The sequence below is a fragment of the Haliotis rufescens genome, unplaced genomic scaffold, assembly GCF_023055435.1.
Source record: "Haliotis rufescens isolate VD_foot unplaced genomic scaffold, xgHalRufe1.0.p SCAF_1, whole genome shotgun sequence".
NCBI lineage: Eukaryota > Metazoa > Mollusca > Gastropoda > Lepetellida > Haliotidae > Haliotis > Haliotis rufescens.
In genome coordinates this window covers 86,386,180-86,458,268 of record NW_025963779.1, presented here as the reverse complement: position 1 = coordinate 86,458,268, position 72,089 = coordinate 86,386,180, and the positions used below count along the sequence as shown (strand labels likewise).

The 72,089-nt window shown below is 40.5% G+C and overlaps 3 protein-coding genes across 5 annotated transcripts; 2 read left to right on the top strand and 1 right to left on the bottom strand.

Moving 5' to 3' along the window:
* The first annotated feature begins 15,779 nt into the window (after positions 1-15,779).
* Positions 15,780-28,499, top strand: LOC124147062 (solute carrier family 22 member 2-like). Its single transcript, XM_046517665.2, has 10 exons — positions 15,780-15,915; positions 16,679-16,905; positions 19,292-19,522; positions 20,866-21,068; positions 21,829-22,305; positions 25,078-25,212; positions 25,815-25,900; positions 26,080-26,197; positions 26,290-26,362; positions 28,084-28,499. The coding sequence occupies exons 1-10, from the start codon at positions 15,780-15,782 to the stop codon at positions 28,225-28,227; spliced, it is 1,830 nt and encodes a 609-aa protein (XP_046373621.2). The 3' UTR covers positions 28,228-28,499.
* A 5,680-nt stretch (positions 28,500-34,179) lies between these two features.
* Positions 34,180-53,032, bottom strand: LOC124147047 (solute carrier family 22 member 7-like). 2 transcript variants are annotated; one of them, XM_046517649.2, is made up of 10 exons: positions 52,862-53,032; positions 44,121-44,347; positions 43,392-43,622; positions 42,869-43,071; positions 41,637-42,341; positions 40,928-41,062; positions 39,873-39,958; positions 38,443-38,560; positions 34,965-35,037; positions 34,180-34,547 (listed from the first exon to the last, which is right to left on the bottom strand). In XM_046517649.2, exons 1-10 carry the CDS (start codon positions 52,995-52,997, stop codon positions 34,404-34,406), a joined length of 2,058 nt encoding a protein of 685 aa, XP_046373605.2. In that variant the 5' UTR covers positions 52,998-53,032; the 3' UTR covers positions 34,180-34,403. The 2 variants fall into 2 exon arrangements, with proteins under 2 accessions (XP_046373605.2, XP_046373606.2); XM_046517650.2 differs by having other exon boundaries at positions 52,927-53,022.
* A 3,952-nt stretch (positions 53,033-56,984) lies between these two features.
* On the top strand, positions 56,985-70,403 carry LOC124147095 (30S ribosomal protein S11-like). Of its 2 annotated transcripts, none has more exons than XM_046517712.2 (8): positions 56,985-57,071; positions 59,377-59,483; positions 60,723-60,864; positions 62,935-63,065; positions 65,974-65,999; positions 66,217-66,291; positions 67,497-67,562; positions 68,885-70,403. In XM_046517712.2, exons 2-8 carry the CDS (start codon positions 59,402-59,404, stop codon positions 68,990-68,992), a joined length of 630 nt encoding a protein of 209 aa, XP_046373668.2. In that variant the 5' UTR covers positions 56,985-57,071; positions 59,377-59,401; the 3' UTR covers positions 68,993-70,403. The 2 variants fall into 2 exon arrangements, with proteins under 2 accessions (XP_046373668.2, XP_046373669.2); XM_046517713.2 differs by lacking the exon at positions 56,985-57,071 and adding an exon at positions 57,115-57,299.
* Positions 70,404-72,089: the final 1,686 nt, after the last annotated feature.

Here is a 72,089-nt window from a genome sequence, read left to right as displayed (position 1 = left end):
TATTTGAAGTGGTTCTTCTGTTGGACTGTGTATCTTGTAGTCTTTGTGTTGCCATATTTAAAGAAGACAGAAAACTAAAATGTGACACAATCGATACGAACCTGTGAATTTGGACGTACCCAGATATATCCCTTAGTAATGCTTATGAACTGCTTGGGAAATAGATATTTCATGACTACACGGTTATACACAAAATGTCAAATATTTAGGGTTCCCCTTACCCTTGTCTCCTGTCACGACATGGAACTGGATATATTAGAATTCTAATTAATTCAGACAGACACGGTGACATTTATTCGGGACTTTAGGCCACCGGCCCATAATACAATAGAAATATACTATATATATATTTGCATGCTGAGTAGATTTAATAGTGTCAACACTGTGTTCCGTTCGATGTTCATGACTTGGGAGAATTTACCTAAGCCTTTTATAATTTGTTCGTTTTCAGCTGACATAAGTCTTATAAAATTATCAATAGAGGGAGGGGTAACGAGACGCTTGGGAAAAGAGTTTCTTCTTGCTCTAGAATACTGGTCACAAATCACTAATTAATTCGAAGCTATTAGTTATTCGAAGTTTATGGTGAGGTTTACATTCTTGAGATTATATAAATAAATATACATCCACTTGAATTATTATTTTCTTTTACATCTATATCTATGTCATGGTTGTTGAAAAAATAATTTGAAACTTTACAAGGATAAAAAAAATCAGAATGATATTCTATCAGCGTATGCAAAGTGTTATTTCAATGATCATCCATGCATACACTACTGCTGGTACAAACGAACGGCTTGTAATCTTTCCTTCTTGAACATACAAGTATGGATACGTCACTTTCTTTAACACAGACGTAACTTAGTCTTATACTTAAAGTTGGCTGATTGCTCACGGATTTCCTTCGCTATTGTAATACGCTTGTTCGAGATTTTATGGGATTCGAATAGAGATTTATATCAACAAGTCGTGATCAGATTAAAGTATGTACAAAATACGGAGACATCTGGAAGGTAGACATTGTGTGTTCACCACATGCAACATGGATCTTTTAAGCTCAGGGTATATAGCAAATGCACGTAAAATCGACTCCGAACGTACTCTCTAAGACGTTGTTCCATACCAGAAGGTGTTTATTCAAGATTGTCAGTAGTTGTATAATGCATGTGGAAAAGAATAATGCCGTATGAAATATGGCTTAAGTTTGTTGAAGATATGCCCATAACGATGATAAACTACATGGATCAGCATTATAAACAGCATGTGTTTCTAAAACTATGCATCATCCACACATCACATAAAAATTTAAGTTTTTCTAATAAAAACACTTTGTTGAAACAACACATGTTAAAAGGTGCATCGAAATCATATTTTCCAAGTATCCTCATAAATATGTTTATTTGTTTTAAAGACATGCAAACACTATTAACCCAATCCTTAAAGAAATATGAAACATATTATTCAGGAAAATTACTCATGGGCCAAATTTGTCACTGAATTATTCTAAAACATCCAGTTGATATTTATTAATCTTTGATCAGGTCACGCATCTTTATGTCATTCTGAAACTTGGGAGTTATGGCTGTAAAAATGTTTACAATGTATTTTCAGACTGTCAAAATTATGATTGTGCGAAATATTCAGTTACTCATAAAGCGTTTCTCTTGTTATGGTATTGATAAGATTGTCGACGTGTGGAGGAGACGTCATGAGCCACAATCTATGTTAGTGTCAATTCACTTTTTCACGAAGTGAATCATACCTCAATATTTCACAGACATCTTCTGTTTGCCCATAAAAAGTAATCGTTCTTTTGAGAATTAATATCAAAATTGTCCTGCTAGCTCCAGTCTCTGAAGACCATCTTGGCAAGCAAACGCTAAAAGTAGCACCTGCGTAAGACATAATTTGGAGCTAACGTCTAGCGATGTTCAGACTTGTGTTATTGTATTAAAAACTCAGTCAACATAGTGGTCCAGACACTAAGGGTTGTTAACAAATATAGAACAATTTAAGAGAGTTTTGAAGAATATCAAATTACGAAAAAAATGTAAATTGTGCATTACGAGTTACGATGCTGAAATATGATTCATGATGACAAAAAGAACAATTTGAATGTTGACACAACCGTCTCAAGCAGGTGCATATTGTTTACATTTCATTCAACTATCATAGAGTACACAGAGAAAACGATTGAAGAAGGTTTAGAATTCCATAAGCTTGTTAACGACCAGGCGTTTGTGAAAATAGATACATGTGCACCTACGTCAAAGTTCACATTTAATCTGTTTTAGGAAGAATGTAAAATGAATATGTTTTTGAAAAAATATGACATTTTTGCGTTATATCGTTCACGTCTGAGGCTTCGAAATAATTTAAGGTATTTCACTGTGCTATTTTTATCAATAAGTGTTAGTTGGTTTGTTGTCAAGAGCGGCTTTGCTTACTCTGATTCACCGGAGAGCAATACTAACACTCGCCGGTATTTCGCTACTTTGGTCACAGTAACCGCTTTTTCCAATATTTGTGATAATTTCAGTGTGATAAAGTTTTATTTTCTCTCTTATTATGGAACTTCTATGAGAATCAGCAATGTTTCTGTTGCTAATATATCACTTTAACACTATATATGAACAATAAAAAAAAATGATTTTGGTTTATTCAGTACCATCATATCTTTTCATATAGATATGTGCTTTCATGCATACGTCAGAAATGTACAGAGATACGGGTGGCCCAGTCGTCTAAGGCGCTGCAATTCGCTGTGCAGAGTTAATTCCCTTCGACGTGCCAGAGTCCCTTGATAGTGGATTCGAGTCGAAGTTTCAGTCTGATTATTCTTTAAATGTGTTCGCGAGTTTTTTAAACAAACGCTTATTTTTTATGCAAATTGTGTGAGTATCGGGTTCTAACAGTAGGGCAGGACATGCGTATCCTTTTCAGGATCACCTGGTGTCATCACTGATTGCCAGTGATCCATTCCTATACTTTTCACCTTTATTTTGCCTTTTGCGCCGAGGATGGTTGTTCTCTGGTGTTTTATATTTCGTTAAATGTTTGAGTTCGCCAGTAATATTTTCCGGTTGCCTGTACATAATCAAGTCTGAGTCCTACAAGCCAGTTGTTGACAGCATGAGCATCGATGTCAACAGGTCAAAGCGACACACGATCAGCCTGGTCAATACTATTTAGCCTGATCACATATAGGTCAGTCACCCGTATTCATAAGCAACCTATGCTGTTTTTAATGGATCAAATGGTCAGCCTATCTCACATGAAATTAAACAGAGATTAAACAAAATGGAAGTACCATCTCTAAGAATCATGTGCTACCTGTAGGTCCCGTCGTAAATCATGGTCGAAGCTCATGTGTGTGTGTGTGTGTGTGTGTGTGTGTGTGTGTGTGTGTGTGTGTGTGTGTGTGTGTGTGTGTGTGTGTGTGTGTGTGTGTGTGTGTGTGTGTGTGTGTGTGTGTGTGTGCTGTCCTATCATTGCGGGGCCACGATTCGCTGTGCAGGGTTGCGTTCCTTGGGTACGCCAGAAACCTATGATTGTGGGTTCGAATCCCGGTTCGCCCGATTATGTTTCTAGTTTTGTCAGCACCATACCCGTGCTCATGGGTTTCACTGAAGTGGTAAACGTCTGTGACCTGCATCACTTCGGGCTTTCCTCCCACATTAAGCTGACACGCCGCGATATAACAGGACAAAAGCAGTGAATAATGATTTGAAACGGCGGTCTAGACGTCCATATGGCATTCTAGACATTGGGGGACATTGTCGCGTTGTCGCGTTGTCGCGTTGTCGCCCCTTCAAAAACAAGCAAACAGTTTCCAAATTAACCAAAGCGCGACAATGCGAGCCAAAGCGACAACGCGACAATGTCCCTTCCATGACTGCGGAACTGAGAATATAGGTGCGCCCTTAATTGATGCAATATAGATGACACAAGGATCTTTGCTTGAAACTGTCCAGTAACTGTTGCAATTTTCGACATATGTTCATAACTTAGAATGCATTATTTGTGATATTCACCAGATCTTAATTCTATGTTATTAAAAGGATTTAAAACTTTGAGAATAGTATGTACCTTAGTTTCATTAAATGTAATAAGTTATCCAACTACAAGTGTTATAATTTTTCTCAGTGCTTATATTTTTTTTTTAAATGACATAAGTGTATTACACGCAACCTGTACTTTAAATACATAGTGAAACGTTTATATGGAGGATATCGATCCATTGAAATCGCCAAGGTAGAAAAATTTCCACATTAACGAGGTACAGCAAAAGACTTTTAAAAGATTGTATTTGTTGTTACCCTGCCTGGTGCTTGCTTTAATGGGATGACAATAATGAGGATGACTATCCGTTACAAGGACTGGTTGGCTCGGAAGCAGTTACTGTGTCGGAGTGGGATATCCACGTTTTAACTGAGGTAAGGTATATCATTGAGCTGGCACTATAAAAGCGGGAAAGTCTTGACTTGTACAAACAGCCACTAGCAAGTCGCTATATATATAAAATAATCTTGAAGGCGACGTTAACCTAACATCAGAAAACCAAACAGAAACCGTCCTGAAGGTGGATTTTCGAGACTGGCTAGGTCCGAACTTACAGATTGTCGCTGTATAGACATGTACAGGTGCCACGAGTATCACAAATTTGTAAGTCGAGTGGTTTTGGTTACATTGCAAACATATACACACAAAAAACAAAGGAAAATGATACCATTAAAAATAATCATATAATGCACTATAATTGCCCCTAATAAGAATGCCCAGATCATCTATCACCCGGTGTAGGTTTCGTGAACGGGATCATCAAACAAATGGGCGTTAATCAAAGATTTAATTTTACCTTCACCACTGTATTATTTGCTTTAGTTGTTGTGAGTGATGATAAAGACATGTCTTTGTTTTCTTTCACCCTAGTGTATCCCTCAGATGATTGCATGTTCTTCCTGTTGAAATGGAGGCGGTCCAAAGAAAGGGACATGATTATATTTGCGCAACGGCTTAACAAGTTGCTGAAGGATTTATTCTTAAGCTTTTATACCTTGTTTTATTAGACATGCTATTACCACGCAAATTAAACAGTAACCGGAACGTTTGTTTTTGAATGAGAGTTAGGAAGACCACACGAGACTTATCACCTGTCCGCAGTATGACATATGTGAGACGTATTAATACCACAACAAGGTCTTTTAATAGCGGCCATGAACCCTATTCCTTTCTCTAGACCAATCAGAACGCTGGAGAGGTGTAGAATTTAGTGTATTGTGGAGAGACATTCTCAACAGGCCATGTGCTCATCTGCAGCTTGGATCAGAGTGTCTGAGAAACAGGCACTTTGAACAAAAGAACCACTGTATATTATTTATGCTTTTGCGATAGTATGATATTAAGTACAATAACATGGATATAACGAACTACAAGGGACCGGAGGAACCAGTTCGTTATATACGTTGTTCGTTATATACGTTTTCGCTCGGAAACGTCCGCAATCTTGGCTAAAGCAAAGCACAATACCCACATACATGTACACGTGTATACGCGTTTTTATACGTTTATACACGTTTATACGCGTTTATACACGTTTATACGCGTTTATACACGTTTATACACGATTATACACGTTTATACACGTTTCCTCCCGCATCTACCGGTGATTCAGTTAAAAAGTACCCAATGATACAACTTCAAAACATTTTGATCCAATTGTAGGATCAATGTTTGTTTTACAGACAAGGTTGGTCCAAAGTACATGGACATGTAAGATCAACATGATGCAACCGTTAGTTCGGTGTGGAGAGTTCGTTATGTACGATATGGCTGAAATATTGCCGATGTGACGTAAAATTCTTTTAACTCACTCACTCGTTATGTACGTAAATTATATGTGATAATATATAGGAGATAAATTGTTTTTTAACAGTTCGTTTTGTCCGTTTGTTCGCTCTATTCGTGTTCGTTATGTCCGTGTTCTATTGTATTTGTTTATGAAACAAAATGTTTTATTTAAAGTTGACACGTGATTAATAAGAGACATTCAAGAGACAAAATAAAGATTCTTTTGTACACATTTATCATCGATATCCAACTCTAGCATCGCCTGATGGTGTATATTGCTTGAGTGACATCAAGCGATGCATGGTAAGAGATGCTGCTGCAATTGAAATTGTATCACTATGCTTTGCAGGCCATTGTGGCATCATCGGTTACCATGACAGCTGGTTAGCTGTACTTCTTACAAGACAATGCTTATTTTTTATTACGAACTAAAAAAGATGGAAGAATAATGTTCAGTGATAAAAACTTTACCTTCGTGTCTTCTGATATCAAATATATACTACTCAAAAGAAGTTAAGGATCACCCGAGGCTTTCATATTGGTAATGTTAATCTGTCATGGCATGAGAGATTAACTATTGTAATATGAGAGAATCAGGTGATCCTTAACTTCTTCTGATATCAAATATATCAACACGAGTCGATAAAATTTCAAAACTCTGAGACTTGCTGTATTTGATATCAGAATGATTTAAAGCAACAAAACCCTTTCAATATCCATGAGAAGTATCTGCCAAAAGCAGAGTCGATTGTACGAGTTTGACTATATCATCAGCATGTGTTTATGAATCACTATCAAATAGTGATGATGCCAGGTGTTCGCGAAAAGGTGGGCGTATCCTGCCCCACCGGTGGCACCCGTCACAAACGTCAATTTGGTCATCTAAAAAATACACGGGGAAAAAGACATTCTTTATCTAAGTAACGAACTCTCGTGAGTAACTTTTATACCTACTGAAATGAGTTTGAGCAATAAGAAACACAACCAACGATATAGTCACAGATATAAGTCATTGCTTTATGCATATTTTATGTTATGTTTGTACATGTCATAACATTAGTAACGCCATTATATAATCAACTTTATCGGGTGCAGGTAAGAGTGTCTGGCTATTAAAAGAATTATATTTATATTTTCCATTTGACAGAAGGTGTCACGTACGTAAATTCCTAAAATCCTTAGCGTACAAGTACATTAGAACATGTACATATATCACTCATGTTTCACAAAGACGCTCAATCAGACTGGATTTATTCCAGGAAACGTACCAAACATATAACAGTTGGCATCATCTTATGACTAATTATATTTCCGTTTAATAACTATGGTTTTTTTCGTAGTATCGACATATTTAATTATTTACAAAAAAATGTTTGTCATTTTCAAGAACGCACATTTAAAACCATACAGTTAATTACTCTATCAACCTCTCAGGAATTTCAGCCTAGAATGTGGTTCCCCAACATTCCTCAGTGACGTCATCAGAGTCTAAGCCCTCAGTCCTTCAGTAGTTTTTCATTATGTAGTTTTACAATATTTGCATATTTCTTATTATGAATATTATTGTTGTGTACACAAACGATGTAACATAACGCTGGCGACGATACACTGAGGAGAAAGTAAGTTGTCGGAGACGTATTCAGGAAGCAGATATCGACACCTCTGAGGCCTAAAGGAAGTGTTTGTTCATTTTTGTGTGCTTTAATGATACTATGTGTTCAGTGATATCTGCCTCCAAACACCTCTACATCCTATAATCACAAATTGAACCGCTAGAAGCCTGTCCCGCAATGCAAACTTATATATCCTTAACATATAATAGATTCAATACCGCCTAAGCATAAGTGTATATTTACAATTGTATTTAGGTAAAGAATTAGATTCTAACACAAAGACCGGAACCCGGAACGAAATAATAAAACAAATCACAATAATTGGGTTTTATTCAGAATAATCTTACCATTCGTGAAAAATACAACAATAAACAAAGAATGATCAATTGTAGAGGTGGACAATTTGAGAAAAACATATTTTAGTATAAAGGCCTATGGGGTATTCATATTTATGTCAGAATAATTTAATCATTTTTTATATTACTATTTTTTACCCAAAGGATGTAGACCATGATCTTTACACAATTATATTTAGTACGTGTGACTTCACGTTTACACTGACAGACATACACCAACCCGCTGTTTCGCGGAATAAAATAGTTCCTCAAAAGGAGAGTGAGTGAGTATGGTTTTACGCCGCTTTTAGCAATATTCCAGCAATATCACGGCGGGGGACACCAGAAATGGGCTTCACACAATGTACCCATGTCGGAAATCGAACCCGGGTCTTCGGCGTGACAAGCGAACGCTTGAACCACTAGGCTACCCGACCGCCCCCCTCAAAAGGAGAGGTGACATGAGCGTATGTATACTCAACACGCTCTACAGGAACAACGTCTGTAGTTTCTTTACAACAAATGTATTCAAATAGTATCCTCATTAGATGCGGAAGGTCTGTCAAGAACTACCTCAGTAAGTCAGTCACAATGACAGCCCGTCGTAATACATTTACATCAAGTACAAGACGTCAAAATGTCCGACACGTTAAAAGTGACGGGAGAGATTTCCGAAATCGTTAATGAACCTGTTGCTGTTACATGTGTTGATCATCATTTATCAATTGGATGATCATTGAAAAGTGATTATAGAGATGTGACAAATAGATACAAAGGTTGATTCATAGATCGCTGTTGACTGTCACTTTCAGTCTAGACACGGATGGAGTCGATACTACGGTAGTTTGGATGTGTCTTTCTTCCTTTAGTACACTCGGATGGGTCGTAGCGAGGACTCGCGAACGATCATGCAATGCAGTCAAACTCTCTCACGTTTCTCAATGTCCGCTGAAACGTTGAGTTCAATATTAAAGGGTCTAAATGATCAGAAAAACCCGCTTCTGTATGTATTCGTGCGAAGGAATTCCCAGGGGTTCCCCCAGGAATGTGGAAGTAGTCAGTCAGTGTTTACGTCATTTCAATAACACGGTCTCGTGAAAAACGTATGAACGTCAACTTGCGTCGTTCATACACTTACAAACGTCAATTTCGCGGCCATATGACCGACCACTCGTCCAATGGAAACGTCGTGTATCGTGTAAACTTCAAATTAGATAATTATATATCAATAAACTGGATGGAGTCCTAGAGTATACGCCATGACAACCGCATGCATAGGAACTCATGACTATCTCTGACCAAGTGGATACCAGAACGAGAAGGATCGGACTGGACTCTGGATTGATGTTCAATATCATTCATTCGTTTTTCCTCATACAATGGGCTATGCAAAAAGCGTTTAAGTGCATTATTGGTTTATCTTGTCGACAGTCCCAAAGTATCGACCACAAACGGAACACATCCAATGACAGATGGAGGTTCTTAGGTAACACAGATGTCGATGAGAAAGTCGGCTTCACCTTAAGCCTTTCTTCCCTATATTCTCTTTTTTCTGTCTCTGTATTCACACTGGGGAACCAAAAAAAATGAAAAAAGATAAATAAATTGATTAAAATTCCAAAATCACATAGCCACATAGTTTCCTTTTCACGTATTTCATAATTAAGGGCCTGTGTTGGTAGTCTCTGCTCGTGAATGTCGTCCATTCCACACCATTTAAGCATTAAAAATTACGCTGAGCTTATAAAATAAAATAAACTGATTTTAGGATCGTGTTAAACTGTCAACCGGGAAACGTGACAATAGCTGTGAAAAGGTCCACAAAGCGTGTGAGAGTGAGGGGAGGGTGTGAAAAGACTTGTCGAGTGGGGGGTAGGCGGCCCTGCACCCACCGCTCCGCCCGCGACAACCATTGTCACCAATCTGCTATCTCTTCCCCCTCAACTCTAACTCTACTATATTTGTTATTGAACAGTTTGTTTCAATAGACACGTGTGTTACAGGTTCAATGTGTAGTGATAACTCGTAAGACGCTATGTTCAAAGAAGATTTGTAGATATTGGTACAAAAACCAGGGCACAACGCTTGAGGGAATGGACTCACAACACGTGACTCGTGGTAAGACTTGTATTAGTACATAAATCAAGTTTAAATATTCTCTTGTAAATAAAGTTAGATCATGTAAGGCTCCACTGGCAATCAGGGTGAATTTTCAAGGGAATTGTTACAATGGCAAACACGAAGACGCTCTTTTTGTATTGGCAAGTCTTATTATTTGAAAATCCGTAAAGCCAATAAAACGATGTGCCATGCCTTTAGGTTTTTTTTAAATATTGACATTAGTCGGTGTTTTTTTTAACTTTGTAAATAGATCTACTATCTATTTGGGTTTTTTCAATATATTGGACGGAGACACGGTCGGCCCAGTCGTCTGAGGCACCTCAATTCGCTGTGCAGAGTTGCGTCCCTTCGACGCACCAGAAACCTATGATTGTGTGTTCGAGTCCCAGTTAGCCTAGATTATGTTTCTAGGTTTGTCAGCTTCATACCAGTGCTCGTTGGTTTCACCGAAGTGGTAAACGTCTGAGACCTGCCTCACTTCGGGCTTTTCTCCCACATTAAGCTGACACTCCGTGATATACATGTAACTGGAATACTGTTAAAAGCGGCGTTAAACCAAACTCACTCACTCACTCAACATTTTGGTCAGATGTGTACATGAATACTTAGTAAGGTGATGAGAGTAAAAGTACTGGTTGAAGATATGCGATCGAAGTCTCCGGAAGTTACGTCAACAAACATCAGTGGTTCCTGATGGATACTTGCAGAGATATAGGAAACGCAGTAAACGACTTTATATGTGTGGTGTAGAAAGTAAATAAATATTCACAAAGACTTCATGGATACCATTCCATATCTGCATCGACCTCATCACGTTCCTGTCGTGCTCGGGTGGACATTTATCACCATAGTTTGTCATACGTTATGGTTCACTCTCGTGCATGTAGACTTTGGTGAGGTGAGGTGAAATTGGGTTTAACGTCGCGTCCAAGATTATTGCACTTATATAGCGACGTGCATGCACGTGTCTGTGTGTGGCTGCTTGTACTAGTCCGGACTGATGCCGATTTATAGTGCTCGCACACTGAGATACTATGCCGCAATTTAACATGAATACTCCACTCAGATACCGCCTTGTCCTTGGTTTAGGCCCTTAATGCCGCGCGCCAGACAGGGTAACAACAGGTACCTTCTTTGAACGTATTTTGGTATGATGCGGCCGGGGATCAAACCCCGGACCCTCTGCTCTCCGGGCGGACGCTCTACCACTAGACCACGGATGCGGTCTTGTAGTCTTTGGAATATTATGAACCAATATTATGGATGGTGATTCTATTATTTTTTCATATTTAAAACAACGACATATTACTAATATCTGTCTTTGTAGTGAGTTGTTTCTCTTATCGATTAGCAGATGACTATTTTTGAAATATCAGGTTTTATTGAATATTTGAATCAACTTATCATATTGAGATTTAACGCCCCGCATTTCGGCGTAGTTTGCGTAATACAGCCGAGCCAGGATCCGCTGATATTAGTTCGAATCCCAAAGTCGCCCAGATTATAATCCTGGAGCCGGGACTACACGTCAGTCAGTTTGGGAGTACTCCTTCACACTGTGATATCACTGAACATGGCGTTTGACCAAACACACTCATACATCGCTCACTGATCACTCGCCAAACCCTATTATTTACCTATTTCGTGAGCGAGCTCTTGGGGTAACACGTAACGTTGAAACAGATCAACATCATGTTCTTATATACCGACGATCAGATTACCTTCGTCAACATACATGCATGGCGGCCGTTGTGCACTTACGTGTGGGGAATTAATCTCAAACGAAAACGTAAAATGCCTGTCTATGCACACACTCGTCTCTACTGCTTGAAGCTAAAATTCGTTGAGAAGCTATTACAGGAGTAATGACGATTGAAAGGGATATTTTAAAGGTCAGGCGTTTTGTGTGTATATACAATTCCTTTTCGTTACTGCGCAACAGCATAACTTGAACATACCAAACTCTCTGGGCTCGGCTCACTATGGCAAGGGAGATAACTACTGCCCCTGTTCAGCAGGTGAGTGTGAGGTGCTTTATGTCTGCTTCGGATGACACGGCATATTCCATAAACACTTTAAACTCTTTAAGCATGCATTTTGTCGTTAATTGTTACGTAAATAATGAAACTGCAAACAAACCAGTTTGTTTGAATGGTTTTTGTTCTAAATAGGTTCAGCAGGGACAAAATAATGCAAAGAAAGATACGTGACGCCTAAATTGTTTTTCTGATTGACAATCGAAATACTTATCGATTTTCAACTAATTGGGAGATTGGGAGTGGGGGAGAGTATTGATTGAACATCGAAGTACTCAACATATGTCAATGTCTGTATGAACATCTGTCCAAAGACAAGTGTGTCTTCATTTCTATGTGTAACATACAAGAGGGAGATGAGAAGGGAAGAGACCATTACTCAAACACGTATACACCTCCGCTAGCTGTACGACAGTACATACTGGCTGTCAGTAAGACCGTCTTTATCTATGAATAGTGGATACTCTAAGAAGTGATGCTTTTGAAGTGTTACCAACAATTGCATTTATTGTTGAAATATACCCAAAAGAGTTATCTCCCTTAAAATGAAGTTTCTCTTACAATTCGTTGCTTTTGCAAGTATGTGGGCTCAACGCTATGTGATAATATTCACATAAATCATTATACCCGCATTGGGTGAACTACTGTGTATACGACAAGCTTTGGGCTCTGGGGTATCCCCACGGAATTCCCCTTGGAACCCTTTTAAACTTCTTAATCTTTTCACGAAAACCCGGTGTCATCAATGATTTTCAGTGATCCATTCATAGAATTGTTCCCGCTATTTTGTCATTTATGAAATTTGTTTTGCCATATAATCGAGAATTATTATTCTCTGGCGTTGACGATTTTCAGTTGTTCCCACTGACAATACCTTAAATAACATAACCATTATATAGAAGCATCACAACATTAATTGCTGGGTCAAAGAACTAGGTATAAGTGACATATCAGATAATGCCACATAAAAGGCCAGTATCGTAACTGAGGAAGACGTCTGCAAAAAAAACCATGCATAGTACTATCAACTTTTAACTTGACTCTAAGACATCCAATCCTCTATTTATACTTGATTCCAAAACACCATACAAAGAGCGAGCTATTGCTGGGCCCAGCATATGTACCACCAAATCACCGTCTCAAAGATTAACAATAATCCTTACTACAATCAAGGAAGGACTTTCTTTATATTCACAGAAAGTATTTGAGACAAGTGGAAGCAATACCATGACAGTATTGTGAGTTCTAAAGAATTCAAAGGATTTGCTTGATATATTTTGGAAATCTTAGGAAAGAACCAAGTTCGACAAACTTAAGGAACAACGTCAATCCTTGATCCATTGGACATTTTTCACAAACAGAAATGACCACAGATATAAGTAACATATCTGTCTTCGGAGTTCAGGACAATTTGTCAAGTCTGAAAGCAAATGTCATGTGAAATTTACTGGAAGAAAATATGTGAAATGCTTCACTTTTTCATTGATAAAACCTACGTAAGATTTGGCATTTAGGCAAGAAGTAGGCATCCCCATCATCAACTTTCCCTTTATGTCGAGCAATATTCCAACAGCTCCAGGATTTAGTGTTCACATTTCACAACTACATTTCACAGATACAATCGAGCATGCTCTTTCTACGAAGATTTCAAAGAGCGTCATACGACTCTTGCTCAAAAGTCGTTTGATCAAGGTAACAATTTTCAAGGCCTCAGCAAAGCTTTCAAAACATTTCATGTCAGACATGTTGAGGACATTTCTAAATTTGACGCATTAGTGACGAAAATTATGACCGATGCAATTCCCTATTCTGTTCCAGTGTTTATTTAGGTGAACAATTGACTTGCCTTTGTGTGTGTTTGTGGCCGATGCCATCGGTGAGGCAGAATACACTCACCTTTTCGCGATCACCTGGTATCTTTCCTATTTGATAGTGATTCATAAACACGTATTCATGATATAGCCCATTTTGCAGACATCCCAGTTTGCAGACAGGTATATAAGATGGGGCTTACAGGTTTATCTATCTTCCAGAATAGAGATTTTATCTTTTTAAATTTTGTTACAATGTAGATGAATAGAACCTTCGTCATATACCCTTGGATCAAAGGGCTTGACATCAGTTCTAAGTGAAAGGCCCTCCCACCTCAAACATAATTCTGTTTATGCGTTTACTCGGTCCAGGAATGGCTCGTACAAGCTCTTCATAACACAACTGAACTGATATCAAAAGGATTATTAATATAAGCTGTGTTATAATGAGAATAGCAGTAATTGATAGTAACTGACTAAACTCTTTTTATTCAGTGGAGATCTTATTACAATATTTGCTACATAATGATATATGATAAAATGTAGGAAACCTTGAAACACAAGTAATCTCCTTAAAACTGTCAGTGGCGAAGAATTACGCATAGCTAAGTATACCACAGGGTTAGCCATGAAACCAACACGGACGAGATAACGAGACAAGCTCAAACAGTAGTCAAGCGTAATGTTTTGTTTGTTTGTTTGTTGTTTAACGCCGCACTCAGCATTATCCCAGCTATATGACGACTGTCTGTAAACAATCGTGTCTGGACCAGACAAGCCAGTGATTGATATCATGAGCATCGATCCACGCAATTTGGAATCGATGACATGCATCAACCAAGTCAGCAAGTGTGACCACCCGATCCCATTAGTCGCCTCTTACGACAAGCGTAGTCCCCTCTTACGGCAGGCATAGTCCCCTTTACGGCAAGCATGGGTTGCTGAAGACCTATTCTACCCCGGATCTTCAATCGTTAAGGTCTGCTCAAAGAGCAGCTGCTCAAGGACTGAGAACCCGACTTGACTTGGGTGCTGCTGGCAAACTTACTAAGTGAAATTAAGTTATCTTGATATCTTAAATCACGGAGAAACATTCTTTTATGTTCTTGACTAATGTCTGCAAAGTGGGATATATGTGGGTGATGCCATTTCATTGAAGAGATAGGAAGGTAGTAAATTGTAGTTCATTTAGCTTTGTCTTTTGTTTGTTTAGTCTGTATGCAAGGGGGCACTGGTGGCCCAGTCGTCTAAGGCGCCGCGATTCGCTGTGCAGGGTTGGGTCCCTTGGGCACGCCAGAAACCTATGATTGTGGGTTTGAATCCCGGTTAACCCCGATTATGTTTCTAGGTTTGTCAGCATCATACCCGTGCTCGTGGGTTTCACCGAAGTGGCAAACGTCTGAGACCTGTATCACTTCTTGCTTTCCTCCCACATGAAGCTGACATGCCGTGATATAACTGGAACACTGTTAAAAGCGGCGTTAAACCCAACTCACTCACTCACTGTATGCAAACTGGGGTATCAGCAAAATCGGGAGTCACCATAGCTGGAATCGTACAATCGACTGAGATTTTATATAAATATGGAAATTGTTTTGTCGCTTTTGTTTTGTATTTATAATAGTGACATTCCTGTAGGTAACAAGAACATCGTCTCTCCTACCCCACGGGAACATACATGTATACATAATTAAAGGCGTATAGCATGGTTGAATTGTTTACTTTGTTCTTTTACAAAATACTTTTTGCAGATTATCGGTGAATATTTACTAAAACTGGCATTGTGACCCTAACGATATGTAACAGTTCGTATATGTATACAATACACGGTGACAAATATATCTGTCAAAGGATAAACTCCAAATAAGCAGTTCAGCGAGCTGTGCACGCCACCGAGACAGATGGATGTGACAGATGTCATCATTGAGTCAGTAAGTTACAGTCCGCGTGACTGGCATGAACAGCAGGCATCCGAGGCATCAGAGACATCCAACTTCCAGACACAGTGGAAGTATGAATTCTAACGTCCGAGTTGAAGAGTTCCTCCAAGTTCTCGGGCGTAAAGGGCGCTATGAGATATGTCAGTACTTCTGGCTGTTCCTGTCCATGATAACAGTCTCCTTTGGGAGTCTTGGTTACATCTTCGTCGGTCAGTTCTTCTTCTTATATATACTTTGGTAATTTCATATGGAAAATTATGGTTGTTCTTCATACCCTTTCATATCCGCTAAGTTTTCAAAACATTACTACTGGGCTACATTTATGGTGGATGTAGTTATGGTTGCAGTAGTGGTGACATTGTTTCATCTAGTACTCGAGAAAAACCTCTACAATACTTTGGCTATAGGCAATTGGTTTCTATTGATACGAGCTCCGTGAAGATCCGGGGTAGAATAGATCTTCAGCAACCCATGCTTGCCGTAATGGGCGACTATGCATATCGTAAGAGGCGACTATGCTTGTCATAAGAGGCGACTAATGGGATCGGGTTGTCAGGCTTGGTTGATGAATGTCATCTTATTCCAATTTCCTGGATCGATGCTCATGATATCAATCACTGGACTGTCTGGTCCAGACTCGATTATTTACTTATTTACTTATTTATTTTCATATAGCTGGAATATTGCTGAGTGTGGCCTTAAACAACAAACAAACAAACAAATCTCTTGATACGAAAATGGCAATGACAGTCTACAAATATTTGATTCAAGACAAATGTATATATCTACGTATATACGTTCTATAAGGTAATAAAATAATTGCTGCCAATATTCGTTATGAAACGATAATAACTAAATGTGTTATTGCTGATATCGCGTTCAGAGAAAGCAGGTAGTTTTGAGAGACTGTATCCCTTTCATTTTGAAGATCTACCTCCTACCTAATTACCACGATTATATTACTGACTCCAGGCAAGAGTGTGACTCACCAGTGTGCTACCTTGTCCGCTCAGTCAATTGCAAACATACTAGCATCTCTTGGCATTCCTGCTGCTGACGTGGTTGGAATTGACACCAACTACTACAAATGCAGCGTGGACGTCACCGTCAACACCGTAACGTCGTCACAGACGGTGGAAGTAGAATGTCTGGACGGTCAGGACTTCGGGGATATCCTCTTTACGTCTGTCATATCAGAGGTAGGTATAGCAGTATGAATATACCTCTGCCTCATCAGAGGTGGGTATAGCACTATATATACACTCATGGTGTATTAGAGGTAGGTATAGCAGTCTACGTCCTCTCCTGGCATGTACGAGGTAGGTATAGCAGTCTACATCCACTCTGTTGTATTAAAAGTCATGTTGACGAATGCGAAAACTGCTTTATTTGGTGACATTTCAACAAAAGTAACAATTACATTTTTTGATTAACAAACATAAATTGTTTCCGTGATAATTTCCATTTCATTTTCAGTATACACGTTTTCAGTAACAACAGATGTAGTCACTAACAAGTGCAAATTACTGACTGTAGTCACTTACAACTGCAAATTACTGACTGTAGTCACTTACAACTGCAAATTACTGACTGTAGTCACTTAGAACTGCAAATTACTGACTGTAGTCACTTACAACTGCAAATTACTGACTGTAGTCACTTACAACTGCAAATTACTAACTGTAGTCACTTAGAACTGCAAATTATTAACTGTAGTCACTTACAACTGCAAATTACTAACTGTAGTCACTTACTACTGAAAATTACTAACTGTAGTCACTTACAACTGCAAATTACTAACTGTAGTCACTTAGAACTGCAAATTACTAACTGTAGTCACTTACAACTGCAAATTACTAACTGTAGTCACTAACAACTGCAAATTACTAACTGTAGTCACTTACAACTGCAAATTACTAACTGTAGTCACTTAGAACTGCAAATTACTAACTGTAGTCACTTAGAACTGCAAATCACTGACTGTAGTCACTTACAACTGCAAATTACTAACTGTAGTCACTTACAACTGCAAATTACTAACTGTAGTCACTTAGAACTGCAAACTACTGACTGTAGTCACTTACAACGGCAAATTACTGACTGTAGTCACTTACAACTGCAAATTACTAACTGTAGTCACTTAGAACTGCAAATTACTGACTGTAGTCACTTACAACTGCAAATTACTAACTGTAGTCACTTACAACTGCAAATTACTAACTGTAGTCACTTAGAACTGCAAATTACTAACTGTAGTCACTTAGAACTGCAAATTACTGACTGTAGTCACTTACAACTGCAAATTACTAACTGTAGTCACTTACAACTGCAAATTACTAACTTTAGTCACTTACAACTGCAAATTACTAGCTGTAGTCACTTACAACGTCAAATTACTGACTGTAGTCACTTAGAACTGCAAATTACTAACTGTAGTCACTTACAACGTCAAATTACTGACTGTAGTCACTTACAACGTCAAATTACTAACTGTAGTCACTTACAAAGGCAAATTACTGACTGTAGTCACTTACAACTGAAAATTACTGACTGTTGTCACTTACAACTGCAAATTACTAACTGTAGTCACTTACAACTGCAAATTACTAACTTTAGTCACTTACAACTGCAAATTACTAGCTGTAGTCACTTACAACGTCAAATTACTGACTGTAGTCACTTAGAACTGCAAATTACTAACTGTAGTCACTTACAACGTCAAATTACTGACTGTAGTCACTTACAACTGCAAATTACTAACTGTAGTCACTTACAACGGCAAATTACTGACTGTAGTCACTTACAACTGAAAATTACTGACTGTTGTCACTTACAACTGCAAATTACTGACTGTAGTCACTTACAACTGTTGCAAACGGCTGCTGTATATTACCATCTTCCCGAGGCATGGGCGTTAAACTGACTGTAAAATTCAAGTTTCCATCCTTGCCGAAACAATTTGGAATTCCGGAGTTACACTTTGGTTGAACTAACGAGTCTATGCATAGTCCAATCAAAATCGCGTAACGAAGTAGACATCCGTTTCGTAAACAACATGGATTTCAACGTGCAGCTTTCGGTCGACTGCAGGATTTGCAAAGCATGATACCGTCAGCTGGGCGTCGACAGATATTTTGCAAATCTTTTCATGTTTTTTATCAATGTGCTCAAGTGATTTGATGCACTCTTCGCGGATCAACACCAGTTTTGTTACAATACAGATCCTGATTATCGGTTAGATCGTCTTGACTGGGCGCCGCCATTTCGTTTGAAACAAATGCAAGTGATACGGGAGGTGGAATCTGATTGGTCCATAGGAGAGGTTTAGAAGGGATATAACTAGGGAAAAAAACACTGGTGGCGCTACGATTGAGCCCAAATGCAATTGCAAGTGATATGAGAGATGGGATGTGATTGGACAATAGAAGGGACACGCAAGGGAGATAAGTCGTCATAGCCTCTGGTGACGTTACGATCGAGCCTGGAAAATCCAGCCATGTTCGACTTTTATAGTCAGTTTACGCCCTTGCCTCGGGAAGATGGTATATGATATCCTTGTAGTTATTCTGTTTTGTTTCTTCCCAGTTCGGATTAGTATGCGACAGACGAGTGCTTGGCGTGTTACCCAAGATTGTTGTGATCGCCACCCAGGCTGTTGGCTCTTTGACCCTTCCCGTGTTGGCGGACTACGTGGGCAGGAAGCCGGTGTTGATTGGAGCTCAGGCTTTATCACTGATGTTGATGTTATCTCAAGCCTTCATCCGCAACATTGACCAGTTCCTCATCCTGAAGGCCCTCAGTGGTGTGTTTATTGACGTAAGTAGCCAGATTAAAATCTGCATTTGGGACCAGTACTAAAAGTATAACGTACAAGGAAGTACGGATTATCTATCTCGATAGAGCCTTGGCGGGTAGGTTGTTGTATATATTGCACATATTCTGAGAAATTGTGGACATATGCGGGTTTACTGATCTCTGTGGAACCATCACTTCGGTTAGTCTGTTGTCGGAACGACGACACATACCAAATTGATAACAACAAACTCATCCTGGTCTGATCTCTATATATTCTTTGAAAGAACTGTTTATACTTCGTAACTATTTTTTCGAGACGTGCGTAATTTGGTTACTTATGCGGAGTAATACAAATCATCTGACAGAATATCACTTTGACAAGAGACGGTTTGTAACAAGTTTCTTCTAATTTTATAACAACCCATATTCCTTATTATAGTATCTCGTGAATTATTCTCTAATTAAAATTCTCAGTGAGAGGGTTATTGAAGATAATTGCACCAATATCCGATCCCAGGGTAATATTAAAGTCAAAGTAATAGATGCAGTCATATGTCAGTATAAAACTACATTTACTACCTAATGGGGCCGTCACACCATGACGTTCTGGTCAGCGTTCTATGACGTTTGAGGAAACGTTGGTAGTCGCCCATAGTCGCTGGGATAGCGCCAGAAGAGCGTTGTGTGAACGCTAGTGAACGTCGGTGATCGCCGGGAATCGGCGGAGAACGCTGGTCCGGAAAAAAAGTTTTGAACATGCACAAAAGTTCTCACTGAGACCAGCGTTCTTCAACGTTTAATTTTAAACGCTGAAGAACGTTTAAGAACGTTCGTTGAAAGTTTTACTAACGTTCGCCGAGCGTTGCACGCGTTCGGCTATCGTTAGTCAGTCGTTACTCTAGCGTTACTTGGTTGTTACTAATCGTTTGCTTTGCATTGAACGACTCACTGGCGACCCGTCAACGACCGCTGAACGGTCCCCTAGCGCACGCAGCGTGTGACTAAAAATAACACGCCAGCAAGACGCTATTCTGTCGTTATTCACACGTTAGTCACACGCTCAACACGCTCGTCTAACGTTGACAAATCGTTCGTCGCGCGCCAGTGGCACGTTAGCACACGCTAATGGTTTTCAGGGGTATCTTACTTGGTCGCTGTTACACGCTTCTCGTGCGTTAGACACACGCTAGTCATGCGTTAGGCACACGTTAATCACACGCCCAGATGTGTCATCCTCATTCTAGAACGCTCAAAAATTGAACGATTGAAATGTTCAGAGAACGTTGACCAGAACGTCATGGTGTGACGGCCCCTTGACACGCTATTATTGATTTAATCTGTGAATCGTTTTCTTTTTCTTCAAGGGTGCCCATTTAGTATCGTTTACAATGGCTTTAGAACTAACCCTCGACAGAGACCGGAAGTACATCGCCGTTTTATTCGGTTTGGGCTGGTTCCTTGGATCCGTCACCCTGGTAGGCGTTAGCTATGGCTTTCGTCTGGATTCCTGGAGGAGCATACAATACTTCACTGCGGGAGGATCGCTATTCGTTTTCGTGCAGATACTGTAAGACCATTTCACTTTCAATCCAATTCCTTGGAGCACTCTAATATATTACGTGTTATCCATAGACAAGCGAAGTTTTTATATTACGCCATACACCACTGTAGTCATGTACATAATTTTTCTTGGTAACTACCATTGTATGTGCACGTGTCGAGGTTGGAAGATTGGATTTAGATGAAAGGGGAGTAAGCCTTGGTTCAGGATTCACATTACTGAAAAGTAAAGTGCTTCATTTTGGTAGCCCACGTGGTGTAGGTAGGTTAGCGGTCTCCTCAGCGGGTAATATGGATCGAGCGTTGAATTCCATAGCATCTGAAAAGCTTATTCGCGTCGATGTAATTCCGTGAACCGAGGAACCTTCCCTTCTCGACTGAATGGAATCATTCGCCCCCGGCATGTTAACAACAGACATAACGCTCGCTAGTCTAATAACGTTCAGTTAATGAGATGACACCTTGTGACCGGCTATATCAAGCGTATCGCATGAAATGACTTCTAGTTAATTAAGGAGGCTTAACTGTCTTGTTCTATTCGCATTAGGACTTGTACCGTTGTTCATTGAAATTGTACCGATGACTTTATCTTCCACTCAAATTTTAGTGTAGCCTGCCCTTCTTATGAATAAAAACAATATTATATGAATGTATACACATTGAGCATTTCATTTGCATTATTTCATCAAGATAAAAAGCCATTAAAAGTCCGATGTGAAATGCCATGCGTGCTTTGTTACATCATTGTCTTTGGTGTTTTCTTGTAGGGTTGTAGAAGAATCTATCCGCTGGTTGTTTGCCGTAGGTCGTAATGAGGAGGCTCTGCAGTTGGTTGTCCAAGCCGCTGAGGTCAATCATGTTGATATCAACAAGACTTTAAGTCGGTACCATGCTCGTGTGAAGACCCCAAGATCAAGTGAGAGCAATGAACCATCCAGCTCAGCACCATATTCCACAGCGGAAACTTCACCTGACACATCAAGTACCGAAAACCCCAGTGATGTAACACCAACAAGTCCTGAACACGAAGGTGCATCAACGACGACTGCAGCAGTTCCAACAACATCACTATCAGGGAATACAACGCCAGCAGAGACACCAATGTCGGGGACACCAGGGCCAGGAATTGCGACATCACCTCGAGCGACCTTGGTGAAGGCAGAGAATCCCGAAGACCGTGGTTGCTGTGGTATAATAAAGAGCAAACGCCTGCTGAGGGAGACGGTGATTTTTGCCTACGTGTGGTGAGTTGAGAGCTATTTCCAGAGACCTGCACGATGTGCAACCTGAGTGAGGTAAGTTGGGAGACCTTTCCGGAGACCTGCACGTTGTGCGACCTGCATGTGTTGATTTGAGAGTGAGTGAGTATGGTTTTACGCCGCTTTTGGCAATATTACAGTAATATCACGGCGGGAGACACCAGAAATGGGCTTCACATATTGTACCAACGTGGGAAATCGAACCCGGGTCTTCGGCGTGACGAGCGAACGCTTGAGCCACAAGGCTCTGGTGAGTTGAGAGGTCTTCCAGGCGACTTGTGTCTGATGAGCTAAAAGGTTATCCCAAGTGACCAACATTTGGTGAGTTGAGAGGTCCTCCCAGAGACCTGCGTGTTGTGCGTTGACAGGTCCTCTCGGAGACCTGCGTGTTGTGAGTTGAGAGGTCCTCCCGGGGACCTGCGTGTTGTGAGTTGAGAGGTCCTCCCGGGGACCTGCGTATTGTGAGTTGAGAGGTCCTTTCGGAGACCTGCGTGTTGTGAGTTGAGAGGTCCTCCCGGAGACCTGCGTGTTGTGAGTTGAGAGGTCCTCCCGGAGACCTGCGTGTTGTGAGTTGAGAGGTCCTCCCGGAGACCTGCGTGTTGTGAGTTGAGAGGTCCTCCCGGAGACCTGCGTGTTGTGAGTTGAGAGGTCCTCCCGGAGACCTGCGTGTTGTGAGTTGAGAGGTCCTCCCGGGGACCTGCGTGTTGTGAGTTGAGAGGTCCTCTCGGAGACCTGCATGTTGTGAGTTGAGAGGTCCTCCGGAGACCTGCGTGTTGTGAGTTGAGAGGTCCTCCCGGGGACCTGCGTGTTGTGAGTTGAGAGGTCCTCCCGGAGACCTGCGTGTTGTGAGTTGAGAGGTCCTCCCGGAGACCTGCGTATTGTGAGTTGAGAGGTCCTTTCGGAGACCTGCGTGTTGTGAGTTGAGAGGTCCTCCCGGAGACCTGCGTGTTGTGAGTTGAGAGGTCCTCCCGGAGACCTGCGTGTTGTGAGTTGAGAGGTCCTCCCGGAGACCTGCGTGTTGTGAGTTGAGAGGTCCTCTCAGGGACCTGCGTATTGTGAGTTGAGAGGTCCTCCCGGAGACCTGCGTGTTGTGAGTTGAGAGGTCCTCCCGGAGACCTGCGTGTTGTGAGTTGAGAGGTCCCCCCGGAGACCTGCGTGTTGTGAGTTGAGAGGTCCTCCCGGAGACCTGCGTGTTATGAGTTGTTAGGTCCTCTCAGGGACCTGCGTATTGTGAGTTGAGAGGTCCTCCCGGAGACCTGCGTGTTGTGAGTTGAGAGGTCCTCTCGGAGACCTGCGTGTTGTGAGTTGAGAGGTCCCCCCGGAGACCTGCGTGTTGTGAGTTGAGAGGTCCTCTCGGAGACCTGCGTGTTGTGAGTTGAGAGGTCCTCTCAGGGACCTGCGTATTGTGAGTTGAGAGGTCCTCCCGGGGACCTGCGTGTTGTGAGTTGAGAGGTCCTCTCGGAGACCTGCATGTTGTGAGTTGAGAGGTCCTCCGGAGACCTGCTAGTTGTGAGTTGAGAGGTCCTCCCGGGGACCTGCGTGTTGTGAGTTGAGAGGTCCTCCCGGAGACCTGCGTGTTGTGAGTTGAGAGGTCCTCCCGGAGACCTGCGTGTTGTGAGTTGAGAGGTCCTCTCGGAGACCTGCGTGTTGTGAGTTGAGAGGTCCTCCCGGAGACCTGCGTATTGTGAGTTGAGAGGTCCTTTCGGAGACCTGCGTGTTGTGAGTTGAGAGGTCCTCCCGGAGACCTGCGTGTTGTGAGTTGAGAGGTCCTCCCGGAGACCTGCGTGTTGTGAGTTGAGAGGTCCTCCCGGAGACCTGCGTGTTGTGAGTTGAGAGGTCCTCTCAGGGACCTGCGTATTGTGAGTTGAGAGGTCCTCCCGGAGACCTGCGTGTTGTGAGTTGAGAGGTCCTCCCGGAGACCTGCGTGTTGTGAGTTGAGAGGTCCTCCCGGAGACCTGCGTGTTGTGAGTTGAGAGGTCCCCCCGGAGACCTGCGTGTTGTGAGTTGAGAGGTCCTCCCGGAGACCTGCGTGTTATGAGTTGTTAGGTCCTCTCAGGGACCTGCGTATTGTGAGTTGAGAGGTCCTCCCGGAGACCTGCGTGTTGTGAGTTGAGAGGTCCTCTCGGAGACCTGCGTGTTGTGAGTTGAGAGGTCCTCCCGGAGACGTGCATGTTGTGAGTTGAGAGGTCCTCCCGATGACCTGCGTGTTGTGAGTTGAGAGGTCCTCCCGGAGACCTGCGTGTTATGAGTTGTGAGGTCCTCTCAGGGACCTTACCTATGTGAGTTGAGAGGTCCTCCCGGAGACCTGCGTGTTGTGAGTTGAGAGATCCTCCTGGAGACCTGCGTGTTGTGAGTTGTGAGGTCCTCCCGTAGACCTGCGTGTTGTGAGTTGAGAGGTCCTCCCGGAGACCTGCGTGTTGTGAGTTGAGAGGTCCTCCCGGGGACCTGCGTGTTGTGAGTTGAGAGGTCCTCCCGGAGACCTGCTTGTTGTGAGTTGAGAGGTCTTCCCGGGGACCTGCGTGTTATGAGTTGAGAGGTCCTCCCAGAGACCTGCGTGTTGTGAGTTGAGAGGTCCTCTCGGGACCTGCGTGTTGTGAGTTGAGAGGTCCTCCCGGAGACCTGCATGTTGTGAGTTGAGAGGTCCTCCCGGAGACAAGCGTGGTCTGTTAGAGCAGTGTCCTTATTCATACAGAGAGGGCATTTCTTGTGTTTGTGATGCAGCGCGTGACATACTCGAATAGCTTTTCTGTTCAACAGGTTTGCTGTGGGCTTTTCTTTCTTGAGTTTGTACCTGGCTGAGACGGTGTTGGCGGACAACCTTTATCTCAACTTCTCTGTCAATGTTCTGTCGGAACTTCCGGCGGGGATCATCTTCTTAGTGGCGGTTGACAGGTTCTCTGCCATTCTCCCAGATCGAATCTATGAGCCTCAACACCTGGTGTTATCACTGATATTTTGCACTTATTGTAGTATTACTGCTTGTGGAGAATACACGTATGAGGTTCCAGTACTTATTGTAGTATTACTGCTTGTGGACAATACACGTATGAGGTTCCAGTACTTATTGTAGTATTACTGTTTGTGGACAATACACCTGTGAACTTCTTGTACTTATTGTAGTATTACTGTTTGTGGACAAAGCACCTGTGAGCTTCTTGTACATTCAAACCTTGATATCCCGGATTCCCTCAATGTGGAAGCCCGCCGTCGTTTCAATTCATAAATTTTACACAATGTATTTAATGTTTCAGAAAGTGATAAAACGTATAATAGATTCTAACAACAGAACGCTGATATACCCTTTCAGAAAAGAGCGGTTGTTGTGTTGGTGCTATATGCAGTACATCACATGTTCATAAAGCCGCATGATCTGCACCAGTGCGTTCTAGATTCATATCCATGGACTGGTAGTAAAGTAGCTAAATGATGTTGTGGCTTTAAGCGTATACATGCACTCCAGGAAAATGTTCCGACGACTGTTGTTTTTCTTACAGAATTGGGCGGAAGAACACAATGTTCATGTTCTTTGGTATAGCCCTTGGGTTCCTCTTCGCATGCACCCTGGTTAAAGTTCTGGCAGGTAGGGCAGTTGATCTCCCATCAAAAAATCTTGTATTTATATAATATATAATATATATCACAGAGAAGGTAACTCCAATTTGGCTAATTTCCACAAACAAAGCAAGGAACACAAAGAGTTTGTCTTGTCATTGGAAAGGGTATGTAGATAAAACTGTTTCATTTTACTTTTGACAACAGATGTGGCCGTTCAGACGTATGTGGTACCTGTGTGCGGATTGATCGGGAAATCTGGTATCGCTGGACTTCAGTTGACGCTATTCCTCTATACTGGAGAAAGCTTCCCTACATCTTCGCGGTAACTCTCTCTCTCTCTCTCTCTCTCTCTCTCTCTCTCTCTCTCTCTCTCTCTCTCTCTCTCTGTGACTTATTTTCTGTTTTTCCTTATAGATTGATTGGGCTCGGCACTAGTTCGCTGGCAGCAAAGTTCGGAAATTTGGGTGCTCCGTTTGTCTTCTTTTTCGTAAGTATGCTATTCAAGATCTTCACCGGAACATAGCCGATGGTTCTGTCTATCAAAAAAGCAATCAGTGTGAACCCTTATCATGCTTTATACAGTAATATCCATTGGTTCATTGTCCGTGGAGACCAACCCAAGTGCAATTTCTTCTTGTCAGTATCGCTTAAACCTATGGCACTACTGCAAACAAACTCTCTAGGGAAGGCAAACCCGTCTAGGACAGAGCGTTTCTCCTTCTAAACAGTGTGGCCAAACAACACAAACATGTTTAATGTAATAATGTACTGTTAGGAATGTTTAGACTAATTCGTAATTATTTATGTATTGCGTATGTACGCATATCATTATAAATCTGTTTACATCTGTCCAACTATTACTCACCCCAATGTAACTTTCTCAAAACAACAACAAAAACAGCAACACGAGAGTAATGCCCCGTGCAGATCCGGGCTGGTATTGGTCTTCAGCAACTAATGCTTGTCGTAAGAGGCAACTATGCTTGTCGTAAAAGACGACTAACGGCATCGGGTGGTCAGGTTTGCTGACTTAGTTGCTGCATGTCATCGTATCCAAACTGCTTAGATTGATGCTCATGATGTCAATCATTTGATTGTCTGGTCGAGGCGTGATTTCTTTTAGACCGCCATCATATAGCTGGAATATTGCTGAGTGCGGCGTTAAACAACAAACAAACAAACAGGAGTGGTCATGTCAGGATTGACCTGCAGACATATGCACTGGCACGATGCTACCGTATAGAACCATATTAGGGGCCGACTACAAAAATTACATTGTTGCACCGTGTTTTTCTTAAACAAATTGGGACGGCGGGGTAGCCACACCGTTGGCTCGTAACGCAAAAAGACCCGGTTCGTGTGTGAAGCCATTTTTCCGGTGTCCTCCGCCGTGTTATTGCTGGAGCATAACTAAAAGCGGCGTAAAACCATATTCACTCTTTACTTTCCTGAGAAAGTGTAATCCCTAATATAACATGTGTTACATTTGACCATTTTCGAAATGGCATTGTGTGTTCATACCTTTCGGCCATGGAAGCCTTGCCAATTTACACTGTCAGAGGGGTACACAAAGTATGTGACCTAGACTACCAGTTGTCGGACTTCACATTTTGTGGAAGCCTCGGTGGCTGAGTGGGTTAGATCGCTGACTTTGTGTGCTGGCGATTAGATGACTGACTCTGGCAGTGGGTTCGAATCCCTGACGGCACGCAACCTACAAAAAGTACGAGAAACTGTACTTTTCTATGAAAGCTTTTTACATTAGAAAAAATGGCTGAAAGTATCCTGTCAAATGCACTCTCATCCTTGCAATGCTACAGTATAATGGCCGCCATGGTCTCGGCACGCTACAGATATAAACATATATAGTTTCCATGTCACCTGAATATAGTTTGCCGATGCCAGGACATCTGGCTGTTACCACCGTATATGTCTCCCGTTATGATTCGTGGTTGGAATAAGGCACCAACAACCTATGCTTGTTGTAGGAGGCCACTTGAGGGGATCGGGTGGCGAGGCCACTTCAGGCTCGGTGGCATTGCCGATGGCGTGTCATTAAACCCCTGCGGCGTGGATCCTTGCCGTAATATCAATAAATGTATTGTCGGGTCCAGACTCGATTACCGGCCGGTGTCATATAGCTGGAAAATTGTGTGGCGTTAAATAACAAATATATAAAACAAACATATTTAACCGTTGCTATTCCAGGAGGAAGAGTTTCCATGGCTACAGACGACACTGATTGTGATCCTGCTGCTAATAGCCACGTTTGCCATCTTCCCCCTGCCCGAGACGAAAGGGAACGACTTACCAGAGAGCGTCGCCGATGAGGACGACTTATACAATACATGACTTGACGAAATACTACATCTTCTCAATAATATGATGTAAACTTTACGAGTGCCTTGCGCTATTGGGGTCAATATTCAATAAATGTTGGATAAAGATTTTTCATTCTTTTAACATAGCACAATGTTTGAGAAAACCTGGCATTGCTTCACTTACAAATACGCTCATAAACAAATCTTTTCCAGACATGAAGCAATGCCATAGCAACATTATTACCAGTCGTGAAGACATGCAAAAGCAGCATTTATATCAGACATCTAGACAAGCAATGGTAAGGCAGATATCACGCTTGTGTGTTTTGAGATTATACAGTGTCATTCTTCAGGGGCGGAATTTAAAAAGGGAGGAGGGGGATATTCCACTTTGGCCATTTGTAACATCGAAGGAGGGGGGGAGGGGGGGAATTCTTGCATACAAAATGTCATCAGATGTAAAAAGAAAGGGGGGGGGGGCACCCCCAGAACAAACACCGGGTCCGCCACTGTTCTTAAATTATGTCGTTGAAAAACTGTTCTCATCTCTCACAAACATGAACTTATCATTGCAAGTTTTCCTTGAATTAGCGCATGGATATACATGTATATTACGTCAGGAGATCGGGGATTTGTCAGTCGAACAGTGACCGTCGTCAGTATAGTTCCACCTGAAACCAATTTCTCCAGATTGCCGATGGTTTATTCCGACTCGATCGCCGATTGAAAAGGGCGACGCCATGTTTGTTTGTAAACACTGACCTACCTGGTTTTTGATATTTGCATCTATATCCGTATATGACCCAAACGGATATGTTTTTATACGTTGGCTTTATTCTGCAAAAGAAACCTGCCTATCGTATGATAGAAATGCATATCAGTATAAAGACGTGCAATAGCAACATACATATCGGACAATAAAGTATACAATGCCACACGTATATCTGCCCACGGGCATACGCCAACAACATAAGGGCGGTCGGGTAGCCGAGTGGTTAAAGCGTTCGCACGCCACGCAGAAGACCCGGGTTCGATTCCCGACATGGGTACAATGTGTGAAGCCCATTTCTGGTGTCCCCCGCCGTGATATTGCTGGAATATTGCTAAAAGCGGCGTAAAACTATACTCACTCACTCACCAACAACATAATATATTTAATTGATCTTGATTTTGTCAGTGTTTTGGGGGGCTAGTCAGTTAGTCTCGAGAGCGATGACGTGTTGCATTTACATCATGTTTACACGAGAAGTTGCCAGGCAATGACAAATTAGGAACGTCTCAGCGCTGACATGCTAATTGTATTCAAAATATTGGAATATTGCTCGACCTTAAGGGAAAGTTGAAGTTATCTCTTGTCATACAGTTTTGTGGAGAGTTTTTGTCGCACTGAATCTTTTAGCATAGATCTAAAAGTGGAAGGTGAGACTGTCCTTTACTTCTAGTACAGGAGGGTAAACCGGAAAGTTTTAAAAAGGGAACTGGATATTTGATCATTATTGTGAACGATATCAGATCATGACTATACCTGAAGCTTTAGTAAAACTTCTAGTTCAAATTCCGGTGTTTTCATTTTGACAATACGAGCAGAAATTCCAATTCAAAGTCAAAATGTCCAGACAAAGAAAGGCACACACATATATTGTTTCTACAGGGCTTTCTGGGGGCAAAGGACCCAAGCCGCAGAGGTCTACAAAGGTATTCGTTAAGAAACAGATCAGCAAGAATCAGCCATAGAAATTGGCACCAGTCCTACAGTCATTTCCAAATTGCCCAATAGTTAAGGTATCATAAGTACAAGTAGAAATTTGCCATTTTGATATATGTTGTCATTATAAGAACTAGTGGACTAAAACTGTTAGTTTCTAACGCTGAGGAGTGGTGTACAATTGGTGCCCATTGGAGTGTCTACTTCTTGCTTAAATGCCCTCTCCTCAAATTCCAGCGTTTAACATACTGTTTTCTCAGTACAAGTCTGCCTTCAGTTTTTGAAAATATGTCCTTTCGAAGTTATTGCCGTGAGGAGCACGTGGGACGTAAATCGTCTCGCCAACTGTTCCCGAGTGTTGTTGTTGTTGTTGTTGTTGTTGTTGTTGTTGTTGTTTTTATGTATATGGAATGTTGTTAATTTACTATTTAGCTGTATGCCTTCAGCCTGAACAGAATGTAATCTAGGAAATAAAATATAATTATAGTTAAGAAACGTGCCCTTTTCCAATAAATTAACAGCATCAAGAACAATTAAAGAACTACCAATGCATACAGGTAGCATTGGCAATCCTGAAAAGGTAACCCTTTATTAAGATTTATTATCAATATTGAAGTTTTGGGCTATAATTTACAACTGAAGGAAGCGCGGGTCGCTGTGGAGATGTTGTCCGTTGAACCGGAGATTCACTTATTTTGGGTTCGAATCTCAGGTCAGGTATATGCTATACAGTAATGTTAACCAGTCCATAGAGAGATGATGAACTATTGCACAAGTATGGCTTAAGTACATGTGAACTTCAGACGTTCAAGATTATGAATGGCGACGTTGCATGTCCGTGTGTGTTTGGCTGCTGTGTGAGATACCATGTCGCAGTTAATTAATACTCACTCCGATCAGACCAGGCAGGGCAACAACAAATACCATCATTTATAATTAGCGTCAATACACACACCTTCTGCTTTCTGGGCAGACACTGAGTCAATTAGAACACACAGAGCTGGTCAATTGTATAACATTGGTAAAGATATCTGTAGCAGCTAGATAATATGGTTGACCTTAAGATCGCTTTGTTGAACAAATGAAGCGGTCATTTGTTTAATATGGGACTGTTAAAAGTTAAAAATAATATAAGAAAAAGAAATATTGCCGAAGATGAATATATTGTATTTCAGTATCAGTGTGTGGTATTTTAGAAGTTGTAGTATCAAAGAAGATCAATTCTAACCCTGATTTTCACTGGTCCAAGTGATTTGGTACCGCTACCAGTGTCCGAATAACACCGCGTGACGTGCTGCCACCTAACAATGGCTATCACCTGGAGCGTCCCAAGAGCTCTGGCACGATTTGCAATAGTCAGTATTTGAAGTCGGGACATTTTTTTAAGTATGTATAGTAATCTGCCACTGTTAATGAGGACGGAAACTCAATACGTCGACCTGCACGTGCAGATATATGCAACTGATTGTCTTCGGGTGTTGCGTTTGTGTGACTATGATGACAACAGTATTGACAGGTGTGGTCAGTGTATATCTTCTCCTGTATTAGGTGTTAGGTATCCTTGTTCCCATTAACCTGTGAAGATCCGGGGTAGATCGCTTGCAGTATGTTTGTCGTAAGAGGCGACTGAAAGGATCGGGTTATCAGGTTCGCTGACTTGGTTGATGCATGTCATCGTTTCTCAATTGCGTGGATCGATGCTCATGATATCAATCACTGTATCGTATTGTCCTGGCTCTATTATATACAGACCGCCATCATATAGCTGCAATATTATTGAATGCGACTTTAATTAGTGAAAGAGTTTGATTTTACGCCGCTTTTAACAATATTCCAGCAATATCACGACGGGGGACACCAGAAGAGGGCGTACGCGGCTTTAAACAACAAACATTAATGATGTCAAAAACGTCATCAGCGTGTGTTCTTTGACGGCTGGGGATTTGTCTATTTATATTTGGACAGTTGCAACTCATTTCTGTGTGGGTGAGGGGCGGTCGGGTAGCCCAGTGGTTAAAGCGTTCGCTCGTCACGCCGAAGACCCAGGTTCGATTCCCGACATGGGTACAATGTGTGAAGCCCATTTCTGGTGTCCCCCGCCGTGATATTGCTGTAATATTGCTAAAAGCGGCGTAAAACCATACTCACTCACTCTGTGTGGGTGACTCTTCCACACTTACATGTATATTACGTACACACAAAAATACCACTTGGGTCTGTTCCACATAGCGATCTCAACGTAACGACTGTCGCAAGTCTAGGTTAAAGTATGGCAGTTACGATCCTCTTAGCGATACGATCGCTTTGAGGAACCAGGGTCCACTTGCACAAAGACATCTTGTGTCAGTGAGTGAGTTGGGTTTAACGCCGCTTTTAACAGTATTCCAGTTATATCACGGCGTATCAGCTTAATGTGGGACGAAAGCCCGAAGTGATGCTGGTCTCAGACGTTTACCACTTCGGTGAAACCCACGAGCACAGTTATGGTGCTGACAAACCTAGAAACATACTCGGGGTGAACCGGGATTCGAACCCACAATCATAGGTTTCTGGCGTGCCCAAGGGACGCAACTCTGCAGTGCGAATCGCGGCGCCTTAGACGACTGGGCTAAAAGTGATCTAAGCGCTACGAATAAATTATCTCTATGTTAAAGTATTGAGTTACGATCGTCGTAGCGCTAAGGTCGCTTTGTGCATGTGGACCCTTGTCAGGCCGCATTCCGCATGTAAGGAACCGGCACATAGTACTGTCTCTTATTCATTATCCGGTAACAAACGTCATGTATTTCAGGGCCTAGATTTTCGAAACGATCTTAGCTAAGATAAATCTTCACAACTTTCGTTCAAAGATAAGATATCTTAAGGTTAAGATAAGATAGATTCAATTATGTTTGGCTTGGCTGACAGCATTGCTGAGCAACATTTACTAGTATTTGTCCGTTGACCCTCAACGTGACAACGATTTAATTGTTTGAATTGTCTCAAGTATATCTATATATTTTTTAAACATAAAACGGGAAGATGTAGACTTAAATATTAAAAACACCAAAATATATTAAAACCGGTTTATTGAATGCAAAGATTATTGTGTTGAAAATGTGTATTTTATATTGATCAGTAAATTTCATACAATAAACTTTTTTTCTGCGAACATAAATTGGAATTTGCAAACTATGCTACATTTTGACGAGAACCAGAATGAGCATGGGAACCCATTTTTTATTTGGGAAATGAATGCAATAACACGTGACCAATTCAGCTAATCAGAATGCAGGAATTTCCATGAACCCAACGAAAATTTAATTATATGCCGTTAATCAATGTTTTTAAAGAATGCAATTGTTCAACAGACAGTTTTAATCATTTTTTTTATCAAATATTTGTCTTTCAAGATGATATAGATAACATAGGTATTGAATTTAAACGAAACAAATTACAATTACTTTTGCAAGAAAAATATTAGATATTGTATACAAATATTTGATCACGTGTATTTCCTTGTAAGTCAATAAATACTACACTGTATAGTTAAAATTCAATTATCAAAACCACCCGTCCCACACGATTTTAGATGTAAAAGCTTATGCGAAACCTTTATGGTTTTTTTACATATGTAGATTGATATAATTTTACAAAAAGCGAAAATAAAGACTAAAGCATTGACACAAATGCGATCCAGAAAATATAACAGCGGAACTCTGCTCTTTATGAAAGCTGTAACATTGAGGAAGGTGTCCCGGGCGAATACAAAGGTAAACCACAATCAACTAGAGTTTGAACTAAGATTAGCTCCCCCTGAGTTATCAATGAGGTCACGGTCATTACTGGATCGCTGTCGCGATTAAGAACATTTTTGACGTGAAATCCTTGATGCGTTCTTCGGGTTTTCGAAGTGTCAATTTGAATCACTCAGTTTTACAAAATGAAATGTAAGTGTTTGAACGTAAAGCAGACTAATTGTTTGGAAAGATATCTATGGAAAAGTATGCCGCCATCTTGGGTGAAGATAAAATAAACTTACGACAGGTATGGGGCTATCTTAGATTTACGACAATCTTAAGATATCTTAGGTCTACGATAGTTTCGAAAATATGCTACGATAGCCTACGATTTCCTTACGACAAATTTACGATAATTTTAGGGCTACGATCATTTCGAAAATCTAGGCACTGGGTTTAAATAAAAATATAACTCAACAACGAACAACATCTCGGGAATTTTAAGAACAAGTAGACCAAATATGACATGATATAAACAACACGAGTGAAAAAGCAGATCAGCTTGAAACAAACATTTATTTATCAGTGAAAATAAAAATAATTTCCCTACTACCTCTGTGGCTGAGCAGTGAGCAGTACGGCTCAGGCAAGATAAGTACATGATTGAAATAAGCCTTTGAATATCATTAGTTGTTTTTTTGTGGGATTTGCAAGTCCTCTGTATGACGTCCCAGGGTTTTCATCTGCCCCTAGTCTCTTTAATGTCCTTTATATAGGGTACAGTCAGTCCCTGTAAAGTTCTTCAATGTCGTCCACAGTCTGGGGCAAATCTTTCCCCTTAGTTTCGGGCAGTGGTATAGCAACAAATATGGCGATGAACAGGAGAGCCGAGATTAGAGCTGTCGGGAACCAGGGCATGTCCTCAGCCTACAAATACAGAACACATGATCAGAGAACATGCTAGGAGTCCGCTGATTGGCCATTGGTTAAAGTGTGCAGTCACGTTTCTTAATCATGGAAGGGCCGGTGAAAACGTCTGAGATATATATCACTTCGGGCTTAACCCACACATTTATACGTGCTAAAAGGTCAATGCTATTCAAACCGGCGTGAAACCCAACTCCCTGACTCACACTTTCCCCAACTGCGTTCTATTACATCGGGGTTGGTGGGGTATACGTAGCCTAGTGGTTAAAGCGTTCTCTCATCATGCCGAAGGCCCGAGTTCGATTCCCCATGTGAGTACAATGTGTAAAAGCCATTTGGTGCTCCGGGTAGTAACGAGGCTGGAATATTGTTAAAAGCGGCGTAAAAACATCGATCAGGTCTTCACACCCTACTTACAACAAAGACCATGAATGGGGCTCCAAGTGCACCTAGTTTCCCCGACATACCAGCTGTGCCGAACCCGATCAGTCTGAAAGTACAAACAGTACGATTATATAACAATACTTGACATACTTGAAAGTGTGTTGGCAGGCATGTCATGCACGGCATACAGTAGGTCCCGAGTTGGGCTGGCCTGTGGTAATGGCCATGTTACATCATGTGTCAAGACCACTTATTGGCTGATGATACGTTATATCATGTGTCTAGGCCAGTGGCTGGGTAATACCATGTTATATCGGGTGTCTAGGCCTGTGACTGGCTAATGCCATGCTATAGTATGTGTCTAGGCCAGTGGCTGGGTAATTCCATGTTATATCGCGTGTCTAGGCCAGTGGCTAGGTAATGCCATGTTATATCATGTGTCAAGGCCGGTGGCTGGGTAAGGCCATGTTATATCGCGTGTCTAGGCCAGTGGCTGGGTAATGCCATGTTATATCATGTGTCTAGGCCAGTGGCTGGGTAATGCCATGTTATATAATGTGTCTAGGCCAGTGGCTGGGTAATGCCATGTTATATCATGTGTCTAGGCCAGTGGCTGGGTAATGCCATGTTATATAATGTGTCTAGGCCAGTGGCTGGGTAATGCCATGATATATCATGTGTCAAGGCCGGTGGCTGGGTAATGCCATGTTATATCACGTGTCTAGGCCAGTGGCTGGGTAATGCCATGTTATTTCATGTGTCAAGGCCGGTGGCTGGGTAAGGCCATGTTATATCGCGTGTCTAGGCCAGTGGCTAGGTAATGCCATGTTATATCATGTGTCAAGGCTGGTGGCTGGGTAAGGCCATGTTATATCGCGTGTCTAGGCCAGTGACTGGGTAATGCCATGTTATGTCATGTGTCAAGGCCGGTGGCTGGGTAAGGCCATGTTATATCGCGTGTCTAGGCCAGTGGCTGGGTAATGCCATGTTATATAATGTGTCTAGGCCAGTGGCTGGGTAATGCCATGATATATCATGTCTCAAGGCCGGTGGCTGGGTAATGCCATGTTAGATCGCGTGTCTAGGCCAGTGGCTGGGTAATGCCATGTTATATCATGTGTCAAGGCCGGTGGCTGAGTAATGCCATGTTATATCGTGTGTCTAGGCCAGTGGCTGGGTAATGCCATGTTATATTATGTGTCTAGGCCAGTGACTGGTTAATGCCATGTTATATCGTGTGTCTAGGCCAGTGGCTGGGTAACGCCATGTAATATCATGTGTCGAGGCCGGTGGCTGGGTAATGCCATGTTAGATCGCGTGTCTAGGCCAGTGGCTGGGTAATGCCATGTTATATCATGTGTCTAGGCCATTGACTGGTTAATGCCATGTTATATCATGTGTCTAGGCCAGTGACTGGGTAATGCCATGTTTTATTATATACATATGAAGGAAATACTGGAATTTATCAGTGACGATAGATCAAGTTATCAGTCACTAGTGACTGATATAAAAACAAGGTGCCGGAACTACTTTCTCCTGAATCAAAACATTGAAGAGTTATCCCCCTTTGTTTACGTCAGATGCCGACTGTACTAAGTCTCAACCGCAGGTTCATAACTTCTCTTCAACTGACCACAGGAACTTATTGACGAGTCTGATGTCAGCAAATAACATCTATGGCAATGTTAATATCATTCTTGCGCCGGACATGTTTCGCCAGACATTCGGCACAACTGGCGACAGCAGACGTACCGCCGAGGCAAGAAGCGCCCGCTTGAATTTTCCGAGAATTGAACTTTCCTAATTTAATTCATGACTGCAAGCAACAATGTTTCAGTTACAATGTTCGGGGTTCTATTAATGTGTTTATGTCAACTTTCATACTTATCTGTGAGAAAATTTGATCAAATTCGGCGGATTTTGTAAGCCTGGAGAGCGCTCAGCTGATCGTTCGACATGGTCACAGAACTAAATGTTTATGTATTCCGACGCCAATAAAATAATCGCTGTTTGGAAATGATTTCTGTTTTCATTTTAAAAACAATTATGACAAACAAAAATGTCCACGGAACTTAATACTCTATATGAAATAATATATTTCGCATAACATATATTAACAGGGCTAGTTTTATTCACGAACTATATTCTTTTCGCAAACCCCCTTTATACTGCGGTGGTAAAGGGGCGACACGAAGAACTTAGTAATTTATCAGACACTGTTTTCGAAAAAATATATAAATTGCAAGTAATAAAAATAAAACATGTATATAATAAATCCTCTTTATATCATGTGTCTAGGCCAGTGACTGGGTAATGCCATGTTATGTCATGTGTCTAGGCCAGTGACTGGGTAATGCCATGTTATGTCATGTGTCTAGGCCAGTGACTGGTTGATGACATGTTATATCATGTGTCTAGGCCAGTGGCTGGGTAATGCCATGTTATGTCATGTGTCTAGGCCAGTGACTGGTTGATGACATGTTATATCATGTGTCTAGGCCAGTGGCTGGGTAATGCCATGTTATATCGTGTGTCTAGGCCAGTGGCTGGGTAACGCCATGTTATGTCATGTGTCTAGGCCAGTGACTGGGTAATGCCATGTTATGTCATGTGTCTAGGCCAGTGACTGGGTAATGCCATGTTATGTCATGTGTCTAGGCCAGTGACTGGTTGATGACATGTTATATCATGTGTCTAGGCCAGTGGCTGGGTAACGCCATGTTATATCATGTGTCTAGGCCAGTGACTGGTTGATGACATGTTATATCATGTGTCTAGGCCAGTGGCTGGGTAATGCCATGTTATATCATGTGTCTAGGCCAGTGACTGGTTGATGCCATGTTATATCATGTGTCAAGGCCGGTGGCTGGGTAATGCCATGTTATATCATGTGTCTAGGCCAGTGACTGGGTAATGCCATGTTATATCATGTGTCTAGGCCAGTGGCTGGGTAATGCCATGTTATATCGCGTGTCTAGGCCTGTGACTGGCTAATGCCATGTTATATCACGTGTCAAGGCCGGTGGCTGGGTAATGCCATGTTATATCAAGTGTCTAGACCAGTCGCTGGGTAATGCCATGTTATGTCATGTGTCTAGACCAGTGATAAAGTGACACCATCTTATGTCATGTGTCTAGGCCAGTTGCTTGATAATGCCATGTTATATCAAGTGTCTAGACCAGTCGCTGGGTAATGCCATGTTATGTCATGTGTCTAGACCAGTGATAAAGTGACACCATCTTATGTCATGTGTCTAGGCCAGTTGCTTGGTAATGCCATGTTATATCAAGTGTCTAGACCAGTCGCTTGGTAATGCCATGTTATGTCATGTGTCGATGTGTCTAGGCAAGTCATAAAGTAATACTATGTTATGTCTTATGTCTAGGCTAGTGATAAAGTGATATCTTATGCCATGTGTCTAGGCCAGTCATAAAGTAATACTATGTTATGCCACCTGTCTTGGCAAGTGATAAAGTGATACCATGCTATGTCATGCGCTGTATTACTGACCTGTAGGTTGTGGGCAATGTTTCTTCGACGTACAGAAACAGAGTGTAGTAAGTCCCGGCCACGCCCAGTTTTCCCAAGAATCCGAAGAGTGGTAAAGCCACCGATGTAACGCCCGGGCCTGTACAATTAGGAGAATACTTAGAAATAGATGTTCCTAGTATGTGTACAATAAATAGAGAATACAACACTTACTTTTGTTAGATAACACAGAAAGTTCACGAGTTTCGAGTTTCGAAAAAAGTGGAATCTTAACAAGGATGAATGTGGTATTTTATTTATTACCCACGCACATATGTATTTCAGTGTGAATAAATACCTTTTAGGTTCGTTCAACAAACCAAACCGAAACGGGTTGGATGAATGTTGATATAATCCCAAACATTGGCATTGTTGACATTTCTGTGCATACGCAAAGAATGTGTTCACACCAAGTCAGCAATACTACAGCCGTATCAGTGCAATCTTCAACGTAATCGAGTCACGAGTGTTCCGCTCGTCCAAAGCAATATGCTGTGCAGGGTTGCATTCCTTAAGCAAGCCAGAAAGATAATCGTGGGTTCGAATCCCGGTACTAGATTATGTTTCTAGGTTTTGTCCCATACTCATCACCAAAGTGATAATTTCTAAAATCAAGCTGACACGCCGTGATATCCCTGAAACCCGACTTACGCACCATTCGGCCTTTAGGAGGCAGACTACGGTCAATAGATTGATCACTAATCCCGCCAACAAGACACCATGATACACAATCAGTGAGGTCGAAGTTGGAAATGTTTGTTTGTTGTTGTTTAACGCAGCACTCTGCAATAGACCAGCTATATGACGGCGGTCTGTAAATAATCGAGTCTGGACCAGACAATCCAGTGATTGACAGCATGAGCATCGATCCAAGCAGTTTTACTGCAAGTATGGGTTGCTGAAGGCCTATTCTACCCCGGATCTTCACGGGTCCGAAGTTGGAAATGGCTCTTCCATTGTACTCGTCCATCTTATAATCCATAATTAGCAGCCATTGTCGCCATCTGATCCCGATTTATATTGTCTTTCATATTCATGATTACATATTCGATTACAGAACGTTGTACCAAGAGCCCCGTTGGTTAAAAAAACGCCACAAAAAGCAAAATAGAATAATTGGTCCTCAAGTTTTACCAAAGGAAATAATCGTTCCCTGGATATGTTGGAGGTCCTAAATAAATGCTTTTTTTTAAATTGTTTGTCTTCCTCTTTCACAGAAAATGATGTCCCTTTTACATCAGTGACAGAAAAGACATCCTTTCTCTGACACAAATTCAAGTATCCCCAAAACCCAAATATTAATTGGTGGTTCCACAGTCAACTTCTATAGCGTGTGCTTCTCTACAAACACAGGGTCAGCTCTCGTGGAACGATACCATGATTGTGAGAAGCATCCCCTCGGTCATACTTACCTGCAAATAATCGAACTATAGTTGAAAGTGTCAGAAAGCCAACGGCAGTCCCCAAAAAGAGAAAAATAGTCTTTTTCCTCCCAATGCTGCAAAAAAAAAGAGGTTTGGTAATCTGAATCTGTGAACATATAGAGAAAATGTATTGTTACAGTGAGTTGGTGAGGTGAAATGGGGTTTAACGTCACGTTCCTGAGTATTGGACTTGCATAGCGACGTGATGCACGTGTGTGTGACTGCTTGTTCTAGTCTAGTTTTTATTATGCTAGCCAACTGATATACCGCATTTGGATACCCCATTCGGACACAGTATACTACGAATCGACCAGTACTCCGATAGTGCCACCTCTTTACCTACTTTTGCATGACGTGGTCAGGATAGAACCAGCAGCCTTCCTCATCTCCGGGCCGACGCCCATTCCATTACACACCGAGGAGGGTTTTGTTTTAAATAATATAATCATGTAATAATTAGGTATCTAAAAAAGAAATATTCAGATTTTGCTTTTAAGCGTTTGTTCGTCTCGCCGAAGGCCCGGGTTTGATTCCTCATATGGATACACTTGTGGTGTTCCCCGCTGTGATATTGCAGGAATATTGCAAAAGCTGCGTTAATCAAAACTCAATCACTCAGTCCCATATTAAATTGCCACACCGCAATGTTATTAGTTATGGTGTCTTCAGTTGCCATATACGTGTCATATTAGGTTAGAAGAAACATATGGGGTGGTTTTCATGTCCTTGCACATCACAATTAATGATATTAAAACATAAAACAGTGTGGAATAAAGAATTTCTGCACCAGAATTTTCATGTAAAATATGTGAGTTGGGTATTGGAAAATCCAAAATGGCTGTTGTTGTTTTTTTGCTGACGGTATACGGTCTCATATTAGGTCAGTAACAACCATCTTGGATTTTTACTGACGGTATACATTCTCATTGGGGTTAGTAGTTCTGCTCTCTGATTGGTCAATCTCACTTTGAGGCATAATAAAACTGAAATACGCGGCGTTGAAACCGACTTATTCTAGATTAATGGGTTAATACGTGATATACCTGTCAACCGCAAAGAGCAGGATGATGGCGGCAGGGAGTTCCGACAGTACGTTGATGGTGAAGTTGAGGTACAGGTCGTCGGCGAGAGAGCTCTCAGTCAGGTACAAGGTGTAGTAGGAGAATCCGATTACGAACCTTCACATTAACAGACATCAGGCATTAGAGAGACAACATACAATGGATGAGGTATTTGATTATCCAGTATTATCTGTATTAGAAACGAATTGTTGAACGTTTGTTCTAAATGATGTAGATATGCATCTAGAAATTACAAAGACTTTGTGCAAAGGGAGGGGCAACACGACTGAGAAATTATTTAAGGTGCTTTGGAAAGTGTCTTAATGTTATAACAAAATAATCGACCAATCCTTATTATGATACAGAATATGCAAAGCAAGGTACACTTGAGCATTGTCGTAAGAGGCGACTAACAGGATCGGGTGGCCAGGCTCGCTGACTTGGTTGATGCATGTCTTCGTGTCCCAATTGCATGTTCATGATGTCAGTCACTGGATTGTCTGGTTCGGACTCGATTATTTACAGACCGCAGTCATATAGCTGGAATATTGCTGAGTTCGGCGTTAAACAACAAACAAACAAACACACACCTAAGAATGTTCTTTGACACTTAAGCTGGAAATTGTACTAAACGAATTCAGACCTGTTGCATGTGTTTCATTATTTTGTTTCCTATAAATCTTGTACTTACCAAATGTAAACGAAAATAATCAAGTTTATTAATAAATGTTTGTTGCGAGCAAAAGCACAACAGTTAGGTGAGTCAATATCTTCCTTGAATCCAGTATGTGTCGTCACTACTCTTGGTCTTGTTGATATTTCTGATGCTGTTCCTGCAACTAATATCGGTGCTATTGCTGTTGATGTTGTTGCTGCTGTTCCTACTGATGTTGCAGGTTGCGATGCGTCTTCTGGAACTGATGTTCTTATTGGAGCGCCTTCTGGAACATGTGTTCTTGTTGGTGTATCTTCTGGACCAGATGTTTCTGTTAGTGTGTCTTCTCTAATAGATGTTCCTGCTGGTTTGTCTTCTGGAATGGATGTTCCTGTTGGTGTGACTTCTGGAACTGATGTTTCCGTTGTTGTGTCTTCTGTAATGGATGTTCCTGTTGGTGTGTCTCCTGAAACAGATGTCTCTGTTGGTGTGACATCTGGCACGGATGTTTCTGTTGGTGTGTCTTCTGAGGCCGGGGTGGTGCCATTTGCAGGATTAGAGTTCGTTGTAGGTGCTGGTGTTGTGGTTGTGATGACGTCTTCCTCATCCTTGTGTCCTACGCCATATATCAACTTTTCATCAACATCTACACCATTAACCTCAGCGGCGAATTCCACCAATCTTTGGGCACTCTTATATCGACCGACAGCGAAAAGCCAACGAATAGACTCATTCAGTATGCTGAAATATGGTTATCAGGAGATGGATATGTATACAAATAACAATACTCATGTCAGTGCAGCACTTACCATGAAATCTTATTTTAAAATATAAATGTAAGGCTAAAGAAGGAATAGTTTCTCGTGCATCGTCGCGTCACTCTAAATCCTGCGTATCAAACATTTTTATTGCTAACATAAAAATATTTTTTCCAAATTTCCGCCTTATATGAAGAAATGCTGTGTTATCGATAAAATGACATGTTGACATCTGACATTGTGTTAAAGAGCAGAGTTTACTGTGGTCCTCCCGTATCACTATTGTTTTCAATTAAGTAAATTCAAGGTCCTACCCCCTTCCTCACATTTGTTAAAGCTGTGGCCGAGAAACTTTTGTCATGCATCAAAAGGAATGCAATCTACCTTATTCAACTTTTATTGCTGATCTTCATATAAATATTGCAGGGTATGAAACTTACAGCCATGTTGCCTATTACGAAAGCAAGCAATGCAAAATGAAGATATGCCATAGGTTATACAATAACTTACAGGATTTGAGCAAACACAACAAGAGAACCAGCCGCCAGTGCGTACTGTATGGTTCGCCAAGACATCAGCCTCAGACTAAACCCAATGGCACTTAAGGTCAAGCCCGCTATGGACCAACTGAACAGTAAGAAGAACGCCAGAATCTTTCTTTCCTTTGTGAGGGTTAACTCCAGTGCCATGGTCACCAGCACCAGCAGCACACCCTGGAACAACAAAGGAACAACCTGGCAAAGTCAGTTGAAACATTTACAAAATCAAAAAGACCTGGATCTTGTCACTTATTGCAAATGAGTTTCACCGTGACAATTTTGGGGTCGCTTCTTTATTATTTGACGTCGAACACCGATCCGCACCGTCGGGTTACGATGACAAGTAATCAACCAAGTCATCAGGCGATTTATAACAGAACATGTAGAGTTATATATTCAACGTGGTGATGAGGATTCTCGGGTGCGCTACATCGCCTTAGATGAGAACGCGACTTAAAGGATAACTAGCAATCGGGATTATATTTTACACTCACTTCAATAAATATTCCAGAAAAGGCTTTTAGAATGGTTAATTCAACAATAGATCGGGAGAATGCCATCGCCACTGTCAGGAGCAGGGTCGCCGCATGAGCTGTGATGATCATTGGTTTTCTGCCAAGCCTGTCGGCCAGAAGAGGGATGGTGATGGCGCCAAATGCTTCCCCGGCCAACACTAGGAACTGCGGTAGTCTCGACTGGATCTTCCTGTCGCACACCAGGCCAAACTGGAACATGTGTATGTACGCCTTAGGCAACGACGTTCAACACATCATGCTTTGCAATGGACAGGTCATGCCACCTAGATGTGATACAACAGGCCAACCAGCCAACTATGCTATGACAGACCACATCACCTACCTTCTCGTAACAGACCCCACTAAAAACCTATCCCGCCTACCCCACTACCTACAATGAGCAGGTCATACTACCCAGTTGTGACACAACAAAGCCCACTAGCCAACTATGATATGACAGATCACATCACCTAACTTCGATATAACAGACCCGGTTACCTATCTTCTCGTAACAGACTCCATTATCTACCTTTTATGCAACAAACCCCATAGTTACCTTCTATGTAACAGACCCCATTAACCACCTTCTATGTAACAGACCCCATTAGCCACCTTCTATGTAACAGACCCCATTAACCACCTTCTATGTAATAGTCTCCACGACCCACCTATGCTATGAGACCCAATACAACAGACACCAATCCCTACCTCTGATACAACGGAAGTGAACCGAAGAGACCCGAAGTCTTGACCATCTAGACATCCTACTACCACCGTCTGTGAAGTTGTTGCAGTGTTTACGGTGACGTCGACGGTACATTCGTTGTAGATGCTGTCAATTCCTACCACGTCAATCGCAGGGACGTTGATTGACGCTAGGATGCCGTCGGTGGACTGAGTGGACAAGGTCGCGCATTGGCTCGTTACACTTTTACCTGAAACAAGACCCAAAACTTTTCCAGTCGGTGTAGGAAACTTAATAGGACAGAGTCGTCATTTTCACTTAATCTATCACTAGCATCCGTTACACGAACCGCTGATCAGTGCATTTTTCAAAAGAGGCTCAAAATGATAAGGAAATAATGAGTAATAAAGAAATTGGTACGCTCGCATGTGTTTATATGTAAATATTTATTTGTCACTACTGGAGAATATATTACAAGTTGTCAACCGATCTCGAGTTGTATATGGTGTGATGTCCCCTGTGTGTGAACTTCCTCAACCAATCAGAAGCTAGTATTTTAATGTATTCTGAGATAAATGTAAATGTCACTTGTGGGGAATATATATGTTTTTATCTCATCTTACATTAAAATACTAGCTTGTGATTGGTTAAGGAGCAGGCAATTATGTTCCATGTAGCCCACTCAGAATGTATTGCGTTAGTGAAATAACTCATTTCGTTTGCATCGTCTGCTACGAGTTGTTAGCTACGACTCGATGAAACTGGGGACACATGGAATGTCCTATTTATTACAGTTGTCTACCGGAATTTTTCTTTTCATTACAAATGTAAAACATTGAAACGTACATTCTCCCTGCCTAACACGTTTCACTACCCCTTGTAATTGCGACTTAAAAAGAAGTTCCGAGTTTTCAAAACCTTAAAAAATATAAACAAAAGTAATAAAAACATATTTGAAGTGGTCCCAAAAAATATTTACCATACATTTTGATATCATTATATACAAAACCAACTTCGAAATCAATAATCCTGAAAGCTACGAGAACGCTGTTGGAAGCGAAGCGAATACACGCTGGTCAAGTAACAAAAAACGAGCAGTCTCGATTGACGAGTTAAATGAGTAATTTACAGTTTATAACGAACATTTTCAAAGAGAATAACAAACGGCAAGAAACGATATTACCTCATATAAACGACCATCTGTCATTATTTTGCCTTGTCACTGTGGAATTAACGTAAAAAGGTTCGTGTCCGGACAACAGTTTGTGTACGTGACAGACACTTACAATAAAGGGAGACAATTGGTGGGGAGGTAACGCTTGTATGACAATAAAGTTCCGTCAAACAGTGAAAACATCACTTCTCTCAACTTCTGAAAACTCAGTCTTTCACACTGAAGTATACAATGAAAAATATTATGTCACTACTGGGAAATGTATATGTATATGTCATTACTGGGGAATAGATATGTACATCTAACTACTGGGGGGAAATGTGTATCTGTCATTACTGGGGAATATATATGTATATGTCATTACTGGGGAATATATATGTATATGTCATTACTGGGGAATAGATATGTAAATGTCATTACTGGGGAATAGATATGTACATGTTACTACTGGGGGGGAAATGTGTATCTGTCATTACTGGGGAATGTATATGTATATGTCATTCCTGGGGGAAAATGTGTATCTGTCATTACTGGGGAATATATATGTATATGTCACTACTGGGGAAACATATTTATATGTCACAACTAGGGAATATATATGTATATGTCACTACTGGGCAATATATATATGTATATGTCACTACTGGGGGGAAATATGTATATGTCACAACTGGGGAATATATTTGTATATGTCATAACTTGGGAATATATATGTATATGGGGAATATATATGTATATGTCACTACTGGGCAATGCATATCTATATGTCACTTCTGAGGATATGTATGTGCCATTACTGGGGAATATTTTGTATATGTCACTACAGGGTGGAAATATGTATATGTCACTACTGGGGGGAAATATGTATATGTTACAACTGGGGAATATATTTGTATATGTCATTACTGGGGAATATATATGTATATGTCATTACTGGGGAAGATATATGTATATGTCATTACTGGGGAATATATATGTATATGTCACTACTGGGGAATATGTATGTATATGTCATTACTGGGGAATATATATGTAAATGTCACTACGGTTGGGGAAAATATGTATATGTCACTACACAGGAATATATATGTAAATGTCATTACTGGGGAATATATATGTATATGTCATTACTTGGGAATATATATGTATATGTCACAACTGGGGAATATATTTGTATTTGCCATTACTGGGGAATATATTTGTATATGCCATTACTGGGGAATATATATGTATATGTCACTACTGGGGAATTTATATGTAAATGTCACTACTGGGGGAAAATATGTATATGTTACAACTGGGGAATATATTTGTATATGTCATTACTGGGGAATATATATGTATATGTCACTACTGGGGTAAAATGTGTATATGTCACTTCTGAGGATATGTATGTGCCATTACTGGAGAATATATATGTATATGACACTACAGGGTGGAAACATGTATATGTCACTACTGGGGGGAAATATGTATATGTTACAACTGGGGAATATATTTGTATATGTCATTACTCGGGAATATATATGTTTATGTCACTACTGGGGAATATATATGTATATGTCATTACTGGGGAATATATATGTATATGTCACTACTGTGGGAAAATTTGTATATATCACAACTGGGGAATATATTTGTATATGCCATTACTGGGTGGAAATATGTATATGTCACTACTGGGGGGAAATATGTATATGTTACAACTTGGGAATATATTTGTTTATGTCATTACTGGGGAATATATATGTATATGTCACTACTGGGGGGGAAATGTGTATATGTCATTACTTGGAAATATATATGTATGTGTCATTACTGGGGAATATATATGTATATGTCATTACTGGGGAAGATATATGTATATGTCATTACTGGGGAATATATATGTATATGTCACTACTGGGGAATATGTATGTATATGTCATTACTGGGGAATATATATGTAAATGTCACTACGGTTGGGGAAAATATGTACATGTCACTACACAGGAATATATATGTATATGTAATTACTGGGGAATATATATGTATATGTCATTACTTGGGAATATATATGTATATGTCACAACTGGGGAATATATTTGTATTTGCCATTACTGGGGAATATATTTGTATATGCCATTACTGGGGAATATATATGTATATGTCACTACTGGGGAATATATATGTAAATGTCACTACTGGGGGAAAATATGTATATGTTACAACTAGGGGATTTATTTGTATATGTCATTACTGGGGAATATCTTTGTATATGTCACTACTTGGGGAAAATATGTATATATCACAACTGGGGAATATATTTGTATATGCCATTACTGGGGAATATATATGTATATGTCACTACTGGGGGAAAATATGTATATGTTACAACTGGGGAATATATTTGTATATGTCATTACTGGGGAATATATATGTATATGTCACTACTGGGGGGAAATATGTATATATCACAACTGGGGAATATATTTGTATATGCCATTACTGGGGAATATATATGTATATGTCACTACTCGGGGAAAATATGTATATGTCACAACTGGGGAATATATATGTTTATGTCATTACTGGGGAATATATTTGTATATGCCATTACTGGGGAATATATATGTATCTGTTACTACAGGGTGGAAATATGTATATGTCACTACTGGGGGGAAATATGTATATGTTACAACTGGGGAATATATTTGTATATGTCATTACTGGGGAATATATATGTATATGTCACGACTGGGGGGAAATGTGTATATGTCATTACTTGGAAATATATATGTATATGTCATTACTGGGGAATATATATGTATATGTCATTACTGGGGAATATATATGTATATGTAATTACTGGGGAATATATATGTATATGTCACTACTGGGGGAAAATATGTATATATCACAACTGGGGAATATATTTGTATATGCCATTACTGGGGAATATATATGTATATGTCACTACTGGGGTATATATATGTAAATGTCACTACTGGGGGAAAATATGTATATGTCACTACACAGGAATAAATATGTATATGTCATTACTGGGGAATATATTTGTATATGCCATTACTGGGGAATATATATGTATATGTCACTACTGGGGGGAAATATGTATATGTCACAACTGGGGAATATATATATATATGTCATTACTGGGGAACATATATGTAAATGTCACTACTGGGGGGAAATATGTATATGTTACAACTGGGGAATATATTTGTATATGTCATTACTGGGGAATATATATGTATATGTCACGACTGGGGGGAAATGTGTATATGTCATTACTTGGGAATATATATGTATATGTCATTACTGGGGAATATATATGTATATGTCATTACTGGGGAATATATATGTATATGTAATCACTGGGGAATATATTTGTATATGTCACTACTGGGGGAAAATATGTATATATCACAACTGGGGAATATATTTGTATATGCCATTACTGGGGAATATATATGTATATGTCACTACTGGGGTATATATATGTAAATGTCACTACTGGGGGAAAATATGTATATGTCACTACACAGGAATAAATATGTATATGTCATTACTGGGGAATATATTTGTATATGCCATTACTGGGGAATATATATGTATATGTCACTACTGGGGGGAAATATGTATATGTCACAACTGGGGAATATATATGTACATGTCATTACTGGGGAACATATATGTAAATGTCACTACTGGGGGAAAATATGTAAATGTCACAACTGGGGAATATATATGTATATGTCACTACTTGGGGAAAATATGTGTATGTCACTACACGGGAATATATATGTATATACACGGTCTTCCTGTGGGGTCGTGACCTTGGGTCTTCCACTCCTCGGCCTGTCTGCAAAACTGCCAGTTTGCCTGTGACGTATGACAAATCTGGCGATGGTGCACTTGAAGCACCCCGTGATCATGGCAACGTGCTCCTGCAGAGTACATCACACCTATTCCCTCGAGTATAATGTATCTACTGTTGGATACGGAGCGACACTGTCTGCCAATGTGTTCTGTGGGATTTACAGGATTTATCACCTCTAAATCACTGTACTTTGTTTTACTGAAATGAACTTTGATTATGATTCAAGATCCAAAACGTAAAAAAAATAGTAGCGGTTTTGAGCGTGTCGTCAATAGCTGGACCCAAAGTAGGAACACGAATATTAGCGAATGTTATTTGAACCCTTATGGTTAAACCATTATTTCATAAATATAAATCTATTTTTCAAAATTAAGTATTTATTACTCACAGACTTATGACATAGGATAATAAGTGAGTGAGTGAGTGAGTGAGTATGGTTTCACGCCGCTTTTAGCAATATTCCCCGAATATCACGGCGGGGGACACCAGAAATGGGCTTCACACATTGTACCCATGTCGGTAATCGAACCCGTGTCTTCAGCGTGACGAGCGAATGCTTTAACCCTTCGGCTACCCGACCGCCCCCATATGATATTAAACTTTATGATATATAGTTAATCGGTAAAGCTTAACAATAATTATGATGCATGCTATTACTTAAGTTTAGAGATTTTATGATGTTTCACCCAGTAGAGCAAACATTTTTACAAGTATCAAAACAACTACCCATTAACTGAACTATGTTTATTTTCGTAAGCATAAACAGGTATCATGTTGTATTTCTTGCGTGTGAACTTATTTCACGTTTTACTAAGTCCTATAACGCAGTTTTAAGTCCTTTGGATATAATATTATGGTTGCGATTATATGGATTATGTGGTGTTACAGTATGACAAGAAATTATTGAGAATTTAATTTACGTATTAAATGTGAATATTAGTCCAACATAACTCCAGCTTCAAAGACAGGTGAACACTTAGTATTTTGTCAAGTCACCATGGGCAGCAATGCAGGCTTCAAGGCGGCGGGGCATACTACTGATCAAAGAAGTTAGAAAGTCGTGGGTCATGCTGTCCCAATATCGGACCACCTCTTCTTTCATTTCAGCAATATTTGTCAGATTTTTTTATGACACATTCTTCTCTAAGCACCAGTTCAACCTTCGCTCCTTTTGTTCAGTTTCATGATCGGTGATGGAATTCCTCGACTTTTCTCCCAACCTATTGCATGCAGCTCAGTTCTTATTGTCTCCTTACAGACAGCCATAGTTCCTCTATCAATCATATCCAGTCTTAAGTTTCTAAACTCCTCCGTTTGTTTTTAGAAACAAGAATACCAAGCCGCCTCCTGTCATCGACTGTCAATTTTCTGGGCCTACCTGCGCCTCTCTTGTGCTCAATGCTATCTCCACTTTCAATATTTTTCAAAACACGATAAACAGTGGACAAAGGGATGCCTGTTCTTCTTGCAATCGCTTTAGCTGATCTGATGTCCTTGTTATAATACTCTAATATTAACCTCCTCTTCTCTAAATCATCCATACTGAGGATCACTGAAAATGACGTCTGCTAGCAAGTAAACAAAGGGGGATAACTCTTAACAAACTAAAGAAATAGGATTAACTGAGTTGTCTCTCTTGAATGAAACCAAGCACTTGATAGCTGGTCAGTGCTTTTTATACTAGATATCCACTTAAACATATCCCTAAAATTCTCAATAATTTCTGGTCATACTATAAATCATACTGACTTTTCTGTATATTTCGGTACTCAAGAGGCCACAGGCCTTGAGTAAATTACAAAAAATATAATAATATAATATAATTACAGTTATACATTTACTCAAATGTAATATATGTTCTATGAAACATTGTATAATAAATAAAATGTATAGATTCTGCAGTGTATCATGGTTTGTACTGCTTAGCAAAGATGGAAATGTATATTATATTTGGATGGACATAATAATTTGGTTTGATGTATCTGTTTCTTAACCTTGTAAGGCTGGACATACAAGGAGGATCTGGTACTGCATTCAGATTACACTGTTGACAAATTCTCGGTTTTCTATTAGTATTTGTATATCTTCCTTTTTCAATAATAAATTCATGCGATGAGCATCGAGAACGTGCTAAGCGTATCCTAAATGTATTTGTATTCACTTCAACACAGATGGGTTTTATTCTGACCAGTTTTGTAGATATCGTATTATACCTGCTTTCCCAAAAATAGAATAATACCAATACAATTCAACAGTTACTACGTTGGGTATATCTCCTGAAGCGCCATACAAATATTGTTCAGTTACATGTTGTTGTTGTTTGTTGTTGTTGTTTAACGCCGCACTCAGCAATATTCCAGCTATATGACGGCGGTCTGTAAATAATCGAGTCAGGGCCAGACAATCCAGTGATTGATATCATGGGCATCGAGTCTCCCAATTGGGATACGCTTATATACATCAACCAAGTCAGCGAGCCTGCCAATCCGATCCCGTTAGTCGCCTTTTACGACAAGCATAGTTGCCTTTTACGGCAAGCATTGGTTGCTGAAGACCTGTTCTACCCCGGATCTTCACGGGTCTGTTCCGTTAGAGCGTGGACTGTCGCTGCCTATTAAGGCGTATGTTGATTGCATGTGTAGGCCATGTGTTATGTCTGTTGAGTTACCTTTTTAACCAAACAATTAATGTTAGAAAACCTTAAGTTAGCGTCAGCAGCAGCCACGATTCAAGGTTATAATGTATAACCGAACGGAGCTATAATGTACTAGATAATGTACAATGGGCGAATGGCCTAAATAAATAATATAACATGTCATGTTTGAGTCATCTGTGTCCGCGTGAATATGAAGTAAATAAGAGAGTATAAAAAAATATTTACCGATAAAGTTAGTGTTCGCTCGTCACACCGTAAGCACGGGTTCGACTTCCCAAATGGGAATAACTTACGATGCCTTTTTTCTAGTGTAACCCGCCGTTATGTTACGGAGATATTACTAAAGTGGCATAAAACAATACTCATACACTTTCAACTTTGTATACTTTTGCTGCTAGGATCCGCGGCCAATGGGTTTGAATCTCATATTATCTTCCGCGGAATTATGGTCAAAGCGGCCTTATGCCAGAATCACACATTCGAATATGTAAAACACATGGTGTAAATGGTGATGATTGTAAAAGTGTGTTTGGTATAGCTCGGTACGAGTATGATGCTTGAAACCAAGAGACATAATGAGAACGAGAATGTCCCCGTTTGCGGTGATGTATGGCTACCGCTGATCTTTGAAATGTGATATGAATTTAACCAGATTCCAATGTATTGACATCGTGAGAAATGTTATTATCTTGAACACGAGACAAAACTTACTGACAGAGGTATATAGCCGTATTCCGTACGTAACATCCTGAAATAGGTACGCCTTCATCAGCGAGGAGTGAGTGAGTGAGTGGGTTAGGTTTAACGTTGCTTTAAAGTAATTCAGCTAAACCAGGGCGTGCCTTTTTGTGGGAGCGAAGCCTGAAATTATGCAGGTCTCAGACGTTTAACACTTTGGCGAACCCTACAAACATACAAACATAATCTGGGCAACCGAAATTCGAACCCACGATCATAGGTTTCTGACTCTTCTAAGGAATGCAACACCCCACCCCTCCAACGATGAACAAGGATACTTTAAATATAGCACGTCATCATGAACAAAGAGACTTACCAACGAAGACGTAGCCTAATATCCCATACGTAACCGTCAACATAGACAGGAAGAGCCATACGTACTGGCAGATGTGATACCGTTTACTTGTTCCCAGAGCTCTAAGAACATCTTCCACACGAACATCCGAGTGCATTTCGATTGTGTTTGGTACGGAGCTACATCTGATGCGGGGATGAAATGCAGATCACAATGAGTCTCCTCTAATTATTAAGTCTGTCATATGCTGCATGGACGTGACGGGGTTATTTATGGTTGCTATAAAAACAATTGGCCTCGACAGCTCCTAAAATAGCTTCGTATTTATGTGGAATTTAACAGTGAATTTAATATAAACGTGGAATTGAATATGAAATGAAGTTAATTGTGGAGTGTGATGGACACCTTGCTTGAGGTTCAAGGATCATAATTTGAGACCAATCATCCAAGTAACTAGGAAGACGCCAAGTTGTGGAACTGTAGATCCTGGAAACTAGGAACATGCCAAGTTATGGAGTAGCAGATACTGCAGAGTAATAATATTATAATTATATTATTTTCATTAACGTTAAACAAAGAGAAATAAAAAAATAAACAAATACATAGATATGAAACAGTTAACCCATCTTGATTAAGCTTGGTCAAACTGACTACACTGCTTGTAACTCAACCAAACCATCAGCAGTGTTTATGGGATAAAAACGCATCAGGAAACATCCATCAAATGTCAATCATTCCTGATGATTTATGACTGAAGAGAACAAAATTTAAAAAAACGTTAACAGACGACTTCAACGCGTGTTATAACAATTCCTAGGGTTTCGGGCGATATTCAGTCTCATAAAAATCAGATCTTAGTTTTCGCTACCGCTTGACAAAGATCCGAGGACATCCCAGTACGGGTCACGTCAGAACGACCTTTCGCGAATTTTGACCGACCAATGAAATGACTGACAAGAAATCGACATTAGCCAATCAGAAGGCAGCTTTCTCGAGCTTTACGACACTGGTTTCAAACTGGCGACTACGCTTCGAAACATATTTTGACGTATTCTCGATTAAAAAAATTAAAACTGATAATGAGAACATTCTGGAATGGCTTTTATATGGCCTAGAGTGTATGGATATAATCATAAAACCCGTAACTGTTGTTCGGAATACCCCGTGATAAATATTTCGTGGTTGCATGATTAGAAAACACATTCCGACAGTCACTTTCGTGATCTGGTAAGCGACGCTCTGATTGGTTGGATGAAAGTTCGCTCTAACGTGACCCTTAATCGGATGTCCTTTGATCTTTGTTTAGCGATGGCGAGAACTAAGATCTGATTTTAATGAGATTGAGCGATATTGCTCAAATGAGTTGCCTTCTGGACTCTCAGACAAACACTACTACAATGTGTTTTATTGTCAGAGATTATATAAGTTGGGCAAGCCCATGCGTGTCTCATCTCACATTACACCAAGACCATCGGATGCGTGAAGAAAGCGTGACCATTGCTGCTGCTATGTGAATATTATTACCACTATTATATTTTATACTGCCATTGTTTTTGTACTGTCACTCAATTGTGTACTGTCATTGTAATTGCTGTGCAGTAATTTATATTCATTTGTCAACCTAGTTACATTTATAATACATTTGTTAATTGTATACCATTTTGTTGTTGTTTGTTTGTTTCAGACGGGTTTCTTTTACCTATATATTTCTGGGTTAACTTATTGTCAGAAATTGGGGGCCCGTCCGGGATCTAAATTAAAAATATCACAATTTTTTTAATTTTTTTCAAAATTATTGGATAAACATTGTTTTGTACAATATTGCGTGAAGCCAACAAATCACTATGGAATTTAGCGTAGATTAGTTTGCTAGCCAATCTTCAACGGAACAGGTCGAATCGACCAAACATTACAAACTTGACATCAAATCAGGTATGCTTACGGCTGATGTCAAGAAAGTTTGATAAGTACCTGGTTTGGGAAGAAATTTTGGATGACGATACTTTGGCTTTGACTGAAGAACGTATGTTTAGGCTTTAAAGAAATAATAATTTGAAAGAGAAAAAAATTGGCTATGGAGACTTGAAGCTGAGAAAAAGAGAGATTTTCGGATTAAGTAATTAGGAATTGAAGCTGAAAAAGAAAGCTCAAACATATTGATTTACAGAATGATCTCTCTCAGTGCCTCAACAGGTGATAGATTGTGTGATCTTTCCTGGCAGAATATACTTGCCCCGAAAAGTTCTAACAACATTTGAAAAGGTGGCTAACAGTTTAAAATTGCCTCATGATCATTGGACCGTGTTGTTGCAAAGTGTATTCCGGTCAAGTTCAGGAAGTGTATTCTGCCTTTAGTTACCTTTTTATACGAGTTCTGATTATCGGGTTGTTAAGGCTGCAGATTTGAAAGCATATTAATTGGTTCCTGAAGCCTAAAGGCAAGAGTATATGTCAGCTAAGAAAAGCGATGGTTCTACTTTTGTTAAGGATCAGATACTGCTACTTTGGATGATTATTCACTAATTAAAAAAGTTAAGTTTTAGGCAGTCAGGGTTTTCACTCAGGAATTCGCAAGGTTACAGATCAGGAAAGTTTGATGACAAAACGTCAAGTTATACTCCAGTAAGTTCTAAAGATACTTGTGGATTTTCGTCGGAGCCTACTTGTAGATATTGCCGTATTAAGCCAGGGCATATCATTACTGAGTGTAAAAAGATCGTTTTTAAAAAAAAAATTCTCCCCCGAATGCTTTTGTGAATGTCTGGTCACATATTTTTTCGGATAATGAGGAGCAGACCCCTCATTAAAGTATGTTGTTGTGAGAGAGGAGTACTTGCCTTTTGTTGGTAAATGTTTTGAGTCAGCTAAAGGTGACAGTTCCAATGTTAAGCCAATTACCATTTTGAAGGATTCTGACTGCCTCCGTGGTCTAGTGGTAGAGCGTTCTCCCGGAGAGTGGCAGATCCCCGGCCGCGTCATACCAAAAGACGTTAAAAGATGGTACTTGTTGTTTCACTGTCTTTTGAGTTTTAGGCGTTTCGTTAGCATGCAGTACGTACAGTTAATGATCATAAACAGCGATATGCTCATGCGATATTATTGGTATCCCGAAAGAGGATGGAGGGCTAGACTCGACCAGCATATCATAATAACAGGAAAATGGTGTCTCACGTAACCTTGATTCACAGTTGTTTCCATGTTTTCTGCATTCGGAACAAGCACGAGGAAAATAATGTCACGTATTTTTTAGATTAAAAAAGAATCATATTGGTGTAGATTAGACAGAGCATATGAATTCTCTTTGTTGGATGATAGTGGAGGTTAGATAGAGAAAAATATATTTCCAGGTAGAAAAAACCTTACATATAGGACCGCCTCCGTGGACTAGTGGTGGAGCGTCCGGTCGGAGAGCGGAAGGTACGGGGTTCGATCCCTAGCCGCGTCATACCAAAATACGTTAAAAGATGGTAATTTTTGTAACCCTGCCTGGCGCTCGGCATTAAGGGCTATAACAAGGACTGGTCGGCTCGGAGTCAGTATAGACCGGACTAGTGTATGCACGCACGCGCGCACACACACACGCGCGCGCACACACACACACACACACACACACACACACACACACACATGCACACATGTGTGCATATATATGTGCGATGTTAACCCTGTTCCACCTCACCCTCACCCTCATATCTAGTGACATACCCAAGTCACGTTACATGTCAGGGTGATCCGCGTATACATCATTTCACAAGCCACACAGCAGCTTTAGCACAATCATTAATATTAAATCCATGTACTAACTGTCTTTTATGTAGTAGTTTTGAATATTAAAATGATCATACGATTTTCCCTCAGTGCATGGTGGCATTCCTGAATAATTATATCGTAATGAACACATAGGCTATAAACTAGGCTATTTGAAGGCATTTAGAAGTGAAGGAATAAGGCAAAGAATATATGGATGTAAACGTTGTGTTCCTCATAACAGAGAAGTTGACATCCAAATATTCTCTTCCTTACGCTATTTGTAACGCTATCCTTATTGCTATTCCAAACCGAGTAAGGGTATATATGACCACAATAGGGCCATGATGGTTGTTTGTGACTGAGGTGAGCCGAGTGATGCCGGATTTGTACGAGATATTCCGAATGAGAATTATTAAAGGGCAGGTAACTCTCAATTCCTGTCGCGCAACATGGTGTTGCATGAGGTTCAAGCAAACATAAGGTAAATGTGACACAGATTACGTAAGAGGTCATTAGCCTTGTTGCTATGGTTGTGATCGGTTTGGATAATTGAGTGGTGCACTTTGCCATGCCGACACATAGGAGTTATTCTGTAGGCAGGGTTCAGAACGGTGCATTTTCATTCACCGCTTCTCATGAAAAAGAGTCTGGAAATTATTTTCACGTTTGGAAGATAAACAGAAGAATGTCCTGTCAATACTAAAATCTTGTAAGCGTCCTAATACCATTTTCTCTTGGAAAGTTTTCAATTAGGGCTCCCTCAGTTAGTGCTAGCTGGCCGGGAGTTGAGTTAAACTGAGACTAACCACTGCTTGGATGGCACGATATATTCTGTGTGATAACTATGCGAACTCGGCCTTCCTATAGAATACAGTACCACAAACTGATCAAACACGTCACAATACCCTATGACGTAATTTGTGGTATTTAGTTGCAAGTCACACCGGCGAAACAATGCCCTGTTACGTCAGGGGTCATCGAGTGTGCAAAAGCTCCCTCCAGTGACTTTTGTAAGAATCCGCTACGAGGATTCATACAGTTTGCACATCAGTTTTTCGATTCATACCACAATGAACCGAAAAAAATACACAGTCAATCCTTAATCGGCTCATTCCTCAGCACTCGGTATCCTGTAGATTACGGAATGGGACGAGTGTGCAAAATGTCATCGGGATCATTCATAAGTGTCAGTAGACTAAAGTCACGAGACACCATGCCTACCCGTAACCTTCGTAAGTGTCCGTCGCCTATTCAACCCTTTTCATTCAGTTCCGTAACATCGTAGGCATGACTGGGTAAATGTGCACTTAGTTTCACAGTGTGGACGTAGCTCAGTCAGTTAGCTGTCAGGCTAACAATCCAAAGTCGCAAGTTCGCGTTCGACTGATTCTCACAAAAACTGCTTACTTGTCTTTGAGACATGTGACCTACGGCAGAGACCGTCCTACGGGAAGTTGTGGTACTGTATTCTGAAGGTGCCCCACAAACAGTGCAGTGGTGGGAATTAATCAAGGTAATAAATATGTACAACATCATTCCATGGTATGGGAATCTCGTTTGATCATGTTCACATCCTATGTTACAGCCAAGAGCTGGCCAAGTTGTCTAAGGCACCCCAGTTCGCTGTGCAGAGTTGCGTCTTTTGGACATGCCAGAAACTTAAGATAATGGGTTCGAATCCAGCTTCACCCAGATTATGTTTGTAGGTTTGTCAGCACCATACTCGTGCTCGGGGGTTTCACCAAAGTGGTAAACGTCTAAGACCTTCACTTTGGGCTTCCCTCCCACATCAAGCTGACATGCCATGATATAACTGGAATACTGTTAAAAGCGATGTTAAACCCCCAACTCGCTCACTCAAATCTGTGTGTGGAAGTTGTTAATTTGTTTGTTGTTTAATGACGCAATCAGCAATATTCAAGCTATATGACCGCGGTCTGTAAATAATCAAGTCTGGACCAGACAATCCAGTGATTGACATCATGAGCATCAATCCACGCAATTGGGATACGATGATGTGCATCAACCAAGTCAATGCACCTGACCATCCGATCCCATTAGTCGCCCCTTACAACAAGCATAGTGGCCATTTAGGGCAAGCATGGGTTGCTGAAGACCTATTCTACTCCAGATCTTCACGGGTCGCGTGGAAGTCGCATATTCTAGGTTTACAAAAGGGTAAGAATTGCGGGATCAGGTGATCAGGCTGGCAGACTTGATTGAAGCATGTACTGCGATAGCTGGAATATTGATGAATGCAGTGTTCACAAGTTCAGAAGCTGATACAATACATTGACATTTGTAATATTACTACTAATAATTATTGTAATTGTACACAAGTTGTGTTATTATGCATTAACAAGATATGTGATGTGTATTAAGTTTGCACATCATCAGCTGGAGGTACAGCCTCCGTGTTCTAGTGGTAGAGCATCCGTCCGGAGAGCGGAAGGTCTGGGGTTTGATCACCGGCCGAAAGACATTAAAAGATGGTACTTGTTGATACCCTGTCTGGCTTTCGGCATTTAGGGGCTAAAACAAGGACTGGTCAGCTCAGAGCCAGTATACTGTGTCCGAGTGGAGTATTCATGTTAAGTCACTGGGATAGCGCTATAAAATTGGTATCAGTCCAGACTAGTACAAGCAGCCACACACACACACATGTGCATGCACGTCGCTATATAAGTACAATAATCTTGGACACCCATTTCACCGGACCTCACCTCATCAACTCTAGAAACTTATAATTTGATAATGTCTCATCTTTGATTTGTCTTGTATTTCAGAAGTTGAGATTCCCACAGCAACGTCATGTTTCGCTCTGTGCTTATCGGTCTTAGAAGACCCTTCACATGTGTAGTTCCGCTGATGAGGCTGCAGCCAACCTGTCAAGGTGAGAGGCTGGGAATGGTTTAGAGACCAACTACATTGGTCAAGTTGACATACCGTATTCGACGTAATAAGCGCCCTGCTCTAATAAGCGCCCACGGCGATATTTGATAATATATATTATTATATATATAAGTGAACAATCCCAATTAGCACCCCTTCCGATTGATCAATGTACACAAGACTTATATATTCGTGTATAATACGCACGCGTGTGTTATATGCACCCTTAATTATGGTCAGTAAAATTCTGGAAAAATATCTCTGTCGTATTTATATATGTCGAAATTTATCTTTCAACTCTGTTTTTTCCGTCAAAATAATATTCTAATAAGCGCCCCCTGTTTCTAATTTTATGAGCGCCCTGGGCGCTTATTACGTCGAATACGGTATCTCAGAAAAATGTTTTGCAAGATCTACTCAATAAAGCTGACCATCATAACAATTTTGTTAACAAAATCTGAAAATTGCCATAATGTTAATTCTCTACGGCCAAATACAAGTTAGTCACGATATAGCAGTGCCACAGGAGACAGTAGTGAGTGAGTGAGTGAGTATGGTTTTACACCACTTTTAGCAATATTCCAGCAATACCACGGTGGTGGGACACTAGAAATGGGCTTCACACATTGTACCCATGTCGGGAATCGACCCAGGGTCTTCGGCGTGACGAGGGAACGCTTTAACCACTAGGCTACCCAACCGCCCCCGACAGTATTGATATTAAGCAGTACCTTTGAAGTAGTTCTAGGACTGTTGTAACGCTAAGAATTCCTTACAACAGTCATAGCACTACAAATCTTTATAAATAATTGCATGTGCTTCTGTGACATTTGATTGGGTATTTAAGTAAATCTTTTTGAGTTTATGTTTCCATAAATATAAACCCAAAATAATTAGGCCAAGTGACTGACCACTGTTTCCTGATGTGCTTGTAATAGGGCGGAGGGAGGATAGATTGCGTCATTATGCTAAAGGATGTCACTGATTTCGTATTGTTGTCTATAGATGTTTGTGTCAACGAGTAAAGAAGCAGTCCCCAGGAACATATTCCTAATGAAGTTGCCTTGATGGGTGGTACTTGTTTGAGCGTCTGTGTACGCCAACAGCCTGGTGCATTGTTCATTATATCAATCACTTGTTTGTCTGGTACAGACTGATTATTTACGGGCTGATGTTTTACAGCTGGAAAACAGCTGAATGATGTGTAAAACAAAACTAAACCAATAAATGATTTTGCTAGGGGGACGTGATCAGGCAGCTGCCCTTCACACATCTCCACCTCTAACAGTTCTGGACAAAGACAACCGACATAAGAAGTTCTTGTTAGCCCAGAAATCTGACTCCCTTTCTGTTGATGAAAGCATTGAAGTGGAAGAGTTTCGGTGAGTTTATGGAACTGCCATGTTGAACATTCTGTTAAAATACCCTTTTTGTTTAATTTACCATTTTAAGAATTTTGGGACAAATTATTCTGTAATCAAAAGTATGATACCGTATTCAACGTAATAAGCGCCCCGCTCTAATAAGCCCACAGCAATATTTGCTAATATATTGACTAGTGAACAATTCCAATTAGCACCTCTTCTGATTCATCAATGTACAAATGACTTATTTATTCGCGTATAATACGCACTTGTGTGTTATATGCACCCTTAATTATTGGCAAATAAATTCTGGAAAAATATATCTGTTGTATATAAACATTTCAGGCTTACAACATAAACCACGAAATTTATCTTTCAACTCTGTTCTTTTTTTCACCAAAATAATATTCTAATAAGAGCCCCCTATTTCTAATTTTGAGAGCGCCCTGGGCGCTTATTACGTCGAATACGGTAGTAATATATGTTTCATATCGTTGTTTATCAAATTTGTGACCCGTGAAGGTCCGAGTTAGAATAGGTCTTCAGCAATCCATGATTGCCATAAAAGGTGACTATGCTTGTCGAAGGGGGCGACTAACAGGATCAGGCGGTCAGGCTCGCTGACCATCATGTCCCAATTACATGGATCGATGCTCATGATGTCAATCACAGACACAGACCGCCGTCATATAGCTGGAATATTGCTGAGTGCCGCATTAAACAACAAACAAACAAATATAACATTTGTACCACCAAATGTCCCTTGGAATTCAGAGGCAATATACATGGTATGGGACCAGTGTCTGATACTGAGGACTGACTGAAATGGAGATCAGTGGTCACAATGGATACTTAAAGTGAATAGTTCATGGAAGCGAGGGCCAACTCTCATGTGGTCACACCATGACTGATGATGGGATATTGCTAAGAGCAGTGTAAAAACTCAACTCACACAGTTTGTTGTCAACCCGCCAGGATATTACCATGACTACTGGAGTATGGGTAAAAGCGGAATTAAAGTCCACTCACTGACTTTGTTGTCCTCCTGTCAGCGTATTACAGGAATATTGCTAAATAAGGAAATAAACAACGAGTGGGCGTTGTTTATCATGCAGTAAAACACTGCAGGGATAATAAACCAGCCCTTCATGGTTTATTCTCCCTGCAGTGTTTTATTGCTGTGATAAACAGTGACCACAAGTTGTTATTTCTTATATGATATATCAACATTTTGTACAGGGCCTATAAGGATGTAAATAAAAAGTACAAGTTTTAAAAATATTTACTCGTATATTACTAATGCTGACACCCTGAATTAAATTTTTACCTCGGCGCTGTCGGACAAATCCATTTTATGAACAGGTGAGTTAATGTTGGTATTTTCCGCATATTCTCACAAGTCTCATGTGGACTATCTGTACCTTTTCTCCCAATACTGATTGTCACATCTCTCCTACTTTTGGATGTGATCAGTCAGCTGCTGTGTTTATCTGCATTGCCCAGCTAAATCTATGGGGAACAACTCACTAGACACTTCCCTCTCAACAATAACGTCGTTGTATGTGCAACGTCATCAAGTTGCGAGCACATGTTCGAATCTCCAGAAATGACGTCATGATAGAACAATGCTTTATCGTGAAATAAACCACACTTCATTCTTCATTGTTCTTTGCGATTTATCGTGTAGATATCTTATATAGCGGCTTAAAAGTCCACTCACTTACTTTGTTGGCCACCTGATAGGGCATGACTGGAATATTGCTAAAAGCAGTGTAAAAGTCAACTCATACGCTTTGTTGTCCACTTGCCATGTTAAAAGTGGCATAAAACTCCACTCACTCACTCACTCACTCACTCACTCCACCCATTGGAATATTGTCCACTCGCCATGTTATAACTGTAACATTGCTAAAAGTGGCATAAAACTCCATTCACTCACTCACTCACTTACTCACATTAGTCACTTTGTTTGCAAGCTGTTGTGTGATAGTTGGTACAGCAGTAGTGGTGTAAGATGTGATTGAACACCATACTTGCTCCACTGTATCAGCAGTGCTTCAGTGTGACATGTATGTCCGTCTGCTGCAGCCCCGGCACAGTGTATCCGACAATGGAGACTGCAGGGATGCTGGTTGACGGGGTCAGGTTCGACATGCTTCCCATCGTCCATGTCAAGGCCACACACAACAATACAATCGTCACACTTACCAATGGTGAAGGTAGGCCTATCTGGTGCAATGTTTTACAACAGTAACTAAATACTGGTGCTTAGTGAATAACTGACTATACACTATACAGGTATTGTAAGCAGTAATGCTGGTGCTTAGTGACTAACTGACTATACAGGTACTTATAAACAGTAGCTAAATACTGGTGTTTATTGACTAACTGACTATACAGGTACTTATAAACAGTAGCTAAATGCTGGTGCTTATTGACTAACTGACTATACGGGTACTTATACACAGTAGGCTAAATACTGGTGCTTATTGACTTACTGACTATACGGGTACTTATATTCAGTAGCTAAATACTGGTGCTTATTGACTAACTGACTATACGGGTACTTTTAAACAGTAGCTTATTACTGGTGCTTATTGACTTACTGACTATATGGGTACTTATATTCAGTAGCTAAATACTGGTGCTTATTGACTAACTGACTATACGGGTACTTATAAACAGTAACTAAATACTGGTGCTTATTGACTAACTGACTATACGGGTCCTTATAAACAGTAACTAAATACTGGTGCTTATTGACCAACTGACTATACGGGTACTTATAAACAGTAACTAAATACTGGTGCTTAGTGAATAACTGACTATACGGGTACTTATAAACAGTAACTAAATACTGGTGCTTATTGACCAACTGACTATACAAGTACTTATAAACAGTAACTAAATGCTGGTGCTTATTGACTAACTGACTATTCGGGTACTTATAAACAGTAACTAAATACTGGTGCTTAGTGAATAACTGACTATACGGGTACTTATAAACAGTAACTAAATACTGGTGCTTAGTGAATAACTGACTATACGGGTACTTATAAACAGTAACTAAATACTGGTGCTTATTGTCTAACTGACTATACGGGTACTTATAAACAGTAACTAAATGCTGGTGCTTATTGTCTAACTGACTATACGGGTACTTATAAACAGTAACTAAATACTGGTGCTTATTGACTAACTGACTAAACGGGTACTTATAAACAGTAGCTAAATACTGGTGTAACTAAATACTGGTGCTTATTGACTAACTGACTATACAGGTACTTATAAACAGTAGCTAAATACTGGTGCTTATTGACTAACTGACTATACAGGTACTTATAAACAGTAGCTAAATACTGATGCTTATTGAATAACTGACTATACGGGTACTTATAAACAGTAACTAAATAATGGTGCTTATTGACCAATTGACTATACAAGTACTTATAAACAGTAACTAAATGCTGGTGCTTATTGACTAACTGACTATTCGGGTACTTATAAACAGTAACTAAATACTGGTGCTTAGTGAATAACTGACTATACGGGTACTTATAAACAGTAACTAAATACTGGTGCTCATTGACTAACTGACTAAACGGGTACTTATAAACAGTAGCTAAATACTGGTGTAACTAAATACTGGTGCTTATTGACTAACTGACTATACAGGTACTTATAAACAGTAGCTAAATACTGGTGCTTATTGACTAACTGACTATACAGGTACTTATAAACAGTAGCTAAATACTGGTGCTTATTGACTAACTGACTATACGGGTACTTAAAAACAGTAACTAAATGCTGGTGCTTATTGACTAACTGACTATAAAAGTACTTATAAACAGTAGCTAAATACTGGTGCTTATTGACTTACTGACTATACAGGTACTTATAAACAGTAACTAAATACTGGTGCTTATTGACTTACTGACTACACAAGTACTTATTAACAGTAACTAAATACTGGTGCTTATTGACTAACTGACTATACGGGTCCTTATAAACAGTAACTAAATGCTGGTGCTTATTGACTAACTGACTATATGGGTACTTATAAACAGTAGGCTAAATACTGGTGCTTAGTGACTAACTGACTATACGGGTACTTATAAACAGTAACTAAATGCTGGTGCTTATTGTCTAACTGACTATACGGGTACTTATAAACAGTAACTAAATACTGATGCTTAGTGACTAACTGACTATATTGGTCCTTATAAACAGTAACTAAATGCTGGTGCTTAGTGACTAACTGACTATTCGGGTCCTTATAAACAGTAACTAAATGCTGGTGCTTATTGACTAACTGACTATACGGGTACTTATAAACAGTAACTAAATGCTGGTGCTTATTGACTAACTGACTATACGGGTACTTATAAACAGTAACTAAATACTGGTGCTTAGTGACTAACTGACTATACAGGTACTTATAAACAGTAACTAAATACTGGTGCTTATGACTAACTGACTATATGGGTCCTTATAAACAGTAACTAAATGCTGGTGCTTAGTGATTAACTGACTATACGGGTACTTATAAACAGTAACTAAATGCTGGTACTTATTGACTAACTATATGGGCACTATGAACATGATACAAGTACTGTGATCCAGCTATAAGAGGATTAGCTGTTGAGACATGTTCCCATGGTGACATGAAGTGACTGAAAGCGTTTTGGTTGGTCAACCTTTGTCATAGGATTTTTTTAGGTTGTTTTGTTTTGGGTTTTTTTTGGGGGGGGGACAACAAATGGGTTGCCAGATCTTGCCTTAAGCATATCAAGAAGGGGCTGAAGTGAAGGTTGCTCCCATCATGTGACTAGAAGTGTCTGTTTGGAGTTCATCAGAACTTGCAATAAGGATGAGGTGGGAGGGCAATGACTTGATTATTTGTTATTTCAATGGAATGACTGACAAGAAGTTGACATTAGCCAGTAAGAAGGCAGCTTTCTCGTGCCTTACAGCACATGTTTCAAAATGATGATTGATTTAATGAGATTGATAACAGTCAGGAATTATACTGCTGAAATACTGACAATATGTGGACATTAAGTCCCTTTTGTGCCTTTAATTGAATTTGCCAGCTAGGACTGAGGTGTTTGGCTGCTTGTGTTGCAGGGGCACCCATGGCCAGTGAAAGCGGGGTGAGTACTGGAGTAGGCAACAATATTCTTTATGAAAAAAAGTTAGTTTCAAGTAATCTGTAATTGGTTTTGAAGTTTTGAAGTCATGGTTATGTTGTAAAAATAGTGTGATGAGACATGATACAACATGTAGTACAAATTTCTTGTAGATGAGAGAAGTGTTTAAGTTGTGAATACTTAAAGCATTGTGGCTGATTGTTGTGTGTCTGTGTCGCAGGGCTCCGTGGGATTCCGGAACACCAGGAAGGGGACGAATGTCGCTGGACAGGCTGCTGCCCTGGCACTTGGACAGGTCAGTAGGAGATCAGTGCTCCCATTCTTTAAAACTGATTTAGGACAGTCGTAGCACATCTTCCCGAGGCAAGGGCGTTAACTGACTGTAAAAGTCCAGTTTCCACCCTTGCCTAACTAGGCTGGAATTTCAAGGCTCAATCGTAGCGCCACCTGTGGCTATTATGAGTTATGTCCCTTCTATGTCCTTCCTATTGACCAATCAGATTCCATCTCTCATGTCACCTGCACTTTTGCTTCAATCAAAATGGTGGTGCCCAGTCATGACGATCTGATCAATAATCAAGATAATCAAGATCTATTTTGTAATATAGGTCTTACCTCGCGAAGTGCATCAAATCACTTGATCACCTTGATTAAAAAAATGAAAAGATTTGCAAAATATCTGTTGACGCCCAGTTGGCGGTAAACATGCTTTGCAAACCCTGCAGTGGACTGAAATCTGCATGTTGAAATCCATGTTGTTTTGCGAAACCGGATGTCTAGTTCATCACGCTATTTTGATTGGACAATGCCTGCTAGTCCAACCAAAATGTAACTCCAGAATTCCAGCCTATTTCGGCAAGGGGGGAAACTGGACTTAACTCCCTTGCCTCGGGAAGATGGTCATAGCACTAAGATCACTTTGTGATGGCTTCTATAATGAACATTAAACTCAGACAGTAAGTCGGATAGTCCATGATAGCCAACCACTGAAAATGATACCTCTTTACCTTCCTGTTTTGTCATGTGAGGTTTACGGGAATAACAAAGCCAGCTTTAGACAGTTATGGCGAAATCAAATCTCCTCCCAGCTAGTAGTAAGCAAGGTTTTTCCCTGACACCAAATAATGGGTCCTGTATGTATACGATTTGACACAAAAATGTGTCTTTTTGAATTATTAAACTACTCAAAATAGTAGATTGCATATTACATTTAACTGACATTTCTGTTCTGGTGATAAATACACTCACATGTCACAGTGTCAGAGGTTAATTTTCTCTGACATTGAAGTCCTCATCTTAAATCTGATCAGTTTAAGGCTTCTGAGCATTTGCAACGATGAGACCCCCATTTTCACCCCTGGCACCCCCATGTTCATGCCTCAGAACCCCCAAAGTACTTGAGACTCTTCTGGTGTGGAAATAGACAGAGGCCTGTAAGTCCCTGGCTGGGTATACAGCTGTTGTTGATGTGTGGAACTAGAACACTATGTCTAATTGCAGAAAGGAGTGACCAAAGGAGTGACGAAGGTTCGTGTCAGCATCAAGGGCATTGGACCAGGCAGAATGGTGACTATTTAGTCTTATATAATAATCTCACATTAGATAGGGCTGTCAGCATTAGATGCTGTGGCTAGTAACACTCTGTAAAGGCTAGTAGTATGTAAACAGCATTGAACTCGTTATTGGTCAGTAACTAAAACCCCCAGAATAGGGGGTCTATATTTAAGTTACTGACCAATAATGAGTTCCAGTGGTAAACAGACACTCAATGACTGGTTCCTTCACACACACAGATATTTCATGTTCAGGGTTAATAATTTCTTGGTTTGTTTGTATGTATGTAAATCAAACACATGTGTAATTTTGTCATGCACATACATTGGGGCGGTCGGGAAGCCCAGTGGTTAAAGCGTTAGCTCGTCACGCTGAAGACCCGGGTTTGATTCCTGACATGGATACAATATGTAAAGCCCATTTCTGGTGTCCTCCACCGTGATATTGCTGGAATATAGCTAAAAGCGGCGTAAAACCATACTCACTCATTCACTCACTCATGCACATATAAGGTCAAGGTGAAGTTGACAATGAAAATGCTTCAATACACAATATATACTTGGATTCTTTTTAACTTAAAAACTTATTCTTGAGGGAGTTCATGGCAGTGATTGCAAGTTACATGTTTATAACTTTGTCATTAAGGTAGCTAGAGGCGTAAAACTTTCTGCTTTAAGTGTCTGTTCTCATGAGTACCAGAAATCCATGGTCATTGGTCTTGAATCCCACGATACATAGGTCACTATACGATTGTTTCGTGATTCACGTGATTGGAAACGTCTTGGCTGTAAATATTTCAGAGCATGATCAAAGGGAAAGGCTAGCTGTAGACACATGTTCATAATGGCTATTTTAAATAGTGAACTTGAAACCGTAATTACAACACATTTTGCAGTATTTGACTGACAAAAACACTTGGGGTCATTAAATGAGTAGTAAATAGTTTATTTTAGCAGGTGTATCGTCTTGTATCGATACAGTAAACAATGTATCATGTATCGTATTGTCTCATGAGTGAGTGAGTGATTGAGTATTGTTTTACGCCGCTTATAGCAATATTCCAGGGACACCAGAAATGGGCTTCACACATTGTAACCATGTCGGGAATCGAACCCGGGTGTTCGGCGTGTCAAGCGAACGCTTTAACCACTAGGCTACCCAACCGCCCCTATTGTCTCATGAAAACTCATGATGCACCGATGTGTCATTTCACCCCTGCTGCATGACTTCGGTCTTTCCTGCCTTATCAAGCTGACCCGCCAATATATGGCGTACTATTGAAAGCGGCGTTGAAGCCAACTCACTCCCTGACTTGAACTGTCTCCCTGTTCCAGCCTGCACTGAAAGGCCTCCAGATGGCAGGCCTCACCATTGTCTCCATCACAGACGCCACTCCACTGCCCTTCAATGGCAACCGACCTCGCAAGAAGAGACGCCTATAGTAGAGTGTGTGGTGTTGCCTTGTGCCATATGTGAATACCAAGTGGATGTCATGATACAGCTTGACCCTGGACCTGTACAGCCATTGTGACATGTTATTGTAGCGCTGCCTATTTAAGTATGCATGACATGAATATCAGCCTCTGAGCAGGTCCAGGTAAATCCCTGGATTTAGGTGTTCTGTTAGTTTGAACATTTACCCTCATATTTTGTTTCATGAAGAATATGTAAATCACAGTGTAGTAAGAGAGTTAGTGAGTATGGCTTTATGCCACTTTTAGCAATATTCCAGCAATGTCATGGCGGGTGACACCAAAAATGGGCTTCACACATTGTACCAATGTGGGGAATCGAACCTGAGTCTTTGGCATGACAAGCGAACGCTTTAACCACTAGGCCACCCAAACGCCCCATATGACAGTGTATTTCTGGGGGACCCATTTATTGAGCACTGAAAAAAAATTTTTTTAGCTCACCTGGCTAATCAAGTGGTTGACTAATTGGTCTAGAAGTTAGTCAGGAGAGCAGGGCTTTATGTGGTGATGTGGTATGTGTAATTTGTAGTGGGGCTCAACTTTATTTGTGATGTTTTAAAGTTCAACATTTATACTTTGACTCAGCCAGTTCTGTTCAAAATGTCATGAATTTGGTGCATGTCTTGTTAGTAGGGGGACTTAATACATGTTCTATTTTTTGGCAATATTTTAAATTTGAACTTAATTTGACCTTTCCTGGCACGGTAAGCACCGTCTCCTCAGAAACTACTGGACCACTGAAGCTGAAACAAGCTTGTTTCTGCCAGTGTTGACACTTGAATTTGTTCAAGTGGCTCTAATCCTCTTTTCTGTTTCACCACCACGTCTTTTTTTCTAAATGTTTTAGATTTTGACCTTGCTTTGTGCAAGGTCATGTTTTTGCAAATGGTGTATTTTACATCTTCTCCCACAAATTGCCAGACTGAGGGAGCTCAACCTTTGACACGTGTATCTCCTTATGCTAACCTGATATTGTGATCAGATCATTACATTTTAGAGTTGTTATTAATTTGTCAGAATTTATGCAGAAATATTTGAACTTTAATGACTGTCTTTGTTGACCCTTTAAACTGTTGACTGCATGTCCAGGTGAGCTTTGTGCAGTGTTGTGGCACTACTCATATTGTGGAGATATATGGATACTCTGGTGCTATATTTCTGCCTGGCTCTGTGTTTACAGGTAATGGGTCAGTGTGGGGCTGTGCATGTACCGTTATGCTATGTTGTCAATGGGTGCCCCAGTCAGTTCCCTGCATCTTCCCGAGGCAAGAGAGTTAACTGACTGTAAAAGTCTAGTTTCCACCCTTGCCGAACTAGGCTGGAATTACTGGGCTCGATCGTAGCGCCACCAGTGGCTATTACCAGTTATGTCCCTTCTAAGCCTCTCCTATGGACCAATCAAATTCCACCCCTCGTATCACATGCGTTTGCTTCACACAAAATGGTGGCGCCCAGTCAGGACGATCTGAGAGATAATCAAGATCTATATTGTGATAAAACGGGTCTTACATCCCGAAATGCATCAAATCATGTGAGCACCTTGATTAAAAGCATGAAAAGATTTGGAAACTATCTGCTGACAACGAGTTGACGGTGCACATGTTTTGCAAATCCTGCAATCGACCGAAATTTGCTCGACAGTTTATGAACTGGATTTCGATTGCGATGCACAATTTTGATTGGACTATGCATAGACTTGTTAGTCCAGCCAAAATGTAACTCCATAATACCAGCCTAGTTCGGCAAGGGTGGAAACTGGACTTTTATAGTCAGTTAACTCTCATGCCTCGGGAAGATGGTTCCCTGTAGAGAGTAGGTTACTGGGCTCTCTTTGTGATATTGTATGGTGATACAAAGAAATAAATTACTGTGTGGTGGTCTAAAGTCTTTGTTCAGAATGATTTTCAAAACACATTCACTTGAGCATGCTGAGGTGCAGAAATATCTTCTTTGAAGTCATACTTGTCATATACATGTATATAGAGGTTATCACGCTTGTGTGTTTGGGGATGCATTAGGAATCCCTAAATACAATGTTTATTCCTAATGCAGGATATTTACCATCCCCAAACACACAAGCGTGATAACCTCTTTAAACATATAATGTCATTCTTTAATTTTGTGCTTGAAAATCGCTTTCCCTCTCACAAACATTACTGAAACATTGCAAGTTTTCCTGGAATGCGTGCATTAATATTTATTATGTCACAGGGTAAGTGATGTGGCAGTCGGACAGTGACAGTAGCCAATATAGTTCCAACTGAAATCTGTTTCTTATACAGTGGCGAAGCAACATATACGCAAAACAACAATTGTTTTAACTTGACTTTCGCGGCACTCCTTCGGTCTGTCCACTAGAGTAACTGCCCTTTGTCAAAGGGAAGCTACTCTAACCCTAGTCTATGAGACGTCACGGCCAGTCAGATGTTGACAGTCGGCCTGTCCTGTCATAACGTTGGAAATGCAGTCAGATGTACACACAGCGACAAAATGAAACAAGGTAACAATTCGAACATATTTCGGCCAAACCCAACTGTTTTAATTTGTGCAAAAGGTTCCAAGCCACAGAGGTCTACAAGAACAGATATGTAAAGTGATCCCGCTTGGCTAGTGCCCTCGCTAAATTGTTTCACAAATTATATCTCCAAAGTTGCCAAAACTTGTAAAATGCCTTAGCTACGTCACAGTTAGACACTGATTTTCAGTATATTAGACTATTCTTTTCATAATGATAGCAATTACCGTTGTAGTTTATCCACATTCCCGATGGTTAATTCTGACTCGATCGCTGAATGACAAGGGCTACGCCATGTTTATAAACAGTGAAAGTAGTCCTTACTTGACCTTTGATATTTGCATCTCTATCCGCATATGACCCCAACGGATATCGTTTTTATTTGTTGGCTTTATCCTGCCGAGAAACCTACCCATTATATGATAATTCATGACATCTGCCCGATTCTTTCATATTACTATAGTGGATCTGTAATGGACATATAGTAATATGAAAGAATCAGTGTTCTTTAACTTCTTTAAGTAGTATACATTAAGCTGGATGTATCCG

What these genes read in the sequence shown, in the direction of transcription:
- LOC124147062 (XM_046517665.2), top strand. Translation starts at nt 15,780, where the DNA reads ATGAATTCTAACGTCCGAGTTGAAGAGTTCCTCCAAGTTCTCGGGCGT. An exon ending in CCTGGTTAAAGTTCTGGCAG is followed by an intron (nt 25,901 to 26,079) that starts GTAGGGCAGTTG and finishes TTTTGACAACAG; the next exon opens with ATGTGGCCGTTCAGACGTAT. An exon ending in CTCCGTTTGTCTTCTTTTTC is followed by an intron (nt 26,363 to 28,083) that starts GTAAGTATGCTA and finishes TTGCTATTCCAG; the next exon opens with GAGGAAGAGTTTCCATGGCT.
- LOC124147047 (XM_046517649.2), bottom strand. Translation starts at nt 52,997, where the DNA reads ATGCACTCGGATGTTCGTGTGGAAGATGTTCTTAGAGCTCTGGGAACA. An exon ending in ATTAGGCTACGTCTTCGTTG is followed by an intron (nt 44,348 to 52,861) that starts GTAAGTCTCTTT and finishes GTCTTGTTTCAG; the next exon opens with GTAAAAGTGTAACGAGCCAA. An exon ending in TTTCTGGAATATTTATTGAA is followed by an intron (nt 43,072 to 43,391) that starts GTGAGTGTAAAA and finishes TTGTTGTTCCAG; the next exon opens with GGTGTGCTGCTGGTGCTGGT.
- LOC124147095 (XM_046517712.2), top strand. Translation starts at nt 59,402, where the DNA reads ATGTTTCGCTCTGTGCTTATCGGTCTTAGAAGACCCTTCACATGTGTA. An exon ending in CACACTTACCAATGGTGAAG is followed by an intron (nt 63,066 to 65,973) that starts GTAGGCCTATCT and finishes CTTGTGTTGCAG; the next exon opens with GGGCACCCATGGCCAGTGAA. An exon ending in CCATGGCCAGTGAAAGCGGG is followed by an intron (nt 66,000 to 66,216) that starts GTGAGTACTGGA and finishes TCTGTGTCGCAG; the next exon opens with GGCTCCGTGGGATTCCGGAA.